Source organism: Cupressus sempervirens, chromosome 11 (genome assembly GCF_028749045.1).
Source record: "Cupressus sempervirens isolate cs-2001-9-10 chromosome 11, ASM2874904v1, whole genome shotgun sequence".
NCBI lineage: Eukaryota > Viridiplantae > Streptophyta > Pinopsida > Cupressales > Cupressaceae > Cupressus > Cupressus sempervirens.
In genome coordinates this window covers 141162914-141235002 of record NC_143128.1, presented here as the reverse complement: position 1 = coordinate 141235002, position 72089 = coordinate 141162914, and the positions used below count along the sequence as shown (strand labels likewise).

Here is a 72089-nt window from a genome sequence, read left to right as displayed (position 1 = left end):
CCCCACCATTTCATCAAAGGGACAAGCCCTAATTTTTTATTAACCCTTGGTTGTAAGCACTACAAGCAAGAAGCCCCACTATTTCACCAACGGTCAATGGAAAAACATTCTCAATTAAGATCCACAGTAGAGAATGGCCTTGTGGGGACTTGAACCTTGGTTGTAGGCCCTACAGGAAAGAAGCCCCACCATTTCACTAAAGGGACAAGCCCCTTAACACCCAAGATCTTACAAACACAACCAATGTGGAATAAAAGGTAAATGCAACTACCTTACAACAAATATTTAATTCCCACCCAAATACAACTAAGCACCACCATGTGACCAATTAGAAAATTGCATTGCCTTTGTGGATCACAACAAATATTAAATGCAAGATTTAAAAAACTTTCCACAAAATTCTAAGATGCCACCTACACACCTTGATAAATGAAATGAAAACCATTTTTCTAATTTTTCTTTTTATGTCACCCATGCACCACAGTAAATGAAAAAAGTATTTTCTCTCCATTTTTCCATCTTCTATTTTTTTTAAAAATATTTTTCCTCTAATTTTTGTCACTTTCTCTCTCCTCCATTTTATAAGAATTTTTTTTTATCACACCTCCTTTTATTTTGTGATGCAAGATGCTCTTACATCATTCACAAAACCCATTCTTTATTGCTTTCCTTACACAACTTTCACAAAAACTCATATTGACACATTTCAAACCTAGTAAAACTTTCTTTAAATGAAGTAATTTCATATAGTTCTCACTCATGTGCCCAAGTCTGTTGTGTCATAGTGTTGTTTCATATTCTACAACAATTGTTTGTTCTCCTTGCTCAACTTTTAGCAATTGTTATTAAATGTTCATTTTTTGATGAAACAATTAAAGTAGAAGGAACAATATGATATGTACAAAAATATAAGGTGCCTACTTTCACACATCTTTCTACTACTAAGGAACTTTTTGGAACCTTCCAATTGTTATCATTAAAAGTGATTGTGCAACTCTCATCACCTAGATGTCTTGCTAAAATTAAAATTTATACTTAGTCTTGGAATGAGTCTTACCTCTTGTACTAGTCAATGATTCTTACTCTACAAATTAATCTTAATTTTCCTCTTTCCAACAATCTGATAGAGGTCATTATCTCCCAAATAAACTAGCCCAAAATCCCCTTAGACATAATCAAGAAAATAACCTCTATGAGAAGAATCATGGAATGAAGCCCATGAATCTAAAACCCATGATTCATCAACATTTTCTAAGAAAAGAAGTAAAGCATCCTCTTTAGATTTTTTACTTACCACATTTGCCTCCTTGTTTCCTTCTTGTTTGTCTCCTTTATTGTTCTTTTAAGTCCAGCAATCTTTCTTCTTATACCCTTGTTTCCCACAGTGCCAACAATCGCTTTGTTCCCTAGATTGAGACCTCTTTCCCTTTGATTTTCCATGATTTCTAGAATTGTTTACTCTCTTATTCGTTATGCCTTTTCTTTGTGTGTTCAAGACACTTCTTGATGTAGAGCCACCTGAGCTTTTCCTACGGGTTTTTGCACTTAGAATAACACCAATAACATCATCATATTTTAGGGTATTAGAACCAGAAATAGAATTACTTAAAGTCATTACCAAAGTATCCAAGCTTTCAGACAAAGAACACAATATCAAGAGAGCGCTAATTTCATCATCAAAATTGACATTTACAAAGGATAATTGATCAGTAACTGTATTAAACTCATTTAAATGATCAACAACATATCCACCTTCTGACATCTTCATATTAATAAATGATTCATAAGAAATACCTTATTTGAAGTGGAGGACTTTTCATACAACTTTGCTAGGGTTTGCATCAACACTTCAGTCGTCTTAGCTTTCATAATATTAAATGCCACTAATTGCATTAGGCATAAATGGATACTTCCAAGTGTCTTTTTATCCTAAATATATCAATCCTCATCTATCATAGTAGTTAGTTTCTTGGATTTTCCTTGCAATGGCCATCATTAATCCTTCTGATAAAGATAGTTCTGTATTTGAATTTTCAATAACTAAAAGTTCTGCCCATTAGACTTCTCAACCCTCAGTTAACCCTCATCTGTCATTGCTCCCACTCAACCATGAGACCTTCCTATAGAGGATAACTAAAACCATTAGACTCTAATACCATTTGTTAGGATTACATGCAAATATAACCAATATCAGAAAATAACAAATCACATAAGAGAACATAAGACATAGATTTAACGTTGTTCACCCAATCCTTGGGCAACATTGTTGGCAATATGGCTAGGTAAGATGAGTTAGGGTTGTCATTTATGGCAACATATATTTCAGGTTGTAATGACAAAATATACTGTTGAAGATTCTATAATCAGAGATAAAAAAATTGTGTAAGTGTTAGACAATTTCACTGGCAGCACAGAGATTAATTTTGGTATAGCGAACGCTACAGGGATATTTGGTATGTGCGAAGTTAAGGAAAGGTATATCAAAGTGTCATAATGACGTATCTAAGTGCACAGGTCAAGACGGATGATGTTACAGGCAAAATACCAGTAAAGGCAGTGTGCACAACAGAACAAAGTAAAATAGAAAAAGAGGTATAGAGTGTTAAAGAATTATTTTGATCACAAAATAATTATTTGTGTTTGTAGGGATGACATCCTAGATGTTTACCCTAAGTCAGTGTAACGTGTATTTACATCAAGCTGACTACACAAGAGTTTTATGAAAGGAAATGTGTAACGCCCCGCCAAGGGATCCAAAAGAATTAACCTAAAGTTTCACTAAGTTTGCTAAACATTTTTTTTTTTTTTTTTTTTTAAAATAAGAAAGTATGACATACACATCAAACAAATAGTAGCGGAAGCAATAACATGTAATCATCGACAAACATACATTGCAAGTTACATTTCTTAAAAATCCCAAGACTTTGAGTCACGTTTAAATTTAATTAATTCTAAGTCTAACAACTATCACATACATAGAAAAGAATAATCAGAAACTCCAATGTCCATAATATACATTTGTTCCGAATGCTCCTTGGCAAATTAATTCGGAATGCTCATTCATCCACTGTACATGTCACAGGGTATGAAAGGCTTAAAAGAATATACATATGTAAAGATCAAGATACAACATCCTCAAATCCATGATACAAAGTACAGTAAAAATATATGAAACTATTCACCATACATGATACATCCATACATCCATAATGATAAAACATCTATCATAAAATCTAACCATCCATCATACTAATCCAAGAACATAGTGTAGATAATTGCCAATCACGAAATCTCCAACCACGGTGACCACGGAACAGATCTCAATGGTAAGAGTAAAAGCACTACCACCCGACCGCGTGGAACCTAAATGGTCCACTCCCACCGCGCTGAGGAGATAGTCTCAAGTCCCAAATAGGATAACAAAACCTATAATCATAAATACTCTCTAAGTCCAGGAAATCCTATAAGTATGCTAACTCAAGGGTTCCTAAAAAGATCGACATCTAAATCCCAGAGGTACCACAAGACACGTAGGAAACCTAATATGCAAGCGGGAAAGTGTCATCGCAAAAGTCATGTAGAAGTTACCCGAGCAATCCCTTAGGAATCCCGGGTCCCTACTGATCTTGCGGCCACTAGTATCCTCTCGTACTGACGAGGCATACTATGGAATGCAAGGTCGTAACCAAGCGTCCTCTCTACCCCATCCTAGTCTGTACTAGCACTTATGGCATGGGAGAGAACATACAATTATCTTGTTAGGTTCATTTTCTCTCATTTAGTGTAAATGTTTTCACTTATTAAAAATGACTTACAATGGGTTTCTCAAGGCAGCCTCTTAGGGCTCCGACCCCCATTGCAAGCCACTTCCCGACTCTACACATAGATAACCTGCCCTAGCTCATGAACTCATAAATCAAAGAATCATAATAAAACCATCTCAGTCCTATGCGAGCAACTGAAAATATCATAAAAAGATAATCCACAAAATATATCAGTTCTTCATGAGCAACAGATAACATCAAATAGTAATCATGTAATCACGACAGTTCTCTATCAGCAACTGAAGGCATCAATGATAAGTCACAAAATCCAATGGTTCTCTAATGAGCAACCAGAAAGTAATACAAGTATAACTGATCGAGACTCAGAAATGGTTATCAAATATAACTGATCGAGACTCAAAAATGGTTAAGTTAGGTATTTTCAAATACATACACCTCAGCTTCACACAAGGAAACTGGAAAGCAATAACAAACAGTAAACACAATCATGTCATAGAGCACTTCATCACATTACCATGGTCAGGTTAAGAAAGATCGAGACCAAATCATCAAGACATCACATTCACAACCCCGAGCCTCTGGTAACAACCTGAACTGGTCAACGCTAAACCAACCCCAAAACATTCAAAGTACAAAGACAACATCAAAGTCTCAGAGATTGGATCTGAAAGTATATTATTTAAGTTAAGGTAAGGTTTGTGTTTTAGTTTAATGTCGAATTCAAGTAACAAAGTTTTCACAACTACCCTTTTTCGAATAACCCATTTCTATAATAACTTTCATTAAATCAATATCCAAATTTATAATTTAGTCAAATAAAATTCATTATTAATTAACTTAATTAAACTAATTTTAATTAAATTAATCAATATTCATTAGATCTAATTACTTATTTTAATCCAACTAATAATTGTTAATTTATTAATATTTAAGCAAAATTATTAATAAATTAAAATTTACAACTATATCTATGCAATTAATATTTATTTATTAAATATTTAAAAAGTTTAATCTATTATAAAAATTGAATATATTATAATTTTATTATTTAAAATTTTTAAATAAATAAAATTCGTTTTTAATAATTTTAAAAAAAATTATAAAAAAAATAATAAAAAATCGAATACAAAGTTCACCCACGTTTATAGCCCGTCGGCTTTGGCCGCAGGCCTGCGGTCGCAGGGCCTGCGGCGGCAGGTACTCTGTACCTGTCGTCGCAGTACCTGCGACACAGGTACTGTCGGCCTGCCGACAGTGGGGGGCGGGTACGGGGTGATTCCCTCCCCCCCCACTATATTATAGTAATATATATATATATATATATATATATTTTTTTTTTTTTTTTTTTTTTTAATAACAATAAAATAAGTTTTATTTTAACAAAATTAATTTTGTTTAATCTTTTTAATAAAAGCAATTTCTTCCAAAGGATAAATATGTAAAATATAAATATATATATTTATATATATATTTATTTTTTTATTTATTTATCTAGAACTTTTCAATTTCATTAAAACAAAACCCTTATCAAATTAGATCTTAATTTCTAAATCAAGAAAACAATGGTTCTAATTAATTCATCCAGTCTCCATGGATACAAAATTTATTGACGAATAATTAATAAATTCACAATATTGAAAGCTTAAAACTTTCATCACAGAGAATTCAGATCTACAAACCCCAGACACGAAGAAGGCAGGAAGGGATAATTGCATATTTAATGGATAAAAAACACAAGACCCTACCTGATCCTGATGCTATTATGCAATCTCCAGGAACTGTATGTGAATTCGCTCCTCTCAATAACCTTCCCCTTCAAGACTTTCTTCGTATCAGCCTTCTGAAATTTGCTTCCAAAAATTGTCTTCCCCAAAAATTCTCGTCCAAATTCGTATCCCACAAAAATGAACCCCCAAAGTTGTGATAAGCAAATTCTCCTCAATTCGGAGCACTAATTGTGCGTTTACCCGAGAAGACTCTTTTCACAACTCAGTTAACTCCAAATTAACTTTTATTATCTTTTCTAATTCTTTTGCATTTAACTTTCATGCACATTAAGTTGAATGATTAAATAACTTTATTTAAAATTTCACTTGACTTCAATTCTTAATTAATTTATTATTTTAAATCTTATGTGCACTTTTAAGAAATTAAAATAACATTATTAATTTTTATAATTTAATCTTTTAATTTAATTCTTATATTTAACTCATGTTTAAATCATGCGATCTAGAATTCTTAATAAATTAATATCTTTCAACTTTTTAATTTATTTTAGAACTTAATTGATAACATATTTAATTAATTTAAATAACAATAATATTTAGCATTTATTTAAAAATGAACTCCAAATATATTATTATTAAATTAAATAAATATTATCCTGTTCTAAATATATCTTGAACTTTAATTTCCAACTTTAATTCTTTTATTTAATTAATTAATTAATTAATTAAATATAAAGATATCATAATAATTCCTTATTAAATTAAATCATTAATTAGTCTTTTTAATTAGACTTAATTAATAGAAAATACACCAAGGACTCATAAAGCAACATACGAAAACCCATCATAGAAAAATACATACCAAATCAAACAAAAGGGTTATAATCACCAAATTACATCATTTGATGCATTCGGAGGGTACTTACCTCAGATACTTGTCCTAATTATCAATTAGGACAATTGGCTAAAGGGTTTAGGATTTGGACTTAAGAGTTTATCTCCCCTCTCTTACCATTGAGACAGTGCGATAGGGTACGCTCATCCCGACAATTTAGGGAAGTCGATACCTGGTACCTGCAACCTGCATAAAAATCCACGCATGTACAAACACAATATTCTAAGCTAAACAGGCAATGGCAGGAAGTGGTGCATCGTGTAGATCCCGACTAGCAGGTGACTACGACTCCCTTCCTTAACCATATCAGAAACACCATACATAAATAAAACAACACGCACACCATACACATGCAGTATGGGGTAAGTATCCATAAGAGACACATGAAATAATAAGCCATCTAACTAATCATCATCGATAACTAAAACCATTGAATAATCATCATACATGCACGAAATATAGAGTACCAAGTAATCTCATCATATAATAAACTGAGTGTAAACATCCTCTGATAATCTCTAAAATAATGATACTACTCATCAAACATAAATTGGCCTAAAAGAGTTTGGCAATCATATCATAAATGTAGCTCGAAAAAAGTAAACTAGGGGCAGGCACTACAAAATGGTATAAGTAAAGAGTTACTTTATGTGAAGTATTTGTGAAGTGCGATATATGATATCTGAGAATGTGAAGTATACGATGTATATGCAAACTATGTATATGACATGCAAAGTTATATGAGAGATCTATGATGTGAATTATAATGTCAAACCAAGCTATGCGAAGTCAGGCAGTCAGCGATAATGGGGGCCCCTAATCCTCTAACAAGGATCGAGACACTATGTGTAATTCACAAACTCCTAAAAGGGTCTATATCCTTAACAGGATTCTTTTGTTTAGTGGATCATTCTATGGGTTCCGTCCCCACTGGGGTTTTCCCCTGGCAAGAGTTTCCCTAGTTAACAAATAATGGTGTTAAGAGTTCTTTTTGTGTATGGTTTTATTTTATGTTCAACATTACTGGTTTACTTGCATATGCATATTGTAAAGCAATTCATAATATCCAATTGCGGGCAAAAATTTGTAGAATACTGATACACCTTGCTCCCCGCCCCCCTCCCCCCCGCTCTCAGTATTATCTATTTCTAACAATTGGTATCAGAGCACAGTTACTCAGAAGAGGCTTAACAGCTTGAGTAAAATCCCTATGGATATGGAATAGTTAAAGAGAATTTTTGAAGAAGCCCTTGGGCAAATTGATCTTCTTACAAAAGAAAGAGATAACCTAAAGATAGGTATGAAGATGCAAAAGATTACATTGGTAAACTGAAAGATAAAATTGATCGCCTAAAATCTAGAAAGGAATCAAAAGAGAAGAGTAGTGACAATGATGAAGTATGAACCCTCAAGAAACAAAATGAGATCTCGAAACATGAGTTGAAAATTGTTGAACTTAAGTTGAGTCTTAATAAAGATGACAGTAAGATTGAACCAGATCTAAAATTTGAGAATGCAAACCTAAGATCCCATCTAACTCAAGTAACATCTAAATCAGATTCTATATGAACAAAGCATGCAAAATTAGAAAAGTACAATACCATTGTAGAAGGAGAATTAACACAAGCTAAACAACAGTTATAGAAGCTTTATTCCAGTAGTGAGAAAATTGATGAACAATTTTTTTTTAGAGATCTTCTTATGATAAGACAGGTCTTGGATATCTTATTGGAGAGATATCAGCCAAGAAAACTGAAGTTAGAAAAGAATCAGATCCAATTGTTGAAACCCCTAAGCCTAAAGAAATTGATCAAAGTAGGATTGAATCAAGCATATCTACAAGAGTATCTAAAGAGTTGAGCAAATTAATCTATCTCAGAAACATAATGAACCTAAGAAAATAGAGCAAGTTGAATCACCTAAGGAGGCTAGACATAAATTTAGAGGTAGATGTTTTATATGCAATGAAGTTGGTCATATGAAGAGAGATTGCTCAAGTAAGTCTTTTAAACCTATTAGTAATTTATATTGTTATAGTTGTCATGGTTTTGGACATAAAGTAGTAGATTGTAAGAAACCTAAGTTTGATAGTAGTAATGGAAATAGTAGAATGTTTAGAGATACTAACCCCGCAAGTAATGAAAGAAGGAGATCACAAAGCAAATCCAATGACGGAGAAATACCTAATGGAGCAAGAAACTAGATTGCATGTTACAGATGTAATAATCTTGGACACATTACAAGGAATTGCAAAAATCTTGATAGTCATAATGGAACCAATCAAAGAAGGAATGCACATGTATGTCAGTTATGCAATAACTTTGGACACAATGAGATTTTGTAGAACGGCTGGAAGGAATTTCAAAAAGAATCCTAACTATAGAAGAAACAATAACAGAAATGGCAGAAGAAATGATAATGACAGCAATAATAGTCAAAAGGAAGTACTTAAAGAGCATGTTGAAGAATTCAAGGAAGTATTTATGAGAGCAAATGATCTAGAAAGTTCACATACAGTTTTAGAAGAACAATATTTTGATGCACCTAAAGAAAGAATGAAATCAGTCATTGTGTGTAATTCATCGTATTTGAATTAAGCACATTTATCAAAAATAGAGCATCAAAAAGACGGAATAGAAGTTAGAAGTCGAATTAAGAGTTGTCAAGTTGACAAAAGGTAGTAAAGACCCTAAGGAAACTCTGATTAAGAGCATAAGTCATTTGGCAATCAAATGAAGGAGAGTGGAATCAAATAAGTTTACTGGTTAACAAAGTAGCAGTTTCATGAAGTTTAATAGATGTGCAATCAATGCGAAGTTCGATTTGAGAAATTTAAAGGATGCGAACAAGATTTTGAGTATCATTCAATCATGCGAAGAGTTGAGGAGCATTTTTGAGTGATTTGACAATGAATTGAAGGTGAATTTAAAGCGTTCATATTGCGAAGTTGAAAATGCACTAGTTTCGCAAAATTCAAGTATTTTGTGAAGTTTCTGAAGTATTTGAATCAATTAAAATGGTGAATCCTATTGTTTGCAATGTAAGTGAGAGGCCAAGATATGTATAAGAGAAGCATCCATTCATTTCCCAAGTGGATGATCCCTTAGGAGCACTTTCACAAGTTCCAAAAAATGTTCTTCACGTAGAGGACGTCAGGTCATATATCCATTGTAAATTTGAGAGCATTGGAGACAATGATATACATAAGAACCTTGACCTAGTGTGCCAGGGTGATTTCCCTTTGAAAAAAGAGTTCACAGACTTAAAAGAACTTATTATTGTGAACCACATGTTCATTACGGACTCCAACAACCATGAATGGAGTAGAATTATTTTGAGTCGCATTCATGAAGGAATGTTTTGGGTTAGAGAAGTACCTATCATGATTGACAATGATATGATTCATAGGTTAACTAGTTTGTGCAATGAGAGCAGAAACCTAGTTAATGAAAAGAATGTAAAGAAGATGGTAGAGACAAATCTAAAGACCAAATCAAATGGTAGAAACGTGAGGATTGACCTAATTAAGCAGATAGATATGAGAGTGATCAGCAAGATCATAGGCTACGAGATGAATCACAATTCGAGATTGAACTTTGTACCTATTGGTTTCCTCATGCAACTTACATAATGACAACTAAAAGAGAAAAGGTCAACATGTGTGATATATTGAGACCAGTCGCTAGATAACACTGAGAAGCTTAAGAAGACTAGAAGTGCGGTATTTAGGTTTGAGTCATTATTGATTCACCTATTCTTCCTAGTTATGAGGCAATTCCCCAGCATGCCTGATAAGAAATGGGATAACATGAATCATTGCACCATGAGCTTGTGACACACCATTAAAAAAGGCAATTAGAGGAAAAGATTGTGGAAGATATTAGTTGAATGATGAGAGAATTTCAATCTGCAATGAAACAGAGGTATAGAATACAACCCTCACTAGTAGAAAAGTACCAAGGAGGACATATATTTTATGGTTAAACAAATGTAACTTGCATGGAGGCAGTTGTACCAAGAATTAAGTTCATAGATCCCATGGGTTATGAATTGAGTGAAGAAATAATTGAAGGTTATGCAAAGATTATACTCGAGTCTAAGGAGGACAAGGACACTCCTAGATGGGATACTTGTGCTAAAAAGATCAAAGAAGTAAAGAGCAAGCTCTACAACAAAGAGATCAAGAAAAATGTTGAGAAGATAAAATCAATTCTCAAAGAATTGGGAATGACAAGGTAGGAATTCAATGAGATTAAGGGTATAGCCTTGGAGATGAAGGCTAGCAGACAAATTGATATATTGGTAGCTACTCCTATTGCCATAGTAGCACCTTCAGAGGGAGTGATAGTAGCAAGATTTGCTTCGCAGATACCTACTGATCCCTATGCCATAGTTGCTCAAATACAACCTACTATTGTACAACCCTTGAAGAAAACTAATGAAGAGGAAGTACTCCTCCAACTAAGAGAATATTAAAAATACTAACCAAGGTGAAACAAGAGGTTGAGTCACCTAGTAAAAATAGGACCAAGAAGCTATCTAGTGGCCCTAGAAAGAGGAGAAAGACGCTGGAAATGGTTGAATCAAATGAGTCTAATGAATCTAATGAAGAAGACAGACCTACTGAACAAGTAGTGCGAAGCAAGGATAACCATAGGAAAGAAGCCTTGGAAGGCTAAGGTAGAGAACTTGGACATGCAAATCATAAATGATAATAAATTCATTCAGTTGAATAAGTTTTATAGCATGTATAGTAATATGGATAGAATCTAGTTAGAAAATGCAGTAGTAAGGAATATGATTCTTAGAGTAAAAGGTTTGAAGATGTTCAAAGACACATTCTAGAGGATTTGTACAATAGACTAATTAAACAAAGAAGAAGAAGAAGAGTTATTAGTGAAGACAAGAAAATCAGAGAAAACATGATCAAGAAACTTTGCAAAGTTAATAATGATGAAGACTTGCAAGATATATTGAAGGGAATTGAGCCCTTGTTGAGACCCTTGTTGGTCTCTTGTTGGACATTAATAAATTTATCTTATCTTATCTTATCTTATGAGGAATAAAAGAAGACATGTCCTTTGATGGGAGGAAACTATAAAGAAGTAAACAAGGAGACTAAAGAAGCCATAGTCAAATATATGACTTCTTTACCAAAGGGAGTGAGCGTGAAGTAAGGGGAGCAAGCCTTGATAGAGTATTCCACCATCAACAATAATGGAAGCCAAGGACACTCAAATGGCAGATCTATCTTCACAAATATCCACTGGAAAAGATACAATGCAAATTAGCACTGCAAGTGTAACAGTAAACATCGTGAAAAATCCTTTCAAGGATCTTGGGCCAAACATTGTTGGCAATATCACAAATTACTCCAGTTCAGATGAGGAGGAAGATAAGAAAAAGATTGATCTTGGAGAAAAGAAGAGAAAAGCATATGAAAGGAGAGAAGAAGAAAAAAAAAAGAAAAAAAAAAAAGAAGCAAAGCATTGAAGATGAAAAGAAACAAAAAGAGGAGAAGAAAAAGAAGAAAGAACAAGAAGAGAAGAAAAGAAAGGAAGAGGAGGACAAGAAGAAAAAGAAGGAAGAAGAAGATGCAAAGAAGAATAAGGCAGAAGAAGATAAGAAGAGAAAAGAAGAAGCAGAGAACAAAAGGAAGGAAGAAGAAGATAAGAAGAAGAATAAGGCAAAAGAAAATAAGAAGAGAATAGAGGGAAGAAGCAAAGAAGGAGAAGAAGGATGCAGAAAAGAAGAAGAAGAAGAAGGATGAAGAGATCAGAAGAAATGAAGATGAGAAGAAGAAAGAGGATGAGGAACAGAGGAAGATGAAGGTAGAAAAGGATGAGAAGTCAAGTGCACCCAGCACATCTCTCACCCTAACTGCTCTTACAAGTTCAGATGATGATGATCAATCAAAATTGATATCATCCCTCAGCAAGATAATCAGTAAGACCAAACAAGTAAAGAGTCTACAGAAGACTCTCATGGAAGTCACTGACAAGTTGTAGGGAGTTATGACAATAAAATCACTTGATCCTAACCCTGAGGACAGAGAAAAAGTTGTGATTCAAGCATTTAATGTTGAATTCACAAGTTTGCCAAAGGTTGCAGCAATGCAAGCTCAAGCCAAGCATGATGCGCAGATGTATCAAAAATGACTTATTGACTCTTGATACTTGTATCAAGTCTTTAAGGAAGTGCGAACTTGAAGGCAAAGCTCTATATCTTAAGTGTGTGGTGTCTTTTAGCTTCACAAAAGACATTGACAGTGAGCTTAAGGCCAAATGGGCAGAAGTGGAAGCATTGGCAAGTCAACTTAGTCAACCTGGTGTGCAGATCAAAGCAATTGAAGCACAGGTTAGCAAGGCCCATGATGAAATAAGTCTCATTGAAGATAGGAAACCAAGGATAACCAAGAGGTTCTCACTTCTAAGAGAACACTTATCTATGAAGTTGAGCACATTAGAGCATCAATTGGAGGAATGTTTGTCAGTTAAGACATCTTTTGACAATTTTGTATATTCAGATCTGAATGCAATAGAGATAGCATCTTATTGCTTGTGTGCTCTGGTTAGCATTTCAGAAGGAGTCAAGGACTCGTGGGAAAAGAATATTAATAGTCTTGCAATCAGTTTCGATGACTGTATGTCTCACTTATCAGCCTAAGAAGAGGTAATGAAACACATTTTTGACATGTAAATAGATTTTGATGCCTTTGTCATTGATGTCAAAGGGGTAGAAGAATGTAAGAAATTTGTATACATATGTAAGGGGGAGCTTAGCTATGTATATAGGAAATCATTGTAAAAGGAGAGATAAGGAATGATGGCAATATGATATGTAATGATCCAAATATGTAATGATCCATCAAGACATGAATACAATTTTGAAGTTTTGAAGGCCAGTTTTGAGTAGTTTCTTTTTGTGTTTATTGTTGTTTTGTATAACATTTTTGGGACTTGGCTAATTTTCCCATATGTTCTCATCAATGACAAATGGGGAGATTATTGGCAATATGGCTAGGTAAGATGAGTTAGGGTTGTCATTTATGGCAACATATGTTTCAATTTGGAATGACAAAATATATTGTTGAAGATTCTACAGTCAAAGATCAAAATTTGTCTAGGTGTTAGACAATTTCACTAGCAGCACAGAGATTATTTTTGGTATAGTGAGAGCTACAGGGATATTTGGCATGTGCGAAGTTAAGAGAAGGTATAGTAGAGTGTCATGATGACATACCTAAGTGTGCAGGTTAGTATGGACAAAGTAATAGGTTAAGTACCAATAAAGGCAGTGTGCACAACAAAAAAAGAAGGAAATGGTATAAGTAAAGAGTTACTTTATGTGAAGTAATGGTGATGTGTGGTATGTGATATCTAAGAATGCAAAGTATATGATGTATATGCAAACTATGTATATGACATAAAAAGTTATATGAGAGATCTGTGATGCAAATTCTAATGTTAGATCAGGCTATGTGAAGCAAGGTAGTCAGTGATAAAGAGGGCCTAGTCCTCTAACAAGGACCGAGACACTATATGTAATTAACAGACTCCTAACAGGGTCAATATCCTTAACAGGATTCTTTTGTTTAGTGGATCATTCTGTGAATGTCATCCCCATCAAGGTTTTCCCTTGGCCAGGGTTTCCCTAGTTAACAAATAATGGTGTTATGAGTTCTCTCTATGTATGATTTTATTTTTCATTCAACATTATTGGTTTACTCTCATGTGCATGTTGTAAAGTAATTAATAATATCCAGTTGTGCACAAAACTTTGTAGAATACTGATTCCCCCCGCCCCTCTCAGTATTATCTATTTCTAACAAACGTCCACCAAACAATGAGTCCAATGTTCTTATTATCCACTTACTACAACCTTGTTACACTCTGTAATCCCTTACAACTCAATACCGCTGCAAGAAGCTACAATCTCATCATACATTCTGAAATCCCTAACCCTAAGCCATTTTATACAAGTTTTTTACCACTTACAAAATTAGGGCTAGAATAAGATGTCCAATAGAAAAATATAACTCTCGACACCTTTAACAATAGTAAATTCATTTTTGGCTTTAGGGGGGCACTGCCACTCGAACTCGCCCTATATCGTGACAAGGAGCGTGCCTAGGGCTACTGACTCTAGGACCACACAAGTGGCGTTGCCCCTTGACCTCGTCTAAGGCGTTGCCCCCAAACCCTTGTAGTAAAATATGGGGGAAACTGCACCAAATGAACTGGGGGAAAATTAATCTTTGAGTCTAATTAGGCTCCATATAACAACAATTGTAACTCATACTTGCATGTCTCAACCACCTTTCCCTTTCTTGCAAATCGTAACTCCATTTTTTCTCTTTTCGTACCCATGATTGACAAAGGGAAAAAAAGAAGAAGAAAAAAAATCTTTCAAACTACAATATTTTTCTTCCTTGGAAAGAGCTTATTTCTACCAACCGAAGTGATCTACCATTTACCAAACATAGTTGTTCATTATGGGACTATAGTCCACTCATTATATTAACCACATCTATAAATGTGTATAAAGCATCTCAATCGAATTTCATGCCTTAGCAACGTAACAACTGTGATACCAACTAAGCGAGTTCATTGAAGATCGTTGATTATCGACAAAGTTGAGTTAGAAGAGGAAGTGAATTATAGTTCAGGGGCTCCTTATTCAAGTCACATTTGTTTGAGATTCTTTTTTTGTTGACATAATAATGGACATTAGATTATATTTCATAACATGCACAAAGACAGTCCAGCCGGAGCTTTGTTTGCAATATGAAAAGTTTGTATGAATCATAATGGAACTATTATACCAGTCGTGCCAAGAGCGCCATAGGTTGATAATAGCCTCTATTATATAATATATATTTTTCTCATAACTTATTTATTTGTGTCAAGAAGAACCCGTTGATCATGCCATCTATACTTCCAAAATATATACCTCCCTGAGATTTATGAAAGATTGTCCATGGCTGAAAATAAAATTTGTCACACAAAAATCATAGTCTTTCCTTCATTTTTGAATTATGGGTATAGAAAGAAATTTCTTTACATGACTGGATATTATATAATGCAAACAAGAAAATCACACTAGAGATCATCAAGGATAGCCAAGAATGGATAAAGATAAGTGGCATAGCCCATATGAATTTGACAAAATAATAACCTTGCAAAATCAAAAAGACGAATCATAACTATGAAATTTAATAAAACTGAAATATAGTCAACTCATAGTGGAAACTAGATATTATTTATGTATGTCAAGTCGAGCAGTGGGTGATCGAGCACATAGTTTCCTTTGGAAATTCCTGGCCAGTGTAGATTTAATAGTGAATGGTGTTGCTCTGATCACCAGAGATCAAGATAACTCATAGTTTAATGGATAGTCCATTAGCAAGTGTACCCACTATCTAGTTAGCTATATAGTTGACAACTAACACCAAGTTGCTCAGGGGGCAAGATGAGATGGTGTACACATGCCTTATCCCTTGCAGGGTTTGCTCATTATCAATAGAGAATGAGTGGGGATTACACTAAGGTCTATGGTTTGGAGGTTAAGTCCTTGTCAATATTTTTCTTCTCCTTCAAATGCCTAAACTTGCACAAAACATATCAATTCCTACTTCTCTTAATGTGGTGTGATCTCAACCTTGTTAGTATCCCCATATTTTCTTTCTATTGCATCTTTACTTCAATTTTTGCTATATATCTTATGCAATTACTTTCTAGTTCATATGAAATAATAGTTAGAATTTTGCAGTTAGATATTATTTTACTTATCGTGTGTAATTTAATTAGTTAATCTATTATGATCGTTCTTTCTAGTTCTTCAAGAAGCTAGTTTAAATTCTTCAGTTGATAGCTTAAGTCTTTTCATAAAAATGCAATTATGATTTAGCAACTAATTAGTCATGTTTTGTTCCTTGTAAAAGGTAGTTTGCTTCCTTCTACTCAGTGAAAGAAAAATTATCTTAAGGTTATTAGCCTTTTAAAATTAGGTTGTTACACTCCGTCTCTAGCTCTAGACATTTCTCCAATTATCTCCCCCTTCCCCTCTTTGTCTTCATAGACCTTGATATTTATATATTTTTTCATCTTTAAATCTATATCTCCATTTTCCTTCTTCCATCTCTTCCTCCATATGTGCCTCATATCTAGACATCTCTCTCTTACCCAATATCTATCCCTCTCCATCTCTCCATTAATCACTTACTAACCATATCTTTATATTTCTTCCTTCCTCATTCTCTCTCCCTTCGCTTCCCCCTACCTCTATATATCTATCTCTTCCAAACCTATATATTCTCTCTTCATCCCTCCCTATCCTCTCAATATTCCTTAGCTTCTCCAACTTAATCTCTATCGCTATCTCCTTAAACTTCTCTCTATCTTAGCCCTCCGCTCTCCCTCTTTTCCATCTCAATATCTCCCCCTCTTCATATTGCAAACATGAAATTACCTCTTCGATAATGTAGCATGGTTATATTTGCAACATGGAGGTTTTGTTTTATTTGTGTTTCAATCCTTACAAGTGAACATAGTGGATTTAAAGCAATCACTTCATTATGAGATTTGTTTGTTGCACAAAAAATCATTTCACTAGTAAAATTGTAAATAAAGTAATGCTTATATATATATATATATATATATATATATATATATATATATATATATATATATATATATATAGTATTTCTCAAAATATGTGAGAATTTCAAAGATGCGAATAGGTACTGAAAAAATCTCCTAATTATCAAGACCAAATACTTGTGAATACCTAGAAAGAAATTTCCTTCTTCACACTCAAACAAACAAAGTGCTACAGCTGACCCAATCTACTTTTATAATTGTTTTCAATACTCTTTTGTATCATGCTTTCTACTAGCCTAGCTCTATATGGAGTTTGTCTACATATCTATAATGAGTAATGTTTTGCAAATATTCTCATATATCTATCTGAATTTACCTGTATAGTAGATAGTGACTTTGCTAGAGACTATCATACAATTGTATCATGTGCAATCAATGATTTGTAAGCATTTTTAAGAGGGTTATCCACCTCCACAATCTGATAACGAGCAGCATGAAATTTTTTGATGAATCTACATCCTCATCTTTTGAAAGTGAAACCGCAAAGTTTGGCGAAGGCTGAAAGATTGCTGAGTTTCGGAGTACAGCCGTAATTTATTTCTTCAAATTCTCAACTTTTCCAGCAAGCCATTTTTCAGCTTGCAAAAAGAAATACAGTTCTCAGTTTTATCTGGTTTTTCTCGACATGCAAGAGTCTTAAATTTTTCAGGCTTAAAAAAGTTAGCTATCAATACCTCAAGTAGTGTTTTAATCTACTGAAAATAACTTTTCTTAGCAAAAAGGAAAGCCAAATGTTCAAATATTGGTCCCCTAAAAAGCTTGTCTAGGGTCCATAATCATGTACTATATCCGGTCATTATTGGGATGGGAAGTTTGGTACTTCTACCCTCTAGAAGATATGAATATCCTACTCCAATGTCTAACACATATTCATTCATCTTTAAGAAATTAATTACATCCATCTGTGATGGAAACCACAGATTCCTGTGGTCTACAACCATTTTCAGACAGTGTGCATAGTTTCAATCATAATGAAGTTGATAAGAAAGGGAAAAATATAGGAGCTTACCTTTATAATTTTCAAGACAATTCATTTTTTACTAGTTAGGTTGCTTCAAGAAGAAGCGTAAAAATAACAATTTACGAGGCACATTAAAAAATAATAAGGCAAGCAGCAACTAGACCATCATCTAGGCCAAATGAAGACCAGCACAAAACTTAGCAATCAAGATAAAGCATGCTAGTCCAGAGATAAAGATGAACAAAATGACCTTAGATGATATGTGAATCTATAAGCTCAATTACTGATTTATCACACATTTCTCACCTTGCTTTGTAATTGAACATATGCGGTCAGAGGATCAGAACAGTTGGTGAACTGCAAACTCCTAGACCCTTTATAAATGGGAAATGGGACAGAAGGTTGCTATTTCAAAGTAAATTAAAAATTTATTAATGTATTATATAGAATATACAAATTTTATACAGTGATAGGGATGATGACAATTGCACGAAAAGTAAAATGTTCATACAGGGGATACCTTTTGGTAACTCGAGGTGTTCTGGAAAACTGAAAATACTAGTCTCAGAAGCTGTGTCACCTTCAATATCAAATATAGCTAAATCTGTCCTCACTGACTAGATGGAAGTATGACATCAATGATATGTGTGGCTTAGTTTTGGCCTATTAGATTGGTGGCCTGATATGCAGAATGATGAGTACCACAATGGTTACATCAGAATCACATGCCTACCAAATAAAAAAATTCAATTCAAAAAATAAATACACAAAAATATGAAAATTCAAAGGACTGCTTAAATAAAGATCTTCTAAATTTGAGAAAACTACTTACAAAAACAAAAAAGTAAGTCTCATTAGGAACAACGAGATGAGAAATGAAACTGCGTGACCATAATCTTTGAACTACGAACTGATATTCCACCAGTTAGAATTGTGTTTAATCCCACTATCAGCAATCTCGATGATCAGAGAACCAAAGCATTACAAAATACTGCACATTGTTTGGTGATATAATGCAGCAACCAATGCACGATTGTGTGCTGAAACTGATGTGTACCTCAGAACAACCACTAAGAATGTTCGAATCTAATTAACATGTGTCTAGAGCTGCAACCACGAATATGCATGGCCACAATTAGAACTGCATTAAAATTTGCAACTTGCAAGAACCAACTAGAGAGTTTCAATGTTTAAAGGCGTTTCAGGGACGGGGACAGAGCAGGGGACACATTTCTGAGACATTTCATAGAGGGTCAAAAATAGGGGACGGGAACTATAAGAATGTGTGTGTGTGTGTGTGTGTGTATTTTTCAAAATATATTAGTGTTATATATTTCTTATGTTGTACAAAACTCTTAAATTTTTACTGACAATATTTATGGTGAAATCAGAAAATATTTTGTCTGAGACACAAAATAGGGCTGCAACACTAAGAGTCTGATGCTTGCATGAAACACAGATTCAACTTAGTGCCAGCTTAGAACCATTAGTTAATGTCAAAACCCATTTAGATTCATTTCTACTTTTTTCTCTTCAAAACATTGACTTGTGCTGGTTCTTCAAATGTTCCACAGTGTTTCAGGGATGGAGATGGGGACAGAGAGAAGGTAGGGCAGGGACATATGTCCAGGATATCTGTGTGTCAAAAATAGGGTGCCCATCCCCATGTTACATAGTTGTTATAAATATTCATAGTTATACAGTTTTATTGAGCATGATTTTCATGGTTGGTGAAAACACTATGTTTGAGATGATGGAGAGTGGAAAAGGCTTAATTATTTTCAGGATGCATTTCCGGGTGATTTTTGGGAGGGCCAACATAGTTATAGTTGTACAGTTTTATTGAGTATGATTTTCATGGATTAAGAAAACACACTGTTTGTGATGATGGAGAGTAGAAAAGGCTTAATTATTTTCAAAAAGAAATAAAGATGCTGAGCATTGCTAAGAGATCAAACAGTGCCCCTGATATGTATGACAAGTCTATGTCGGTTTATGTAATGTCCCTTAATTATTGTAATGGCAAACCCTGAACTTTATTCCCAAATTTTCAAATGAAAACGGAATGTGCCAAGCAATATTTAACTCTGAAAATGTCAGTTTCTAGTTTGTGGAATAGAACCTAACTACTGTAGAAAAATCCATACAAACTCTTTGGCAGAAAATAACTGGATAACCACCAAAAATAACTTATTTTCATAATTTAATTGCCAGAATATTGATCAAATGTTAGTCACAAAATAACATGCAAATGAACCTTTTGCAATTACAGAATTGCTGCACTGCCCGATACAGTTCTATGGCACAGCATTATTAGTCTTATAAGTTGTACAGCTGCTGTTAAGAAGGTAAAATGTGACTCATATTGATATGTAGACAATTTTTTGTGCGGATCATTTCACAAATGATAAATTATCATTAGTTTGTGCCCTCAAATGGAACGGCTGGCTAGAGATCTTAAAAGGCTACTAAAATTCAGATCTTCCCTCAAAACATCTACAATAATGATGCAAATGGACTACTGATCCTCAGGAGACTGACCTCCAACTAATTCCGTAGTAGGAGATGACTGCATTTACATTTGCTATGTTTAGAAATAGCTGTTAGAGGTCCAGTCTTTTAGGAACTGCTCCATTTACTAAATATGGAGATATAGAAATCAAATAATAGAGTGCAAGGCAGGATGGTTAGGCGGGTGAGATTTAGGTATGAAGAGACCAAAGTCCATATAAACTTGCATCTGTAAATATAATGTTGCTGTGTTTTATTTCTTGTTGCTCGTTATTCTGTATTCAATGTGACTGAGAATGTGTTCCACATATTTAATAGTTGTAATTGCCAAAGATTATTAGATCTTCATATGTTGGGTCAAGCATCTGCATCAGTTTGATACCAAAGCAAATTGTTCCTATGCCAGTGAGCCATTTCCTCCATTTCTTGTTCAGCCATCCCTGTATTACATTATCAGCATGAAGGCAATGCCAGCAGCCATGAGCATTGTGTGCATTCAGCTCAAGAAAGTTTTCTGTGCAAGAAAAAATAGGGATGAGAAAGAGATGGCAGCTCTAAATTGAATTCAGTGAGACAAGTGTTGATAACAGCACGAAATTTCTAGCATTGAATGCAATTATCTAATGAAGAATATTGAAATCCCTTCTATTGAGTTGGCAGAAGTGAGATCACTGTTTTTATATTAATTTTTTGATAGTAGTGAGTTAATATTGTTAAGCTAGCAGTCAGTAAAGGTGTAATGTCATTTCTGAGATGGATTTTAATAATAATAGAGTTTAAATATAAGACTAAACAAATAAATAAATAATAAATAATTTAAAATAATAATATAAAAAATAGAAAGGAATAAACGATACAATATAACAAAGAATATATAAATATACTGATATATTATTAATGAGTTATATGTCAACATAATAGAAATCAATATATTATCACTATAATAGAAATTAATCAGATTGACAAATAATGTATATGCCATTCACTGGTATTAGCGATGAAACATCTACAATAGGTGGGAGAAAAAGGAAGAAAACACCAGATAGATGGCCATACACAGAAGATCACAGGGATAGATGGAGAAGTGTAGGAGAGTTAGAGTAATATTCAGAAACTATTTCATAGAGACTGAATGCGAAAGGATACGAATGCATATTTTGGATAAAAGGGGGATACGAATGAGGAATAATTTAATAAAGGAGCAACTAAAAGAATATACAGGAACACAATAAATGATTAATGGAATCTATACATATGGTGAGCATCCAGATGAATCTTTCACCTAACGCAACCCATTCACACTCATCAGGGAGGTGGACTAAATATCTACTGGAGTGGAATTGCAGGCGGTTTGTCTCAGTTAAGTTGTTAAGTTGTTAACAATTATAGACCAATGAGTGATCATGAACTATTAGAAGGCTAATGAATGGTTTGGCAATGTATATTATATCCACATTCAGCGTTTATATTTAAACCACCTAAAGCATACAAAAAATCCAGCCATTGATATTACATATCAGTTTAGCATCTAATATATGGTGTAACATAAACAAGGGATTGTTAGCTAAAATGTTTCAACGTATATTCTAGATAGAGAAGATTAAGGACGACGAAAGGAAAATAAATTCATTAAGGATAGAAGAATATAGTTTCGGCATAGTATTCATCAGAATACCGAATGGAAATATAATGGAGACATTATTCACTTGAAACTACGGGTGCAGTCAGTCACTTAAGACATAATGAATTATATGTAGAAATAAACATGTGAGTCCCCGAATATCACTCCTCCGCAAACATCAGACATTAAAAATAAATGGACCATTCATTCCTTAGTCCAGAACACATCTATAATGAAGATTGATTAAAATTATTAACTGAGATTAATGTATGTGTCAGTAGAGATTTGGACGCCTCTACTCATTGAGTTATGATACACTATTTCCTATAAACATTATAGGGGGTACGAGAATTATAATCGTTGCATGAGCATTAGATAACGTATTTGAAGCATTGGTAATATATATACTGATACATATAGACCATGGCTGATCACCATTATAAACGGTATTGGATATAAACTTTAATCCTAAGGATAATTGATGGTAGATATAAGATTAAAAATAAAGAAGAATGTTAAATAGAATGTTGGCCTAATGAAGGGGCAAAATATATATAGTTCAATAAGAAAAATATTAGCTCCATTGCTAAGTATAGCTACAAATTATTATTAGCAATATTACATGGCCATATCAAGAATAGCATAGTTCAATCCCTACTACATATTAGAAAAGATGAAAATTGTGCAACCATGTTGGGGATACCAACAATGATCCCTGCTATGTAAATTGCAAAGATATTCATGTGTATATTTTAACAATAAACAATTATAAGGTTGTGGTGTCCATCAACATCAATCTAAAATTTATAAAAGATTTTGTATCAGAAGTAAGTCTGAAATTGGAAAGAAGTCTTTGTGAGGAGCAATAAGTCCCAAATCCCATAAGGCCCTTTAGGGGACATTTCTAAAGGCCATACCCCACTAAGGATAGAAAGAGAGTCTTTCCAAATTGTGAAGAAGGCCATATAATTGTAGTGATATAAATAATTGGCAATTTCAACACTCAACATAACGGTTCTGGTTATTGGACTGGTGTTAATGGCAAGAAGCAAAATTTGTTTAATGAACAAGTAGTCAAATGTTCAAGGTATCTGGGGCTTAATCTTCTATTCCCAATATCTTCCTTTTTGACTGATGAGGGGAATGCTGTAGTAGTTTGTCGGCATCTATGTTGTCAAGTGTAGTTACTGCAGTTCAGGTGATTTTGTATGGGTGTGTACATTATTAAGTTGCAGATGTGAAGGATAGAAATAGGATGTTGATACATAGTCAATAAATTGCTCACTCCAAAGGAAAGAGGAGAAGAGAGTCACAGTTCTGTTTTGGGGCTGAAGAAATGATTATGGAGTTACATCATGATGTTAAGAACGGGATAACCAACTTGGAAGAAAGAGTGAGACAACAACACAGGAAGAAATTAAGAAAGTACCAACAAAAGGAGCTACAAAAATTAGAGTTTAAGTTGGAGTTATGGTGTATGTTGGAAGATTACAAAACATGCAACAATAAGAAGCCAAAGACAGAAAAATCTACAAAAGAGGTGTTGAAGAGTTATAAGAAGGTGAAAAAGAATGGTGAAGAAAATAATTGACCTTGTGAGCAAAGCCATTCAAAGAGATGAAAGCCATTGACTCAAGGATTACACAAGGAGTGGGACTGTTAGAACAAGGAAATATAGAATCCATTAAAGATTTGGCAGAATTTTAGTGGATAAAAGGCCTTTGAATGAGATCTTTCAATGATTACAACGAGAACAAATAGATGAATGTGATGAAGATGAAGACATAATTGAGTTTGATGAAGCTATTTAGTTGTGTTACCCTGGAGAAGGGTAAGGCATTGAAGATCACAATACAGAGAGAGGAGTTGGAAGACTGCAAGGAAAAGGAATGAAGCCTATCACAAAAGGAAGCCCAAAATGTTGTAGTAATGAATACAGTCGAGGTTGGAGAGGAGGTTGCCAGAAGCAGCCAGAGGATTGCCTTGAGAATCTCATTAGTGGTGAAAAGGGAGTAGAAGATCATCACTTCCGTAAGCTGGAAACAAGAAAAATTGAGGAAGAGAGTAAAGATATGTATAATTAATGTATAACAATGTCCAAAAGGTTTATCTTCTGAAAACATCACATTGAGCTAAGAAATGGAAACCATGCCTAAATGGCATAATTCAGAAGAGGAAAAAGCACGTGTGTGAGATTTTTACTCCCTTAGCTTTGTTTCTGTTCTAAGTGATTTTTTACAGGTGATACAAATGGTATACAAAATGGTGATTTTTAATGGAGGAGAACTACTCAGCCTTCAAGGCGATGGAAAAAGAGGAAGAAGACCAGCAAAAGCAGGGGATCTCTATTTCAACGAGTGACTGGAAGTGGTAAAAATGTGACAATTTGAAGAGATATTTAATTTGATGGAAGGGAACACCGTGGTTTAATTCTTCAAGTAAGAAGGATGATTCAATCATTGATTCCAAATACTTTCCTAGATGTTTGATGCAGTAGCATCCTCAGATAAAAAAGCAATCCTGCATCACAAAAGGAACGTCACAGATAGGTTGTTAAGATTCTTAATGTTTTAATTTGTTGAAGGTTTCTTTTATGTATATATGCTTTGAACCAAGAGGTTCAAAATTTTAAAAGGAGAGAATGTTGCAAAAGGACTCCTGAATCTCAGAAGACTGACCTCCAAACAATACCCTAGAAGTAGGAGATGACTCTAATTATATTTGCTATATTTAGAAATACTAACAGTTGTTAGAGATCCAATCTTCTCGGAACTACTACATTTATGTCGTGACTGCACCATTACAACATAGATAGCAACCTGTATGACAACATGATTGCAGCCTTTATCCTGATCAAATTGCAACTTTAAGACTTGAGCAATGGAAAAAATGGTGATTCTATTAAGGGGACTACTGATAGACTCAAGCGACGAAAAACAAACATAAAATTAAAATCTGAAATATAGAAAGTCCTGCCTCCAGAAATTTGTCTATACACAAAAATACAATCATATTTATAACAATAAAAGATTAAATTGTATTTAAGACCAACCGCAACAAATAAAGGGATGTGCCTTTTAAGCATAAAAAGGTATGTAAGAAGGGAATCATGAATTCAGAAATTCATTGAGAAATAACTAATAAATAGAAATCAGATCATCAATCATCAGTTTGGAAATAAATAATTATTCTCAAAGAAAAGCAATGATGATGACCACTCATTTCTTATGAAGAGGCGTGGCTTCCCATTTTTGAAGTATAAGCAAGGAGATCAATTAAATTGACAAGGGGGAAGGATAGAAAACAAGATTTTAATCTATAATCAGAAGTGCAGATCTGATTTGAAAAAAAAGGCAGCAATGGGGAGATATTAACCTTTAAATGGATCTCTCTTTCCAAAGAGATGTGCCTGCTCAATAAAATGTTAACATAGAAAAGGAATGGATAGGTCAAGGAAGAATGTCTGATCTAAATGAAGTACAATGCAGGTTGCACAGCCATTAAAAGTAATTGATATGGAACTAAGAATATTATGCATAGGTTTTCTATATGTATTCATAGACCTTGTTTTCCTCAAATTAAATTTTTTTAAGTACATAGATCACATACATATTCATATATATTTACTCTATAATCAAAATCAAACATGAGTTGGAGGAAATAAGGGAGATTTGTTTACCCATTCTTCTAAACCAAGTAGACCACCCAATGGGATGGAACTGGTCATAGTTTGACATTCCTGCCCCTTGTGGGCCGAGACAAGTAGAATACGCCAAGAAATAGAAATGGTCATAACTGAATGTTCCTACCACCTGTGGGATAAGAGATAAATTGCCATGTTTGGATGATTGTGTTAGAATATATACTCCACCAATATAACTAAGAGAGGGGGGGTGAATCAATTATCCAACTATTATCAACTTCATCAAACTCATTAAATCTTAACCATATGAGCAATATAATCAGAAACTACAAAAAGATACTCATGCACAATAACACCAAACATGTTAACTAGGGAAACCCTTGATCAGAGGGAAAACCCCGGCGGGGATGGTACCCACAAGATGATGTACTAATATAAATATTCTTTGTTAGATGATAGGCCCTGTTAGGAGTTTGTGAAATACATTCAGTACATATCAGTCCCTGTTAGGAGACTTTGAATCCCTATTAGAAGTTGTAGAAGGCAGATAGATCCATTGTCCAAACAGCTCCAAGGGCAAGAACAATGAACCCACTGTCCAAATGATCTTTGCATTATTCCTTGTAGAATAATAGAATTGAACTGTATTGCTCTGTCCTCTTTCTCTGTCTTGACAACCAGACTTTTGCTCCTTATCTCAATACTAGATCACAAACTTCGCATCCAATAATCCCTTGGATCGCTTACTCACATTCACTAAACACGCTGCTCCTTTTTCCACTTCCTTGATCACTTCGCATACAACTCATATTACCAACAAGGAAAACATCTTTCCTTTATACCATATCTTCAAAATAATTCCTTGAGTCGGTCTTGAGGCTTTCGCAATTAATTCTATTAAGATAATTAAATATTTTGCAATTACAATGGCTAACGTCATCATCACTTGCTAACGTCATCATCACACTATCTTCTATCACTATATAACTTCGCAACTCTAGATTATATCTCTGTTAGAAGATATAATGCAATCATCAAAAACTACTTCTCAGGTACTCTGTCTTTGCACTGCTCTCTGTAAATCACTTATAACTTCCATATAACTACAGCTTGGGTTACGTGAACTCAGCCACGTCATTAGGACACAATGTGGAATATATCCTTAACTGCGCGTCATTTGATCATCAAACGTCCATCTGTACGACCATGATCTCTATCTGCTACTCTACCAATCTTCAAAGAATTACTATTATGTTGACACCAATGACAAACACAATCATGAATGTAACATGCCAATACTGCCACATGCTCACCGATGCTTAGGATACTCCCCTAAAGGAATACCATCAGCACTCATGCTAACAATTTCCTCCTTTGGCATTGATGGCAACATAGATGAAAAACATCTAGGTTCCAAGAATACCAAACAGTACTCTGTTGCTACTACTGTTCTCATCTTTTCAAATCCTTTTCATCAATCAAATCTAAAATCCTCTGGAACACTACTCTGTTCTGCATCTTCTTATGACTGGCATCAGTTGTTCACATACTAAACAACTCTCAGCTTCTCCCCCATACACCAAAACTCTTCATGCTGCATATCTCCCCCATAGAGATATTCCCTTTTTTTAACTTACATGAATCTTTCTAAATCTCCCTAATAAAGTAGAGATTTTCTCCCCATTCATACTTAGGAGATGCATTCTCTCCCCCATTTCTCATACATTCTCTCCCCCATTCAACTAGAGGATGTTTTTCATGTACATATATCCCTTATTGACATCAATGACAAAGATCTCATTATAGCAATAGTTTGCTCCAAGTCTTCAACCACCTCAAGTGTCCAATGACATTGTTCAAGACCAAATACCAAGAATCCTCAATGACTCTACTCATCACAAATACTCTCCCATACAAGAAGCATCAACATTCAGTCTAGTCAAACAATAGTGCTCTAAACCACTAGACTGATGCAATCTCTACATCATCTACTCTAAAGTAGATAGGGGCACAACCCAAACATACCTCTCAAGTACTCAAATGTATCTTTAGGCAAAGGTTTTGTAAAGATATCTGCAATCTGATCTTTAGTACTTACATACTTCAATCTGATCTCTTTTTCTGTTGCCTTCTCTCTCAAGACATGATACTTAATAGATATATGCTTAATCTTAGAATGCAATACAGGATTCTTAGACATACTTATTGTACTTGTGTTATCATAGTATATGATAATAGGTTTTGATAATTCCATCCCAATATCCTTCAACATCTGCTTCATCCACATAACTTGATTACAATTATTTGTTTCTGCTACATACTCTGCCTCAGTTGTACTTTGCGAAATACAATCTTGTTTCTTACTTAGCCAAGAAGCCAATCTTCCTCCAAGAAAGAATGCTCCACTACTGGTGTTTTTTCTGTCATCCATATTGCATGCCCAATCCGCATCAATATAAGCACATTGAGTGAAATGACTTGATATGTCATACCATATCCCATAATCAAATGTTCCCTTCAAATATCTGAATATTCTCTTTACTGCTGCATGATGATACTCTTTAGAATCAACTTCAAATCTTGCTATAATCCCAACTGCATTTGTTATATTTAGTCTAGTGTGAGTCAAATATTGCAAACCTCCAATCATGGATCTGTACTTCTTCTGCTCAACTGTAGGTGTCTCATCTTTGCAATATAATTTGTTACCAGTTATCATTGGTGTACCAACAGGCTTACAATTCTCCAATCCAAACCTTTTCAACAAATCTTTCAAATACTTATCTTGTGAAATGAAAATGCCATCACTATTTTGAACAATCTGCAAACCTAAAAAGAACTTTGTTTCTCCTATCATACTCATTTCAAACTCATTCTTCATTTCTTCAGCAAACTTATCACTTGCTTCATCATTGCCTCCAAATATTATGTCATCAACAAATATTACTATTATCAGCAAACCATTCTCAATTTCTTTCAAATACAAGTTTCTACCTGTCGTACCTTTAGCAAATCCAAGTTTTGTCAAATACTTGTCCAACCTTGCATACTAGGTTCTACGTGCTTGCTTCAGACCATATAGAGCTTTCTTCAATCTACATACCATATATTTTTCTTTTGTCAAAGGGAAACCTTCAAACTACTCAATGTATACCTCTTCCTCAAGTTCTTCATTCAAGAAGACTGACTTGACATCCATTTGATATACTTTGAACTTCTTATTTGCTACATAAGCTAAGAACATTCTCACTGCTTCCATTCTGGCTATAGGGTCATATGTTTCCTCATAATCTATTCCTTCTTGATATGAATAACTTTGCACACAAGTTTGGCCTTATTTCTTACTTCGCCTTGTTCATTCATCTTGTTTCTGAATACCCATTTGATTTTGATAACATTCTTGTCTTTTGGTCTAAGAACTAACTCCCATGTGTCATTCTTCACAATTTGATCTAATTCTTCGTACATTGCTTGAATCCAATGATCATCTTTACATGCTTCATCTAAACTTTTAGGTTGAACTTGAAAAATAAAACAAAATTCCTCATTTACTTTGTTTCTTGCCATCACTCCTTTGTTTCTACTTCCAATTATTTGCTCTAGTGGGTGATTCTTTGTCATTTTTTTGTTAGAGGTAGGAATTGCTAACTCAACTCTTATCTCTTCTCTTGGTTCAGATCTTTGTTCTCTCTATTCAACAATTTGCACATCATTTTGCAAATCATTGCTAGTCTCAAAGAAAACTTCTATATTCTCTAACAATTCCAATATTATCTTTTTCATCATCATAATTGTAATCTATCATCTTTTCCTTAGTTCCAAACTTTTCATCAACTTTTACACTTGCACATTCAACTATTGTCTTAGTTCTATGATTAAAACATCTATATGCTTTGCTTTTCAATGAATAACCAAGAAACATACCTTCATCACTTCTTAGATCAAACTTACCAACATCATCATTTCTATTAATGTAACACTTGCTTCCAGATATTCTGAATTACTTTACTGAAGGTGTGTGACCCAACCATAATTCATAAGGGGTTATTTCTACCTTTTCTGATATGTACTATGTTCACAATGTACACTATTGTATTGACTGCTTCTCTCCAAAATGTCTTGGATACATCATTTACAAACATCATTGTTCTTGTTGCCTCTAATACTGATCTATTTCTCCTTTCTGCAATCCAATTTTGCTCAGGGGTCTAGGTGAAGATAACTATCTCATAATTCCATTCTCTTCACAAAACATGTTAAACACTCTGGAGGTGAACTCTCCTCCTCTATCTGATCTTAAACATTTTATCTTAACACTAGATTCATTTTCAACTCTGTTCTTGAATATCTTAAACTTCTCAAATGCTTCAAACTTTTCTTTAAGAAATGCTACCCACATCATTCTACTGAAATCATCAACAAAAATCATAAAATACCTTTCTCCATAGAATCCTCTTGTCCTGGTAGGGCCACTCAAATCTGTGTGAACAATTTCTAGCTTCTCTGTAGTGGTGAACTTCTTACTGGGAAATGATACCTTCTTCTGCTTGGCCATGATACATTCTTTGCAAACAACATTAGTAGGCTTCATTATCTTAGGCAAATCTCTAACTGCAAATGTACTACTAACCTTCACAATGTTATCAAAGTTTATATGACAAAACCTCCTATGCCATAACCAATTGTTATCCTTTTTTGCAACCAAACATGTCATTTGACTGAGATTCAACTGAAATACATTACCTCTGGATCTTGTTCCTGTTCCAATCAGCTTACCATCTTTATCTTTGATTTTATCTTTGATAATGCAAGTCCTTTCTATGAATTGCAATTGATAACCTTTATCCACCAACTGTCCAACACTCAATAAGTTGTGCTTTAAACCATCAACAAAATAAACATCATCAATGTTAGTAGTCTTTCCATCAAGAGTAATAGATCCTATCCCTGTAATCTGACAAGTTGCATTATTACCAACTCTAACAATACCTACATCATTATTACTGAATTTAACAAACTTGTTCATATCACCAGTCACGTGATGCAAACATCTACTGTCTATTATCCAATCAGATTTCTTTTCAACATGGGAAACTAGAGTTTTTTCCTCTCTAAATTCTTTGTCACGATCATCTTCTTTAATGGCTACAAATCCTTGCTCATCATCACTTTCACTCTGAACTCTTTCATCAAATTCATCATCTTCATTTGCATACAAACAATTTCTAGGTCTTCTAGGCTTAAACTTTCCCTTATACTTTTTCTCACTTTTAGAACATTTAGATGCATAATGACCAAATTCATTTCAAATCCAACATTTGAAGATATTCTTACCATCTGGTTCTCTTGTTACAAGAAGGGCTATACCTTCTTCAATCTTCCTATCTTCATCAGATATGGTTCTACTGCTACTAGCGAAATCTCCATCAGTGCATGCACTTCTTGATAGATATGAGCGAACACTTAAGGCACTGAAAGTTGTCTCCACTCTTGTCAATTCTCCAGACTATCTCAAACCAGCTTCTATTGTTTCCAATCTTCCAAGCAAAGTTTCCTTGGAAAACTTCTCAGTACAAGGTATCAATAATTTAATCATCTGTGCTACTTGCTTAATCAGAGGGAAAAGCCTGGTAGGGATGGTACCCACAAGATGATTTACTAATATAAATATTCCTTGTTAGAGGATAGACCCTATTAGGAGTTTTTGAAATACATTTAGTACATATTAGTCCCTGTCAGGAGACTTTGAATACTTGTTAGGAGATTCCAACCCTGTTAGGAGTTGTGCCAACCTTGTTAGAAGTTGTAGAAGGCAGATGGACCCACTGTCCAAACAGCTTCAGGGAAAAAACCAATGAACCCACTATCCAAATGATTTTTGTATTATTCCTTGTAGAATAATAGAATTGAACTGTATTGCTCCTTTCTCTTTCTCTGTCTTGTCAACCAAACTTCTGCTCCTTCTGATCTCAATACCAGATCACAAACTTCGCATCCAATAATCCCTTGGACCGCTTACTCGCATTCACCAAACACTCTACTCCTTTTCGCACTTCCTTGATCACTTCATATACAATTCATATTACCAACAAGGAAAACATCTTTCCTTTATACCATATCTTCAAAATAATTCCTTGAGTCAGCCTTGAGGATTTCACAATAAATTATATTAAGATAATCAATTATTTTGCAATTACAATAACATTGCTGGCTCACAGTCTATACAACTTCTCACACGTGCGACTTCAAGGCTTACGCACTTGCTGACATCATCATCAAACTGTCTTCTATTACTATATAACTTCGCAACTCCAAATGATATCTGTGTTAGAAGATATCATGCAATCATTAGAAACTACTTCTCAAGTACTCTGTCTCTGTACTGCTCTCTGTAAATCACTTATAACTTCTGTACAACTTCAACTTAGGTTACGTGAACTTAGCCACATCATCAAGACACAATGTGGAACATGTCCTTAACTGCACGTCACCTAATCATCAAACCTTCATCCGTACGACCATGATCTCTATCTAGTACTCTGCCAGTCTTCATAGAATTACTGCTATGTTGACATCAATGACAAACACAGTCATGAATGCAACATGTCAATACTGTCACATGCTCACCAATGCTTAGCATACTCCCCCAAAGGAATACCATCAGCATTCATTTTAACAGATTGAGCACTCTTCGGCTCAGTTGGCTTGGGTTGAGTAATAACACCCTTTGAGTTTCCTACCGAAGTAAGCTATGATTGGTTATAGGATAGTTAGATAGTTATAATGCTAATCATGAAATACTTGTACTAATCTATGTACTTGTACATTATCTCTTAAATTTTTTATGATTAAATGAGTTTACTTTAGTAGGTCACTGTTAGTTGTAATTGTTAACTTTGGGCACAAATTGATTAATTCAACTACCGGATATTACAATTTATAAAATATAGAGTTGGAAATCAAATAAAAGTGCCTTTCGGCCAAAAGAAGGAATTTAAGTGAACTAGTAAGGATAGTCATAGGGAGTGAAAAAATTAAACTAACAGAAACACAAGTACATAAAGCAATTTACAAGAGCTTCAAACCTAAGTTGTTGATTTGGGTTCGAGGACGGATTCGGGTTCGGGGTTCGGGTTCATGGGTTCAAGCAAAAAAAAATTCCCATTTGGGTTCGTGAGTGGGTTATTGAGTGTCTATATATATATAAACTCGTGGGTCCTCCTAGGTTCATCATGGGTCCTCCTAGATTCGCCACGAATCCTCCTGGGTTCATGCAAGGCGAACCTGGGCGAACCCACGGTACAAAATAAGGACCCTACTCGGACCTATAGCAAACCCAGGCGCAAACCCAAACCCGAATCTGGGCAGGAAGGTCCGAACCTGGTCACTAAGCTTCAAACCGAAGCTAAAGTTTTCTAACTTCAAGCAAAAAAAAATTCCCATTTGGGTTTGTGAGTGGGTTATTGAGTGTATATATATATACAAGAGAAACTCGTGGGTCCTCCTAAGTTCATCATGGGTCCTCCTAGATTCACCACGGGTCCTCCTGGGTTCGCGCAAGGCGAACCTAGGCGAACCCACGGTCCAAAGTAAGAACCCTGCCCGGACCTATAGCAAACTCGGGCGCAAACCCAAACTCGGATCTGGGCAACAAGGTCCGAACCTAGTCACTAAGCTTCAAACCGAAGCTAAAGTTTTCTACAAATAGAATTCCAAAATAAGGTACTAAATAAAACTCTTGAATGACCATTTATAGAAGATTCTAAAAGGCTAACTAAAAATAGCAAAAGATTCCAAAATATTAAAAGAATCTAAAATATTCCAATACCCTCTCCTAACGAAAGTGGCTATGCAGCCAACTTATTTCAACCAATTTTGACTATTTTTTAGTATTTGATAATTAAATTAAAATTCAAAAATAGTGCTTGTGTTATTTTTAATTTATTTAATAATCACTATTAAATAGTGAAATCGTCGGCTGCATAGTCGCTTCCTCCCCTAATGGTTATTCCATCAACTACCCTACGAAGACAATCTACAAGTGTTTTGGTCACAAATGCATAGTAGGTTGCCCCCTTCTAATCATGAATGCATAGAGAAGGCTGCCCCATTCTCATCATAACACTTTGCCAAATGACCCTGTTGTTAAGACCCTCCTTGATTCTACAAAACTTTTAGAAATGACCAACATAACAAAAATCATGCCAACCTAATGTCAGGAAACAAGGGTATTACTCCTTGTAACCAAAGACATCAAGATGAAACTAAAACCAAGATTTTGAGGAAAATCATCAAACCTTTTTGCAAATGAACACTACACCCCAAAACAGACTACGAGATACCACGATTCTTCAAGAACTTTTGCAGAAGAGCATTATGACTCAAAATAGATTGCAAGAAGCCACGATTGTCGTAGAATAAACCGATAAAACCTTGAAACTGAAATTTACAAAGCCCTAGAACTAGAACACTTGACATTATTTTTTTGTGGAAAAAAATCAAAAAATCCTCCAACCAAGAACCTGTGATTTTTGTGGTCAAAATCATAGAAAATCCGAACATTGAAAGAGATAATTTTTGAAGGAAAAATTTGTAAAACCCATCAAACAAAATCCCACACTAACAAGCAACTTTTTGAATTACACAATTTGCAGGTCTTTTGGTCACAAATGCATAGAAGGTTGCCCCCTCTAATCATGAATGCATAGAGAAGGCTGCCCCATTCTCATCATAACACTTTGCCAAATGAGCATGTTGTTAAGACCCTCCCTGATTCTACAAAACTTTTGGAAATGACCAAGATAACAAAAATCATGCCTACCTAATGTCAAAAAACAAGGGTATCACTCCCTGTAGCCAAAGACATCAAGATGAAATTGAAACCAAGATTTTGAGGAGAATAATCAAACCTTTTTGCAAACGTGCACTACACCCAAAACAAACTGCAAGATACCACAATTCGCCAAGAACTTTTGCAGAAGAGCATTACGACTCAAAATAGATTGCAAGAAGACACAATTGTCGTAGAATAAACCGATAAATCCTTGTAACAATAATTTACAAATGATTTTTTTTTTTTTAATTAGTAAAAACCTAGGATATCGATTCGTATGGAAAGGTAGAGGCTTCTGCATCGAATGCGGATGGATGCGGGATGCTTCTGGAAGTCCTACGGATGCTAGCCGAAAGCCAATCCCAAGCTCCCGGATGCGTTTGGAAGCCAATCTCTAGCTTCCAGACGCATCCGAGAGCCTGCGACTAGGGCCAGCATCTGTAGGGCTTCCGGGAGCATCCGCGAGCCCAACAGCCAAAAAAGTGAATAAAAAACAATTAAAAACATTTTTAAACACTTAAGTTGCCCATTAAACATGTGTTGTAATTGCATTTTTAGGTTTTTTTGCTATGAAACCCTAAAACGACCCTAAAGGTGAATATTGAAGCATTCACAACTCATTTTGAAACTTTGTTTCCACCTTCAACCACTTCTCATTTGGTCTCTAGTTTTCATTGTCATTGTGAAGCCAAGTTTAGCATTTTCGAAGACGATCGATCGAAAAGGGAGAGATAGCTTTCTCAAAAGGTTTAAATCATTCAAGTAAGTGATCAATCCCATTCTTGAGTATTTTGATAAAAAATTTAGAGTTTTTGATGATTTTTTTCAAGTTCTTGAAGATTTTTTTTCAATTTTTTTTTTTTTTTTGAAAGATATGTAGAAGCAACTTTGGGTATCTATTTTAGTAGTTTTTTCTCACTTGTTTCCACTTGTATGCATAATGTTCATAGTTGTTAGGACCTAATTAAAATTTATTTTATTTTTTTTAGAATAGGTTGCAAAAAACTAAGCAAGAATCGATACCGGTGGTAGTGCTAGTCAAAGTTCAGTGGGGGGCCAAGGAGGGGAAGGAATTGATAATTTCAAAATTGATATAGGTTCTCCTTTGTGGAGACATACAATATGGATATCACAGATTTCAAGAGGTGGTTCGTAGTATTGGAAGTGCAATTATTGTCAATGTAACAAAGGAAAACCTTTCAATAGCTCATATTCTCGAGTGAAGCTTCATTTTATGGGCCCTACTAGCAAAGGATTTGGAATGTCCAAAGGCAAAAATGGTACTAGGATGACTAGTGCAGAAATACTTTCATTTGTAAGAGAACAATAAGTTGTTGATGCATTGATCAATAGATCAAACAAAAGCTAATATCAAGGTCCTTCATCAAAGAGCAAGTTGCATGTACCCACTGAACCAATTGCATCCTCCCAACACCCATTCTTGGAAGTACTTGTGCCAGGAGAGGATGAGGAAGAAGTGGGAATTTCAACCCACAAAAGAGGCCCATTGTACACCACATTTAAATTGGAGGCAAGAGACTGCACTGATGAAGCTATTGCACGTTGCCTCTATGTGAATGTGCTTCCTTTCAACTTGGCGAGATCGCCATATTGTAAGGAAATGGTGGCAACAATCAAAGAATCACCAGCTAACTACACAAGCCCGAGGAATGAAAAGGTGTGTACGACTCTATTGCAACAAGAGAAGACACATATAGAGAAAGACCTTCAACCAATCAAAAAATCTTGAAAAACTTCGGGTCTAACTATTGTGTCAAATGGTTGGAAGGACACAAGAAACCAGCCACTAATTAATGTGATTGTAGTTTCCTCAAAAGGGGCAATGTTTTTTAAGGCTATTGATTGTGAGGGGCAAGTGAAGGATTTGGAATTCATTTCTAGAATTCTCATTGAGGCCATCGAGATGGTGGGTAGTGAGAATGTGGTACAGGTGGTCACAGACAATGCCAAAAATTGCAGGGGTGCGGGTGCTTTAGTTGAGAGTTGGTATGAGCATATTTTTTCGACCCCATACACTATTCACTCCCTTAACTTGATCATGCAAAGGATTGGCACTGAAGTAGAGTGAGTGAAGAAAATATACATAGCAGGGGAGGACATACAGATGTTTGTGACCAACCACCACATGTCACAATCCATTTTTAGAACATACTCCAAATTGGAGTTGCTGAAGGTAAATTGATTTTTTAAAATTACTAAGTTTCATGGATTTGTAATTTAGTTAAAAATTAAAATTTATAATTATATTGTCAATTGACATATTGTTAACAAGCTTAGGTTGCTAAGACCCATTTTGCATCTCATACAATTATTATGAGACGACTCCTCAAGGTAAAAGCTACATTAAGCCAAATGGTCATCGATAATCAATGGGGTGTATGGAAGATCTCAAATTCAGAAAGAGCACAAAGGATCAAGGATTTGATATTGAATGAGAGTTGGTGGGCTCATGTGGCATATGTATTGGATTTCACCGAGCCCATCATAACTATGCTCTGTTTTGCAGATACAAATACACCTTGCTTGGGGGATGTGTATGATGGCATGGACACCATGGTTGAGAAGGTAAAACATTCTATACAAGCACATGAGAGTGACCCCACACAATGCAAAGCCTTATGCAAACAAGTGCAAGCAATTATCCACCATCGCTGAAATAAGATGACTACCCCATTATACATCCTTGCATATGCCTTGTCTCCTAGGTACTATAGTGAGGAGGTAGTTGGTATGGCGAGTAGAATTGCACCATTTGCGGATGAGATGGTTGTTGACAGGTTCCACAAAGCTCTTACAAGACTCTTCCCACTAGAAGAAATGCATGAAAAAGTGAGGGAAGAATTTGGGTTGTTTGCTTCAGGGTTAAGGCATTCTCAATTTGCACTAAAGGACCAAAATAGAATGGGAGCTATCACATGGTGGTACATGTATGGTCAACCTTTGAAGCATCTTCAACCTCTTGCAATCAAGGTTCTATCACAAGTAAGTTTTTTATTTTTTTTTGTAAATTTATTTTAAACTTTTATGTTTACACTTGCATTTTAGAATTTAGTGTTTCACACATTCTTTAAAATTAATTTGCTTTTCATTTGTATGTTTTGTGACAACTATCTAGGTTGCTAGTTCTTTTGCTATTGAAAGGAATTGGAGTACATACTCCTTTATCCATTCAATAAAGTGCAATCGGTTGGGCTCCAAGAAAGTTGAGGACTTTGTGGTCTTTGTCCACACCAACTTGCGTCTTTTGTCATGTCAAAATGATCATTACAAGGAAGGGGCAACAAAGCTTTGGGATGTAGCCCCTAAGTGTGGAGATTTGGATGCAACACTTCATGATCTTATTACAGTCATAGACGGTGATGATGATAGCATGGCACATGGTGCATCTAGCATTAGTGGAACCATGTTTGGTTCAAATGATCTTTCAGTAGTTGGAGATGACGATGAGAATGTGGATTTTCTTGTGAATCCCTATGATTCAGAGTCAAACTCTGATTGATTGAATGTTCAATCATTAACTATGTTTTATTTTGTCGAAATCTTGAACATGACCTATTTGAACTTATTGTCTAAGACTAAACGCTAATGTTGGACAAGCACATATTGATATTGATATATCATATGAATTTTGAAATATCTTGAATTTTGATAAAGGATTAAGTATCATAGATTCATAATCACACTATCCTATCAAATGATTTGGTTTTGTATATTTCTTGCATTTCTTTGCATATATTAGTATATTTCTTACATTTCTTTGCATATATATACATATATACATACATACATACATATATAATATATATATATATATATATATATATATATATATATATATATATATATACGTTTCCTCCTGCATCCGCATCTTTAAAAAAAAAATCCCCGCATCCCGTATCCGCTTCGAAATCCGCATCTACATCGGTAACTTAAGTAAAAACCTTAGAACTAGAACATGTGACATTATTTTTCTGGGAAAAAAATTGAAAACCCTCCAACCGAAAACCCAAGATTTTTGTGGACAAAATCATAAAAAACCCAAACAATGAAAGAGAATTTTTTAAAGAAAAAAAATTGTAAAACCCATCAAACAAAATCCCACACAAACAAGCAACTTTGTGAATTACAAAAGCCAGAAACAATTTTTAAGGACAAAAATTGAAAAAAACAAAAACTAATTTTTATCGCGAAAAATTAGAAAACCCATAGACCAATTTTTATAAGAAAAATTATAGAACCCAACAAATAATTTTATAAAGGAAAATATTAAAAGACCCTCCATCACAAAAGCTGGAAAGACTAGGTAGATCACTGCAAAATTCCTGTCACAGCTCCCAAAAAAACACAAGCTAAGAATCTATTGGACACATGTCACAAAAATGAAACCCACTAAAGTCAGAAGGAAAATGCAGGAAAACAGAACTACATGCATGGTTGCATGAGAAAAATGAAGTCAAAAAATGCAGGATACGAAACAGCAGAGTTGTGTGGGCTACATGAGGGCAGATACAGCTCAAAAATACTGATTTAAGGTCCCACAATGGAACAAAATGACAGCATTTTGAGAAAAATGGCCAAAAGAAAACGCGGGCTGCAACAAACTGCAGAGATGCAAAACTTTGCAAGAAACCTAAAAGAGTGGCCTAAAATCACAAAACCACAAACAAAAACACAGCAAACAGAAAATGCAAAACAAGAAAAAATAAAAAAATGTCTTTGATGAATTTCAAATGAGAGAGCAAAAACCCTCACAATTTCTTCACGTTCCTAGGCCCTCCTGTGAGGGAGTCATGCTCAGACTGGCTCCTACTCTGATATCATGAAACTTGAAATTGCATACATTGAATTAACAGAAATGCAGATACATGTTGCAGTTTACAAAAGTTTAAAACTGAAGCTATAATCTTCTAAAAGCGAAGTGTAAAATAAATTAATAAATAGAACTCCTAAATGACCATTTATAGAAGATTCTAAAAGGATAGCTCAAAATTGCAAAAGATACTAGATTATTAAAGAATCTAAAATATTCTATAAGATTTTGGGCATGAGGAGACCAAAGTCCATATAAACTTATTGATCTGTAATTATAATGTTACTGAGTCTTATTACTTATTGCTCGCTATTCTAAATTCAATGCAACAAAATGTGTTCCACCTATTTAACTGTTGTAACTGCTAAAGACTATTACATCATTAATATGTTGGGCTGAGTGCCTGCATCAAATATGTAATAAATCGAGAGTATTTTTCTTGCAAGATTGGCACTTTGCTTCAAATTTCTGATAGCTGATAAAAAAGACTGGAATATCCCAAAGCAGTTGATGCTCAAAGTGTCTGATTCGCTTACTTTAAAGGTGGTGCTCGGCTAGGTTTGACTGGAAATGCCATCAACAATTTAGATCCAGCACTTGTGATGCACAATAACTATCCAAAATTTGCAAACCAATGTAGAAATCCTCATGTATGAGAAGGCAACAAAATGATTTTTCAATTTTTCTTAAAAAACACTGCAACACCACTGCAGCAAATTGAGAATATCTTCAAAACATCCAACAATCAGCATCATTGTGATTCTCAACATGGTATAGCCCATCATTCTTAATTTCATGATTCTTAATGTATTATTGCCAAATACTAATCAAAGGACCTCAAATTGTAGAAACTAACTGCCAAACAGTATAAGCATGTTAGGGCGAACTTGGAAAGAGGGTCCACTTTAAAATAAAAAAGAAAGAGGTTTATGAAAGAGTGGTTGTTAAGTTCTGATGTTGCCTATCCACTGGGGACATCCATTCTGTTGAGATAATGGGTGTTGCACACATTGCATAATATTGTTATATTTTATTATTTTATTTTATCATGTAATGTTCCACCTAGATGGATGTGCAACATGTAAAGATTCCCATAGAATATTCTTGATGAGTTGTATTGTAACATTGTGATAATATTTCATGTAATTATTTAATATTGGGGAAAAAAATTAAATTCTCAATATTAAATGTGGGGTCAATGGGTTAGGTAGCACATGGTTTTAGCACATAGTTTATGTAATACCACTTGGTGGTTTTGTGGGACTTGCTACTATATAAGCAACCACAAGGGTAGTTGTTGTAGAGTAAGAGTGAGAAAGGCAAGAGTCGAGCGGGACAAGGCTCGACAGGTTAGCCAAGGGAGCATTTGTGAAGGTTGGAAGCATGGCATGGAATGTGTGGATTCATGCTTGTTGACATAGTTTGCTCAGTTGTGGCTATGGCCATGAAGGCTTCCATGGTTGTATGGCAATAGTTATTTTGTTGAATAATACATGGTGATGGATACTTTTGGAGGCTGGGTGTTTCCCTCAATGAGGGTTTCTCAAGGTATATCTTGTGTCACAATTTTGTAGGTATGTTGTCTATTCTCTTGTATGTGGATTTTAATTCCATGTTTATTTCAGATCTATTATGGGTTATGTGGAAACGGTTATATTCTTTGTTGCCAAGTTTCCTTACACGTTCATCCCGGGGACTTCCAAGGTGTCCCCAAGGTGTCCCCAGCCATCCTCGGGATGTACAACTGTCCAAAACAAAAAAAATCAAAATCCTCAAATTTCCAGGCTGTTCCCTGCAGAATTTTGAAAAAAGGGGATAGTGTGGGGTCATCCCCCAGCCATCACAAAAACGCCCCTAGTAAGGGGACAGGATTTTTAGGCTGGGGACACATCCCCAGGTGACACTAATACCAACAAGGACTTGGAGTACCCAAGTACCCCCACCACCGTCATTTTGCAACCACACCGCAGCCAGGACAGGTACTTGAATTTTTGTTTGAATTTTGATTTTTGAAAGTTACTATTGCATATGTACTATGTTACTATTGCATATGTACTATGTTACTATGTTAAATTTCCAATGGTTTGGTTGGTGTTGTGATTTTGCTATCTTCAAGTATTTCGATTTAGAATGTCGTACTGAAACATCATTTCCTTACTAGCATTTCCAGTTCTACACGTATAGCGTACAACACTCCCTTGCCCCCCGCCATCCTAAAATTGAGGCCATTTATCCCCCCTTCCTGGAAACTCATCCTGACATCCAAACATACCCCAATATCGGTGTTACACTGCTAATATTATTAGTTATCTTAATTTTAAAAAGGGACACAATAGCTGAAAGGTCTACACCAGCTGTATGCACTATGTAGCCATTGTATTGTTGTGTTCTCAAAATCAATTTGCCAGATGAGAACATAGGTAAGCCTGCTGATTTAAGCAACAACCCACTCATTACGTTGTTGGTTATCGCTTGATAGTGGGTTTAAAGCTGATTCCACTATCAATTGCTTAAAATGATGCAAAGTAGAGAAAGACCTAAAAGTAAACTATATCAGCGATGTGATGCTATGTACCATAGATGGAAAACTTGCAGAGTACTTGGCGAGTTTCAAACACTCGCCGAGTTTTTAAGCTGGGCGAGTAAATCCTAGAAAAACTCGCAGGTTTTAAAACTCGGCTGTTGGGGAAAAAATTGCAAGTTAATAGCCAATTACTCGGCAAGTTTTTAATAAAAACTCGCAATTCAGGAAACCCGCGCCCAGTGACGGCTTAATAGGGCAAAAAGTCATTGTTTTTGCATTGTTTGTTGCATTTGTGTGGAGGGAAGAAGGTTTGGAGGCATTCTTAGCTGATTGCAAGTGATTCAAGGCGGATTTGAGTGGATTTTAGAGGATTCTAACCAATTTTAGAAGAGAAATTTCTTTCCAAGTATGTTCATTTTATCATAGTTTGAAAACTTTTTATAGTTTTAACAAATGTTCTATTGTTTTTGTTGTTGTTTGTAAATGATTTCAAATCATTTTAACTCTATGCTTGAACTTTGAATCATTTGAAACCCTAGTTGTTCTAAACTTCTAACTTCTAAGTTCTAACTTTGTTTATTCATTTTTCTATAAATTTATGTGTAGCACAGTGGTCAAGCATTAAAAAAAATGACAAACCCGCAAAAAGAGTGGCCACAAACACCATGTCCATCTGGATATATAGGCACTCGACCTAAAAATGCAAGAGATAAGGCATGGGGGTATGCCTATGAAGCTCCAAATGATGTTGGGAAGGTGATATGCATTCCATATGAGAGAATTATTTTTGGAGGCATAAACCGCCTCAAACACCACCTTGCAGGCATAAAGAAACATGATTCAAATCCAAGGTGAGTGAAGAAGAAAAAAAATTCATTAATGCCCTACTTGCAGCTGCTGAAGAAAAAAAAATTTTGAATAGGGAGAGGGCAAAATTAGCTATGAAGGCAGCCATAGCTGAATTTCAAGGAGCTCCTTTTGATATGCAAGAAGAAGAAGAAGCACTTGAGAACATACCAGGATCTCTTCATGGCCCATGGATCCGCAAACAAAACATCTCTTTTACCAGTTCCATTTCTTCTACAGGTCCTAGTTCTTCATCACCATCCGCATCAAGGATAGGGAGTTATTTTGTACCCAAGAACACACCTGGAGCACCACCATCATTAGAGGGCACCACATGGTTCAAGAAGGTGCATGAGCAAATTGATATTGCAGCAGCTGATTTTTGGTTTTTCAACAATATCTCAATGAATGCGGTTGATAATCCCTATTTGGTCAATATGGTGAATGCAATTTCAATATTGGGCAAAGGGTACAAGCCGCCTAATCGCAAGGATATGAGTGGAAGGTTAGTATTTTACTATTTAGTAATTGTAAATAATTGTGATTCACTTCAGTTCATTGTTATATTTTAAATCTTAATTGTTATAACTTATTTCTTATTTTTCACTAACACTTTATTACACCTAAATTTTGTAGGTTGTTTGACAATGCGGTTGGTAAGGCAAGAGTATTGATAGAAAACCAAAAGAAAGAGTGGAAAAAGTATGGCTGCACCATTTTATCCAATGGGTGGACAGATGGAAGAAGTAGAACCATTATTAATTTCTTAGTTGCTTGCAAAGATGATGTGGTGTTTTGGAAATCTATTGACGCCTCCAACAAAGTGAAAAATGCACACACATTGGCTTTAATGTTGGAGAATGTTGTCATGGAGGTGGGAGTAGAGAATGTGGCGCAAATAATCATAGATAATGCAGCAGCATATGTGGCAGCAGGTAAATTTATTTTTTTATGTTCGAATTAATATGAATCGCGAATGTAATGCTATGGTATTATTCAATTTAGATTTGATGTAATATGCAAATACTAAATATGGAAAGTTTGTAACTAATTATTGATTTTTTGCTAATCTTTTAGGTAGAATCCTCCAAAAGAGGCATCCCACACTTTTTTGGTCACCTTATGCAGCACATGTCCTTGACCTTCTTTTGGAGGACATAGGAAAACTTGATTGGGTGAGTCTAGTTGTGGAAGATGCTAGGCGAGTCACCAAATATATCTATAATCACCCATGGGTTCTCAGTTTGATGAGAATGGCCACTAAAGGCAAAGATTTGATGAGACCTGCTATGACAAGGTTTGCAACAGTCTTCTTGAAATTGCAAAGTATTCTTGACCACATATTGGCTCTGAAACAAATGTTTGTGTGTGCTGATTGAGTTGCTTCATCTTACTCAAAGAAGCCCGAAGGAGAGGCTATGGCACAGATAGTCTTTGATGATAGTTTTTTTGCAAAGGCTAAGGAGATTGTGGAGGTAACTTCAAAAATCAAAACATTATATGTTTAGTTTATTCAAGTTTCATTATTAATTCATAACTTACTGTGTTATTAACTAATTTGTATTTTCCAAATTTCAAATGTAGATGTCTCTGCCCCTGGTTCTAGTCTTGCACATATGTGATGGGTAGCAATCCCCAATGGGAGATCTTTATAAGGCCATGGATAGGGCCAAAGAGGCTGTTAAAAGTTACTATCATGAAGACAGTCTCAAATTTGACCCCATTTGGAAAATAATTGATAAGAGGTGGAACAATATGCTCCACCAACCCATTCATGCAACAGGCTACTTCCTCAACCCCAAATTCAAGTACTAAGATTGTCCTTGAAGTTGGGATTTTACTAAGACTTTATTTTACTTTACTTTTTAAGGTTGTGTAGTAAGACTTGATATCATTTTCTATTTGTTTTAGGGCTAATGATTCCTACTCAGATCCCAATGGAGAGATCATGGAAGGTCTCTCTAAATGCATTGAGAGAATGATATCCAATGAAATAGAGAGAGACCTTATTGTGACCGAACAACAAGTCTATGTGGAATCGAGGGGTAATTTGTTCTCTTCTATGCTAGCAAAGAGAGCAAGATATACTCAAGCACCAGGTAAATCGTCAAACTTTAAAACTTTTGCTAATTGATAAGTTGTGTTTCTGATTATCTTTTTTTATTGCTTTATAACTTTTTATTTTTTTTTTTGCAGATTCTTGGTGGGCAAGTTGGGGTGGCAATACCCCAAATTTAAAGAAATTTGCTCTCGAAGTCCTATCCAACCTTGTAGCTCATCCCATTCTGAGCACAATCGGAGCTTATTTGAGTCCATCCACACAAAGAAAAGAAACAAAATGACTCAAAAACGGCTTAATGACCTCGTTTATGTGCACTATAATCTTAAGTTGCGCATAAAAAGGCACAGAGTTCAAAACTACCTGGTCCACTTGATCTAGATGAGAAAGATCCTTATTTTGATTAGGTAGCACAAGACCCAGGTTCATTGTTTACACCAGATGAGATCACTGATTTAGAGAGGCAGGCCATGGAGGGGGATGCTGGAACTAATTTTTATTTCACAATGGATGACATTGAGGACGAGGACGAGGACAATGATGATTCAGGCTCAAAGGATGAGGCATTACCAGTGCCACATATAGGAGGAGATGCATCCTCTTCCAGGACGCCGAGCGAGGAGGCACAACCACAGAGTACACAGTCACGCAGCTCATGCCCTATCCCAGTGTAGGGCACTTCTTCGAGAACTTTCCTACTAGTGCAACTAGAAAGAGGAAGATGTGATTGTATTGAATCTTAATGTACTTAGACTTTTAGTATTTACTTCTAGTTTGACAGATTGAAGCTATTTACTATTTTGCTTCCTGCCATGAGCATTCCGCATAAGAATGCAATTTTGTACGCACTATGCATTTATATATATCTAAACTCTGCTTGTTTCTTTTGTATTCTCTTTAATTAACTTATTAAATGCATCTTCTCATTAAATTTTGCAAAATCAATGTATGTTTAATTAAATTTCAGCGGTTTTTTTAGGTTCTCGAGTTTTTTTTTAAATCGCTGAGTTTTTCCCATTTAAACTTTTGCGGGGCTTTGCAAGTTTTTGCCTTTGGTGAGTTTTCCAACTATGCTATGTACTCCTCAACATATTCTTTAGAACATGGTGTAGCTAAACAGAAATACTAGGCAATGACTTGATAAATCAGCAGTGCATTCTTCAACGTTTACTATAAAAATCAGATTTTGATGTCTGCATCATATGAGATATGAATACAGAGGTAAATTTATAATTCTACACATCCTATTCCAATTAAAGAACCAACATTAACAAATTCAAGAGAGTATAATCATATTAAGTGGATAATAGCAAAGAATGGAAATGTTACATGAGGAATTTTCAAGAATCAAAGAATAACAGAAAACTGCAATGTGTGTGTATAGGAAGCTTGTTCAGCATTTAGGTGAGGGCAGTGATTGAACTGAATAACAAGCAACATGCATCTCTGGTTACAAAAAGCACATATGCAATGTTCTTAAGAGTTTAATAAAAAAAAATTCTTTATCACCAATGACTAGGTAAGTGCATTATTCAGAGATTGCAGCATTCATGATATACAAGAAAAAGGAAAAGAATATACTGGATTCGAATGAAATCCCAACTGGTTTCCTTACTAAAGTTACAATTCTTATGTTTGCAAAGTTGCCCTCTGTAGGACCAATTCCATGGTTTCCTATTCTTGACTATAGACTTCAGTCATAACTGTTTTCGTCATTTGGGAACAGTAATACAATTTCTTGACTGAATACTAATTTCCCCGTTTTTGTTATACAGAATCTTTTTGTTTGTATAGTTACCCCCATTCAGTTCCGTAGTTTGATATTCTTGACAATATACTTCCGTAATATTCACTTGATTCTGCAATTTCTGTACATTAACATACATTCAAATGTCCATCCCATAATTTATCCAATAATGAAAACTGAAAGAAATGGAGTTCAAAAAATTCATGATCTTAAACCCAATGGTGCCGAGAACTAACGGTTTATCGAGCTAGCCGTTTCACTCTCTTTAAAAATTCCTTATCATTTTTAAGCAGCATATCAGGCAGCGATAAATAAACATTGTATTTGACTAACAGCATGTGTCTAGGTTTAATCCTCTTCTCTAAACTGAAACCAAAATACTGCGGAAAATCCAACAAATCCTCAACTGTACGCCCCATTTCATTTGTTAGAAAATCAATCTTTGGCTGAAGATTATTTTCCACACTGCAGCAAAATATATTAGGAGCCCTCACCACCATTTCCACAGCATCATTGTAAGAAAAACCCAACCTCTGCAAGTACTCTAACTTGGGAACAAAGGACTTTTCCACGCTGGAAACCAATAAGACTGTATTGGAACAATCAATAACAAACCCCAATTTCTTCAGATAATGAAATGTAGGTTTAAGTTGCTCACTAACACTAGATATGAGCAGTTTCGGGCATCTATAAATAGATTTTCTTATCTCTTTTCTGGAAATCTTTACTTCATTGAACAAAAAACTGAGTACTGGAACCAGGTCCTCATTAACATTCAAAGTGAGGATTTGTGGGTACATACCAAATATTTTTCTGAAGTCTTTGTACATGATACCCATTTGCTTCAAGTAACCCACCACATCTTTTATGCTGTGTAAACTGGCACGGAGAACCGAAGGATTATCTCTCAAGGCTTTTGTGGAGTCCACGCCCATTAGCTCGAGGTACTTAATTTTTTCTCTCAAATGGAAAGACTGTGACAGTAGCTGGGAAGACCTTGCTGTCGAATCCAGAGACCTTGTGCTTGTGAAATTATCAGCACCGGCTTTAGAATATGCATTATTCGGTAATGACTGAATTGGATATTTAAATTCTTGATCTGAATGTTCTGAATCATTTGTTTGAACCTTGATGAGTGTGTGAAATCTGCATTTTCTGCTGAAAGGAAAGGTAATTTTCAATAAAGGAGATATGCCTTGAGCATTCACGAGGAAGGGCACCCTGGTTGAAGAAGAGAGATGAGGCATAAGGTCTTTTTGATGGATTTAAAATAAAGTAGTTCAGACATATTTGATAGGACTTCAAGGTACCGACGATTATTTTATATATTTTTAAATTTAATTTGAATATGTGAGAGCAATTGTTGCCGCGGTAGAAGGTAGCCTAGTTTATGCCAGCCACCCGAAAAAGGGCGAGTTCGGTTGCTGGAATAGGAATAGAAAAGCTGGAATAAGTTTTTCATTTTCTGCTTGGTTTGTCACTTGGAATAGGGAATAGGAATACGTATTTTCATTTTGCCTCTAAAATGAGCTTATACTCATTCCAAAAAATACTTGTTATTGGAATAGTCATTTTTATTCCCAATATTACATGCCTATTCTCAATTCCTATGCCTGCGACCAAACGGGCCTTTAAGGGCCCATTTGTCTGATGGAATAAGAATAGGACTAGCAGTTGCAAGTTTCTGTACATGCAACAATAAGCCGATAGGAGTAACCTAGTTTATAATAAAATTTTAACTTGCAAAATAGTTTGCAAATCTTGAAAATATTTCATTTTCATAGCATCAAAAGTTTGGAAAAAAATTATAAAAAGAACTCCATGATTAGAAAATAAATTAAGACAAGCTATTCACAAGTTTCCCATGCTTAAAATATAATTACTATGTAAAATAAAATCTCAATCTTCAAAGAACAGTTGAATAATGTATACAAATTTATATATGAAATACATTTTCTCAAGAATCAAACTTTAAAAAAACTAAAGCTTCAACCATTCATTATATGCTTTAATACGTCACTTTAATATCTGAAAGATTTTATATTTGAAATTCAAGGTTTCACAATTTAATATATGCTTAAATTATATGCTTTAATACGTCACTTTAATATCTGAAAGATTTTATATTTGAAATTCAAGGTTTCACAATTTAATAGCTTAAGTGAGGGCAAATTTACATAATTCAAAATCATTAAATTATTTGTTAAAATCTATCATTTATACATATAGTAAAAAATTAACTTAATGTCATGCAAATTGGTTATATTTGCTTTAAATAATATGAATTTGTGAAGCATATAAGTATCACCATCAAATAATAAAAATTGAATAATTTCCCACAAGAAATGAAAGCAAAAGGTAATATTTAAGGAAGTTATCTCATATAGAGATTAACAATAAACAATCTCTATAGTCTCTTAAGAATCATTATACAGGAAGAAAAGTTCGAAATAAAATGAATATTTCTAATTTATGATTGCTACCATTTCTTCCTCAATCACTAGTTACATTTTTTGTTGAAAGAGAAATAATTTTCATTTGAAAGTATTTAAGCCCCCTCATTAGATAGTAAAAACTCAAGAATATTATACAACAAGAAATCAAAAGTCAAAGAAAAGATTAAAGAATTGAAGCCGAAATTGAATCTTTTGGTTGAAATTGGATGTGGTTGTCTTCGTCTTTAACACATTGAAATGACCTGCAACTTAAAGGTCTGCTACCATGACCAATATTAAATGCCCATCTACAGTATTGCTAACAAAACATAATAAAGATAGGTGACAAGGTATGTATCATAGGAAAATTTGTAAAAGAACATTGTTTTGAATGAAAAATCTGCAAAAGAACATTATTTTGAATGAATCTCTCTTAGTACCTAATGGGTGCAAATTCATCTAGTGTCTTCTTCGTCTGTACATCGCAATGCATATCAATGCCAGAGAAGCAACAATGACAACACCAATTATTGATCTTAAAATAATAGAAAGTTGCACTTACATTTTAAAAACAATTCTAAAATTTAGATTTTTAACATAATAGAAAGTTGTACTTGTGTTTTTAAAAAAAATCCTCAAATTTAGATTTTTAACATAATAGAAAGTTGCATTGTGTTTTAAAAAAAATCCTAAACTTTAGATTTTTAAGATTATCATGGAAAATCAATCAAAAAATTAAAAATCCGACAAGTCTTACAACTTTTCCGTCATAAAGTAAAAATTCAGGAACAAAGCTCCCACATAAAGCCTATCGACTTAAAAATCAGAATTGATTTGGTTCTCTCAATATGAAATTCTATTCCAATTTTATTCTAAAAACAAGGATATGTCCACTCCAAAAAAATAATGTTATTGGAATGGCCCATTCCTATTCCACATTATAATTTTCAAAATTTTACAATTATTTGGAGTTTGTTGTTTTTCATTTTAGTGCTCATTCTCGACACATTGTTTTGACTGTTCCTGCTAAGGTTGTGGAGGAGGGTTTATGCTCTGGACACATCGTTTTCACTATTCCCGCCAAGGTTGTGGAGGACGGTTTATGCTCTAGACATCTGAGGAGGGTTTATCGTGGTATGTCTCCTGCAAACCCTGAAAATAAACCACAATTCCATGGAGTAGTTTCTCGTTTTGCCCTAACTTGTCAATCTTTTGTGTAAATATCTAACTTGAGAATGCGAGCGTCACATTTGTTGTTTGCTTGATGATCTTTTGTATTCCTTCTATACTTGGTGTTTGTTTGTTTGGAGGGGCTGCTTGTGCTCTGTTTGGAGATTGTGGTACCCATGGAAGCTCTATGATATTTGAGGGCTATGTTAACAATACCCACCATCATCATCACCCTTAGTTTGGTGCACATTACAAATGTTGTTGTGCTACTTATTCCCGTTAATCTTTGTTTATCACATACAATATGTGCCTGTACATATCTCTCAAGTATCTAGGCATGCCAACTTGAAAGTACTGGAATACACATACATATTTGTGTACTATGGAGACACATGACCCTCCATAAAATACTCTACATGGATTCCAAATGCATGGATGACGTATCTCTGTTTAGCAGTACCTGTGTTTGGTGCACATTACAAATATTGTTGTGCTGCTTATTCTCGTTAATCTCTATTTACCACATGCAGTATGTGCTAAATTATACCACATATACCTACCTCTAAAATAAGTGAAAAGGCAAACTCATTGTTGTGCTTCCCGACTCTTATTTTGCTCATTCTCTTCTTTATGATGTAAAAACAATTGTTGTGATGTAATGATGTAAAACTCAAAGTTATAGTAACGAGAGCAATACATATAATTCTTTTATTTGAACCTCTCTTTTTTAAAGTAAAGGATTAGAAACCTATAATCTATTGTGTATTATCAAGTAACTCTGAAGTACTCATTAAAAGGATGCAGTGATATATGTCATTATTGCTTCCAGCGATGAATAACTATTTCTGATATGATCCTTCCACCAATGCAGTATGCACAATGCCATTTTAGAAATATGCAATTAATACTTGCAAATGGTGTTGTTATTGATCTGTATAGTGTAATGCTTGTAACCGAAATAGCCAATACGGTCAAATGCTCAATACAAGCAAATCCAATATGGACAAATAAATGAGTTATAATGATCAACTAGCCACCAATTTAAACATATGTGCCAATTCTAAATGCACTTGATCTTGAATATCTAATTAGCTTTGTACATATAACATCTCACCTCTTTGAGTATGTATAGTGTACTCAAGAGGTCGATTGATAAAATCCCAACAAATTGAGTCAAAGTCTGGTTGTGTAATTAAATATGATCAATTTAATTTCATTATTAATCTTGCCAATAATCAAATAATTCTCCTAGCCACTTAATTAAATCAAAATAAAAAATCACATGTGGATACTTGGAAATTATTTAAATTGATTTAATTAAATGCTTAAAAGAGAATAACCACCTTGACATAATTCAACTAAAGAGCAAAGCAAAATGATCGCTCACATGCCTTTTCTATCTCTACCGTTCCTTTTAAATGAATGATCTTGACCATTGATCTACAAACACAACTCTTTAAAGCCTTGAGAATCTATAAATCCACATCAAAATCAAGTCATTTGTATACAACATTTTTTATTAAGGAGATTAGGCTACTATGAGACTTGCATTGAAAGATCACCATTCTAGTTGAATTGCATCATTGTATCTTGTTTATCATTCCATTTGATCATGTAGCTTCATGAATGCATAGTTTTAACTTCCATCTTAGACCGATTTCATTGTGAATTACATCATCAAGGATCACATTGCATCCATTTATCATTTGTGATATCCATGGGAGAATAAGTTATAGTGGATGTTGGATGTTGGGAGAAGAAGTTATGCTTCCTTACTATCATAATCTTTCTCTGTTTGTGTTGTATATTTCTAAAATATGTAGTCCGTATTGTGGTTCTAGGTATTTTATGGATCTTATTGATGATGTTGAAGATTATGTTGAAGTTCAAGGAGCCATTGTTAGGAAGTTGAAGGTCATGTGCTTGCTTGTTGTTTTGCTTGCAACCCTTGCTGTGTACATAGTGGCATCTTGTGAAGAAGGTAGAAGACAAGGACATAAACGAAGAAGAGATGCATGTCCTTTTTATAAGTGTATTATCCATTCTAATCACACAGATTGCCATGACCAAATACGCATGACTAGAGTAGCCTTCTTTCGCTTGGTTGAAAATCTAAGAGAAAAAGGGAGCATTTAAGATACAATAAACATAAAACTAGAAGAATAACTTGTGATATTCTTGCATACACTTGGCCACAATTTAAGGAATCATAAGATTGGCCATAACTCTGGTCACTTGGGAGAGACAGTAAGTTGATACTTCCACAAGGTCTTGAAGGCTATCTTAGCATTACATAAAGAGTATCTATTACCCCCTGCTCCAACCACTCCTCTAGCAATTGCTGGGAAGGATCATTTTGATCCTTTCTTCAAGGTAAACATCGTAATGACATGTATTTCTTTGCTATAGAATCAATAATATTAATTAGTATTTGATAATACTATTTATTTTTATAGGATTGTATTGGTGCACTTGATAAAGCCCATGTGCCAGTTACTGTTGAAGTGGAAAACCAAGCAAAATATCGTGATAGAAAAGGCAACTTGTCATAGGATGTTTTAGGTGTTTGTTCATTTGACTAAAAGTTTTAATATGTTCTTGTTGGTTGGGAAGGGTTTGCTACAGATAGTCAAGTGATTGCTTCAGCTCTCTCTAGAGCAGATCCACTAGTGGTTCCTCCTGGTATATTAATTCATATTTTATATGATTCTATGATATCTAAACTTATATGATATATGTTGACTACAACATTTTTTCTATTTGCATAGGGAAATTTTATTTAGTTGATGTCTGATACCCAAATGTACTTGAATTTCTTGCTTCATATTGTTGTACTCATTACCACCTAAAAGATTTTTGTAGAGCGAACCCGATCAATAGTCCTCAAGGGTTATTTAGTCACCAACACTTGTCTCTTAGGAATGTAATAGAGCGAACATTTGGTATTTTGAAGCAACGGTTTCCTATCCTGAAGCATGCAACATCCTATAATATCATGACCCAAACAAGAATTGTATTAGCATGCACCATGCTACACAATTTCATTACGGTGAAGGATAGTGTTCCATCCGAAGTGGAATTAGAAGACGATGATGGTCGTGCTTTGATAAATGTGCCAATTCTTGAGACTTATGGGATGAGTCAACGAGATAGAGATGATTGGAAATTTTTTTGAGATGAAATAGCTCAAAGGATGTGGGAAGACTACAACTCTTGCACTTAATTGTGTCACAAAACATGAACATTTATTTGCACTTAAATAGAGCCAAGCAAATTTTCCATGACATACAGTATGGATCTACTTAAATTACCTTGACATATGTTGTGTTTAAGATATATTTATATGAAGATTTGGTATGAGTAGTTTGTTATCTGTATATGGAAATTTGATGTATGTTTGAAGGGGATGTAAGCGTATTGTACTATCTTCTCAATAAATTTTGCTATATTTCAATTCTAGAACAATAGTTTGTTATATGTGTTGTCATCTATATATGGAAATTTGATGTATGTTTGAAGGGGATGTAAGCATGTTGTACTGTCTTCTTAATAAATTTTGCTATATTTCAATTCTAGAACAATAGTTTGTCATGTGTATTGTCATATGTATATGGAAATTTGATGTATCTTTGAAGGGGATGTAAGCATGTTGTATTGTCTTCTCAATAAATTTTGCTATATTTCAATCCTAGAACAATAGCTTGTCATATGTATTGCCATCTGTATATGGAAATTTGATGTTTGTTTGAAGGGGATGTAAGTGTGTTGTACTATCTTCTCAATAAATTTTGCTATATTTCAATTCTAGAACAATAGTTTGTCATATGTATTGTCATCTGTATATGGAAATTTGATGTTTGTTTGAAGGGGATGTAAGCGTGTTGTACTGTCTTAAGTCGTGCTTACATAGCATATATATACACATATAATATACATATGCAATACACATGATACACACTTTCAATTCAGAAGAAACAAACTTGCCACAACAATTGCTTTAGTGAACGTATCTCTGTCAACAATTTCTTCACCATTCTTCTTAGCCTGCAAGATAAGCACATCTATGAAGTCCAACTCTTCCTTCTCTTTTGGTGGGTTTTCCCTATGTTTCTCCACTATTCTCTACTTGTAGGGGTTGAGTTTCCCTTACACCTTTTTCATAGCCCTTCCATATTGAAACTAAGATAAGGAGCCTAACAAAAAGCCTTGGTCACAAAGAAGGTCAACAACTCAGTGGTAGGGAATTCTGACATACATATGAGAGGTTGTCGGTTTGAACCATAGGTGGTCTGTGGAAAAGAAAACATGATATCACAACCAACCTAGGAATCCCAAGCACCAAAGTGTGGTTTAATGTGGGGTGCTAGAAGAAATTAACCACACAGTCACTATAAGGAGCCTATCAAAAAGCTTCTTTGATCACAAAGAAGGCCAGTCACCTAGTATTAGAACACCCTAACATGCACACCCTAAGTTTGAGTGTTGTCCCATGGAAAATGACATTTACTACACAGTTTAACAGACTGCCTTACATCACTTACTCACATTGTTGTACTTTTCACTCTAAGTTGTATTACTATTTGTATAGCACTCGAAATTGTCTTCAATGAACTGGGGTATGCACTTCCTTCTGTGCTGTTATGTTTGATTTATGACCATAACATAAATTTGTTCTTGTGTGCTCTTTACAATGACTAGGAAAGTAAAATAACAACAGTAGGTCAGTATAATACAGAAACAATGCTCAAACAACTATGAATGCAAATAAAAGCTAATAACTATAAGTATAGGTAGCAAGAAAATGGTATATTTGAGAATGAAGAATTCACCTAAGTACTACTACAAGGTCATGCCTAGTTGCATAATCAAATTTAGTTTAGGCTCTCAACTCTATATTGAATGCTTCAAGTACGTGTTATGTTGTTTATGCATACTTTAATTGTCATGGACCTTTTTGGCACTAAAAATCCTGTCAAGTATCAAACAAGACCTATACCTAGTCTACTTCCTTACATGGAATCTACTTGACAAAAAAAAAACCAGCATAATGAATTTCAACTAAAGCTTATGCTTTGCATGACATGCATTTTGCAATAACTCACCGAACAAGTACATGCCACCAACACTTTTCAATTTCTATTGTGGTTGTACAACCTGCTATGATGTTGGACATCAAGATTTGTATTAATCATTTTCATGAAACCATCGATGTGGACAGGATGCTTGAATTTGCATTTTGGAAGTCAAATAGCTCTCTTGGAGCCACACAATTTGGTTATTGAGTTTCATATGAATGACTATGCTTTAATTTGGTGGCAAATTCATGCCCAAATTGTGTCCCTATGAAAGGGACCAAACAATTTTTTTTTAAGAGATCATAAAAAAGTAGTTACCTTCTTGTTTACCAAGGCAAGTTATTAGAAAGTTAGCTTAAGCTTTTCCACCCATTTGGACAATTAGCCCAATAATAAATTGACCATTATAATCATCTCTCCATCAAATTAGAGATGTAGCATACTATGTAATGTCCCCTCTTTAGTTCGACATGACATTGATCATGGATTTTTCCTATTCCAGACTCTCGTAGGCAAATGGTGTGGAGAGAGAGTCAATTCTGCGGATCAGATGGTCATATCTTGCTCTTGAAGCTTGCTCTTGAAGAAGTGTTAAGAGGTTATATTTTATTATTATGTGTTATTGGGGCCTACATGTTATAATTTTAAGTTGAGTTGCACTTTTATTTTATAAAATTACTTTATTATAAAAAGTGCATTATAATGAGATTTTATAAAGGATGTTTCTAGAAGTTCTAGAAAAAGTGCATTATAATGAGATTTTATAAAGGATGTTTCTAGAAGTTCTAGCAACTTCTTAGAAAAGTGAATAAATAGAGGGCTAGGCCTCTCATTTTGGACATGCTTGGATTTGAGATTTCTTCTACTTCTTCCATTGTGGAGCAAATTTGTAGTCTCTTGGGTCTGCAAATTATTATTTGATCTTTGGGAACGAATCACTCCCTTGGATTGGCGACTTTGAGGGTGTGAAATATCACCTGAATTGTTGCATTTGAGGAGTTGGTAATTCAGCCATCTCATTTGGACTTCATTGAGATTCAATTATAAGGGTTTACTTTGGTTGGAATAAGGGTTTCAGTTGTGCCCTAGCATTTGTGGATTGATTAACAGGGTTTGAAGACACAGTTGTGCATTATTTTCAGACTGCCAGTCTAGGGTTTGGACCCACGTTTTTGCTCATAACTCCTAATTGGCTTGACGGATGAATTTCATATTTTAGGGGGTTATTCAGCAACCCTAGGCGCCCAGATTTATTTCTTTTGGAGTGACAAAAAATGCTGCAATATTTTTATCTAGCAATCATACTAGGCCGTACCTGTACGGCCCTGTCAGTTGGGCAGCAGCAGCAATTTTGTGAGTCGGTTTGGGGCAAATTGTGAGGTCTTCGTGTGGCATTAATTCAGCATTCATGTCCGGCAAAATTGGAGCTATTCCAGGTGCTGTAAAAGTTTCGTCATTTGCATTCCAAATCTGAACTGGGTTATTGTTCATATCATAACATTGCATTGTCAAGAGCTTGATGTATTAGAAGTGCATAGTTGTGACAGTCTCTCATTGTAATCAGTTCTATTTGCTGTCATAAAAATCAGAATTGCATTGGACTTCATAGTTGAGTTTCATATTGTCATCCATCTCTTAGATTGGTAGTGTTATAATCTGGAATTGTTGTTCATACATTATTGGCATCATATATTGAGGTTTCGTTGTACAACAATTAGTAATATTGCAGCCTTATTCAGTTACATGCCAACTGTTTGACAAAATTCCTAAGTCCAGTTTGAGGGTTTCAGTGGCCTTTATAGTAAGGGTCATTATAGTGGTATCAGAGCTATAAGTCCTGCCATCCTGTGGAGGTCTTATAGGGAATTTGGAACAGCTGGATAGAAGGGAAAGTGTTTGACGAAATGTCAAAACACTAAAATCAGAACATTTATGAGCATGCGACAGAGGCTTTATAATTTCCACAATACCAAAGCAAGACAAGATAGGATTTCAGACCTACAGAGCGAACAGTCTAGCTCATCTCTACAGGTGGACATAGAATCCAGTCATACAGACACAGGGGAGGTATTCTTTGATCAAGACTACGACTACAATATGGATAGAGGCGAGAATGTCGGTCCAGATCAGCAAGAGGAAAGATTTTTACAATTATTAGACACCTTGGCACAGGGATAGCGATTAGCCGAACAAAGAGCACAGGAACAAAATCAGAGAATGGAGCTTATGATGCAGATGATGGCTCGTCAAATGGGGTTGAACGCTAACATAGGTGGAGGAACTAATCAGAATGGTAACAATCAGAATGGGAATAATCAGGATGGGATACATAATGGAGGCGAACAAATTGGGAACAATTTCGATCATGCACCCCAACAAGCTAGGACAGTGAGTTTGAGACCTATGATTCCCACGTTCCTTCCTAGAGCTCCAGAGCAGCCAGTACCAGAACCCTAGATCACTGACATACAGGATCAGCTAAGGAGAGATTGGGAAGCAGGAGGTCCAGATTTTACAGCTGCAATCACCTTTAGAGAGTATATGGATGTGCGGATGAAGCATATGCCCCGTGGACATGACAGGACTCAGAGCTATGAGCTACGAAAGAAAGTAGGGAAACTTCGGTTACCATATTATGATGGTTCAGGGAAGTCTACAGCAAGAGCTTGGGTTCAAAAACTTGACACATACTTTCAATTGAACCCTATGTCTGAGGAAGAAGCTATTAAGTATGCAGCAATTCACCTGGATGGGTTAGCACACGAGTGGTGGCATCATGGTATGATCACTATGGGTCATGCACACATTACCTCATATGTGGAGTTTACGGAGAGACTAATTGAACATTTTGATAAGAAGGATCCAGAACTCCATTTCAAGGAGTTAGCTCAGCTTAAACAATGGGGATCATTGGAAACATACATTTCAGAGTTTCAGAAACTTGCAGTGTTAGTAACAGATGTATCTGAACGGAGGCTATTGGTTTTATTTATGGATGGGCTAGTTGATCCGTTGAGAGGGTGGATTAAAGCTCTCAACCCTCCCACTTTGCAGGAAGCCATTAAGAAAGCTCGTGACATGGATTCCTCTTCAGCTTCTAAAAATAAATTCCAGGCAAAGAGTTTCCCTTCAGGAGAAGATAGGGACAGGAAACCCTTTCATAGAGAGACACAACTACCTAAGGAGGAAAGTAAGAGGTTGGAAAAGGAGACACTTAATGACTTGCGTAGGAAGAAGCTATGCTTCTATTGCAAAGGCCCGTATGAGTATGGCCATGACTGTTCTATGAGGCCAAAAGGGAAGACCAACCGAGCAATGTGGGCTTATTACGAAGGTTCAGATTCAGATAGTTCAGAACATCATGACAAGGATCTTGATGAAGCAGAGGGAGAGCAGGAGATAGACAGTGCAGGGCAACAGCAGGGAACAGAGCTACATTTATAGGAAGCACGACTGTCTAGTATCCAGAGAGGGATCTTTCAGACTTCGGGGAGTTTTGGCTGGGCAGAAGATTATTACATTATTGGACACAAGTGCCACACATAATTTCATTGATGCATGATTCGTGGAGAAGCGTGGACTCATTACTGAGGAGTTTGTGGGACTAAGAGTCAAGGTAGCTGATGGATACACTCTTCGTTGTGACAGGATGGTACGAGACCTACCTTTGCGCCTGAACAACTATGAGTTTAAGGCGGACTATCATGTGGTCAACATGGGTGACATGGATATAGTACTTGGAATGCAGTGGCTACATTCATTGAAGGTGGTTACCTTGAGACTAGAGGATATGGAGATACAATTCGAAGTGAATGGTAGGACTCATGTGCTTAAGGCTATCCGTAATGGAGACATCAAAACTATCTCATTTAGGCGGCTGGAGAGATTAACTAGGCATAATGATATAGAGTGGGCAGTAGTTTGTACTTTGACACCTACACAGGAGGAGCAACATAAGATGGAATATCATCCTGATATTCAGAAATTGAGGATTAAGTACGAAAAGGTATTCAGTGAGATTCCACCAAGAAGGCCACCGGACAGAGGCATTGAGCATGTTATTGAGCTGGAGGAAGGTGCTAAGCCTATCATGATCACACCATATCGACACCCAAAGTGACTCAAGGATGAGATCGAAAGGACCATCGAGGAGTTGCTAGCTATGGGGCACATCCGACCAAGTAAGTCACCTTTTGCATCTTCTGTTGTTTTGGTAAAAAAGAAGGATGGAACTCTTCGGATGTGTGTTGATTACAGGGAATTAAATAAGAGAACCAGTAAGAATAGGTATCCCATTCCTCGCATTGATGAGTTGATAGATGAATTGCATGGGGCTTGTTATTTCACGAAAATTGATTTGAGAACAGGATATCACCAGATCAGAGTCCGTGAACAGGATATTGAGAAAACTGCTTTCAGATGTCATTGTGGGCACTTTGAGTTTGTAGTCATGCCTTTCGGTCTGGCCAATGCACCTGCCACTTTCTAGTCCACTATGAACAGAGTTTTCCACCATCAGTTGAGGAAATTCGTGCTGGTGTTTTTTGATGGCATTTTGATCTATAGCCGATCATGGCAGGAGCATCTAGAGCATTTGGAGACAGTGTTAAGCATTTTACAGAAGGAGTCCTTGTATGCAAAAGAGTCCAAATGTGACTTAGGGATGACCGAGCTGTTATATTTGGGACACATTATTAGTGCAGATGGATCCTGAAAAGATTCGCGCTATTGTTGATTGGCCTCCACCAAAGAACCTTACACAGTTGAGGGGGTTCTTTGGTTTATGTGGTTTCTATCGCAGGTTTGTCAGTGGCTACTCACGACATGCAGCTCCCATGATAGATCTACTGAAAAAAGGGGAATTTGTGTGGACTCAGAAGGCACAGGACTGTTTTATGAGATTTAAGGAGATAATGACTACGTGCCCAGTTCTAGCATTACCTGATTTCACGAAGCCATTTGAGCTTCAATGTGATGCATCTGGAGAGGGAGTAGGTGTTGTACTTATGCAGAATAAGCACCCCATAGCTTATGAGAGCAGGAAGCTCAGAGGCCCCGAGCGTTCATTCAATATATATGATAAGGAGATGTTGGCCATCATGCATGCTTTGGCCAAATTCAGACAATATCTTGTGGGTAGCAAGTTTTGTATTAAAACTGATCATAACAGTTTGAGGCATTTCTTGGGACAGCGGGACCTGAATGATCGCCAGCAAAAGTGGGTAAGTAAGTTGCAGGCATATGATTTTGACATCTCATATGTCAAGGGAACTCAAAATGTTGTTGCAGATGCTCTTTCTCGAAGACCACACCTCACTCTTATGGTTCAGATATCAGAGGATTGGTGACACTTGATTATAGCAGAGTATGCCAGGGATACATGGGCCTCCGATATAGTGGAGGGAACAGTGATTGATACCAGATACACACTTGTAGATGATTTAATCATTTACAAGAACAGGATTTACCTAGTCCTAGGATCGAAGGTTAAGCAATTGATTTTGAGAACATTTCACGACTCACCGACAGTAGGCCATCCCGGGTACTTCAAGACTTACAGGTCAGTTCGAGAGCAGTTCACTTGGAAGGGGCTGAAAGCTGATGTTTTGCAGTACGTTCGAGAGTGTCTTGTTTGCTAGCAAAACAAACAAGAACACACCAATCCGGCAGGGTTCCTACAGCCACTTCCGATCCCTGACAGGAAGTGGGAGTGCATCTCCATGGACTTTATCACAGGTTTGCCCAAGGTACAAGGATGGGATTGTATTTATGTGGTGGTAGATAGATTAACAAAATATGCTCATTTCTTTCCTATCACCACTACCCACTCAGCAGCTCAGGTGGTAGAGGTTTTCTTTCGAGAGGTTTTCAGATTGCACTGATTGCCTCAGAACATTGTGAGTGACAGGGATAGCCGTTTCATGAGTCATTTTTGGCAGGAGGTATTCCGGTTATGTGGCACAGAGCTTACACCCAGCACTAGCTATCACCCACAAACCGATGGTCAGACGGAGATTGTGAACAAATGGGTGGAAGGGTATTTAAGGAATTATGTGGCAGCTCAGCAGCGAGCTTGGGTCAAATGGATATATCTCTGCGAGTATTGTTATAATACTACATATCACATCACTATACAGATGACACCCTTCATGGCACTTTACAGTTATGAAGCACCTAGTTTCTTGGATTTGTTGTTGGGTGACAGTCGAGTACCCAGTGCAGGAGAATTATTACAGGAGAGTAAGGATATAGTTGCTACTCTTAAAGATAATATTGCGAGAGCTCAGAACCAGCAGAAGCAGTATGCAGACCAGAAGAGGACTGAGCATAGTTTTGAGGTGGATGATATGGTTTACCTCATGTTGCAGCCATACAGGCAATCTACTCTTAAGAAGAATGGTGCAGAGAAACTCAAGCCACGTTATTACAGACCATTCAGGGTTATCAGGCGAATTGGTGAGGTGGCTTATGAGTTGGAGCTTCCGACAGACAGCAGGGTGCACAATGTGTTTCATGTGTCCCGCCTCAAGAAGGCGTTGGGTCAGAATGTGGTGCCTTCCGCAGTATTACCTCCTTTAGATGGTGAGGGAAAATTGATTTTAGTGCCAGAATCCATCCTGGAGAGTAGAGAAAAGCAGCTTCGTAGAAGAGTGATCAGAGAATACTTGGTTAAGTGGAAAGATCTACCTGTTGAGGATGCTACTTGGGAGGGGGAAGCTATTTTGCAGCACCCGGCGTTGAGATTGCTTGAGGCCAAGCAATTTCAGGAGGGGCGGACTGTAATGTCCCCTCTTTAGTTCGACATGACATTGATCATGGATTTTGCCTATTCCAGACTCTCGTAGGCAAATGGTGTGGAGAGAGAGTCAATTCTGCGGATCAAATGGTCATATCTTGCTCTTGAAGCTTGCTCTTGAAGAAGTGTTAAGAGGTTATATTTTATTATTATGTGTTATTGGGGCCTACATGTTATAATTTTAAGTTGAGTTGCACTTTTTATTTTATAAAATTACTTTATTATAAAAAGTGCATTATAATGAGATTTTATAAAGGATGTTTCTAGAAGTTCTAGAAAAAGTGCATTATAATGAGATTTTATAAAGGATGTTTCTAGAAGTTCTAGCAACTTCTTAGAAAAGTGAATAAATAGAGGGCTGGGCCTCTCATTTTGGACATTCTTGGATTTGAGATTTCTTCTACTTCTTCCATTGTGGAGCAAATTTGTAGTCTCTTGGGTCTGCAAATTATTATTTGATCTTTGGGAACGAATCACTCCCTTGGATTGGTGACTTTGAGGGTGTGAAATATCACCTGAATTGTTGCATTTGAGGAGTTGGTAATTCAACCATCTCATTTGGACTTCATTGAGATTCAGTTATAAGGGTTTACTTTGGTTGGAATAAGGGTTTCAGTTGTGCCCTAGCATTTGTGGATTGATTAACAGGGTTTGAAGACACAGTTGTGCATTATTTTTAGACTGCCAATCCAAGGTTTGGACCCACGTTTTTGCTCATAACTCCTAATTGGCTTGACGGATGAATTTCATATTTTAGGGGGTTATTCAGCAACCCTAGGCACCCAGATTTATTGCTTTTGGAGTGACAAAAAATGCTGCAATATTTTTATCTAGCAGTCGTACCAGGTCGTACCTGTACGGCCCTGTCAGTTGGGCAGCAGCAGCAATTTTGTGAGTCGGTTTGGGGCAGATTGTGAGGTCTTCATGTGGCATTAATTCAGCATTCATGTCTGGCAAAATTGGAGCTATTCCAGGTGCTGTAAAAGTTTCATCATTTGCATTCCAAATCTGAATTGGGTTATTGTTCATATCATAACATTGCATTGTCAAGAGCTTGATGTATTAGAAGTGCATAGTTGTGACAGTCTCTCATTGTAATTAGTTCTATTTGTTGTCATAAAAATCAGAATTGCATTGGACTTCATATTTGAGTTTCATATTGTCATCTATCTCTTAGATTGGTAGTGTTATAATCTGGAATTGTTGTTCATACATTATTGGCATCATATATTGAGGTTTCGTTGTACAACAATTAGTAATATTGCAGCCTTATTCAGTTACATGCCAACTGTTTGACAAAATTCCTAAGTCCAGTTTGAGGGTTTCAGTGGCCTTTATAGTAAGGGTCATTACATACTACTGATGTCATTATGTTTAGTTGTCTCATATTTTTTCATCTCTTAAGGGACTTAGAGCTTCTTGCTGTCACTTCATTGTAGTATGCTTTCTAGCTTTCTTAAAGTTGGATGTTCAGCAACATAAGGCACCTTCAAAGTGTAATCAATCTTCTCTTTCTTCTATCTCTACCAACTCCTCTACTATAATGTCCCCTTTTTAGCTAGTGTTAGTGGATGAGTTACTAGTACATCATTGCAACTCTCATGGTTAATGTCATGGTTTGAGAGTCCCTAACTTGAGCTGTCACCTAAACAATGGTGACATTACTTCTCTTCAATGATATTTGGGATCAAGGGGACTGTCTAGAAGAAGTGAACACAAAAAGCTTTTTGCATGATTTCTGTATGTTGAGAATTGCGCTTCCCCCTTGGAAATATAACTGATTGGTGAAATGAATAAATTAGCTTTAAGATAGAGTACATTTATGTTATATTTTATTTGGAAATTTACACCAACCATTATATTCTTACATCTATTAGGAGCACTCGAATTCTAGCATATTTGAGATCCCAACTGAATTTGTTAAAAACATAACTAATTGGTGAAATGAATAAATTAGCTTTAAGATAGAGTACATTTATGTTATATTTTATTTGGAAACTTACACCAACCATTATATTCTTGCATCTGTTAGGAGCACTTGAATTCCAACATATTTGAGATCCCAGCTGAATTTGTTAACATATGCTCTTAGGTCATCGTCCAATATTCTGTCATAAATTTATAGTCTAATACTCCAATATTCTGTCATAAATTTTAATCTTGTTTTATGCATCTAAAATATTATTTTCCAGCTAACAATTGTTGAAAATGCCATTCACCAATCTCTTGACGAGCATTGATGAGGGGCTTCATGTCAGTACTATTGCTTCCACACCTAGAAATGTGAAAGTTGTTTGGACTCGAGATATGGAATGAAAATTGCTCGATATACTCCTTCAGCAAGTCATGTTAGGAAGAAAAGGAGAAGGGGGGTTTTGGAAAGAAGCTTGGAGCAACATTGAAAGGAGGTCCAATTTGGATATGAAGATGAATCTTGTAAGAGACAACTTTGACAATAAATTGAAAACATGGAAGCAAGCTTATCGAATGATGAAAGACTTGAGAAATATGAGCGGTTTCACATGGAATGAAACTACTCAATGTGTGGACGTTGATGATGTTGTATGGGAAGAGTTTTTAAAGGTAATGTACTCTACACAATGTTTATAAGTTAAGTTAAATATCTCTTAATTAATACTAATGAAAGATAAATATTTAATACATTATTTGCCTTCATGTAGCAAACGGATTTCAAGAATGCTAGAGTGTACAAGAAGCAACCATTCCTCTATTACAATGACTTGGAAATCATTGTTGGGAATGACATTGTTGATGGAATTACAGCTGCAACAACCCAAGAGAATGAAGATGGGCACCTTTTTGATGAGGCGGTTGATCTTGACAATGATGGGGGCTTCACTACGCCTATGGATGGCACTCCCAAATTTGATGAAGGGTTCATTGGGACGAATGATTCTAGTACATTTGTTAGACAAAATGCTTCCACACCATCATTGAGGAGGACCACGAAGAGGAAGGCAAGCATGGTTTCTTCTTTAGATGTGATATGTGAAAGCATACAAGATATACGAGAAGGCATGAGGGACTCTCAAATAGTAAAAGTTGATAAAGGAGAAACGAAGTAAGATATATCAACTGCATTTGCAGCCCTCAAGGCCATATCTGGACTTAGTCAACAGACTTTGATTGTGGCTTATGATACTTTTACTTCAGAACCCACAAAAGCTTGGGGGTTCTTAGAGATGAGTCCAGAGGAGAAAGAAGAGTATTTCCAATATAAAATTTGAGGATTGTAATGATTTCCCAAGACGACATTTCATGTTTAGTTTGTGTCTTCATTTTGACTTTATCACACTTTTGCATGATCATATTTTTTCAAATTATAACTTGTTTGCATGATCAAATTTTCATATGTTGCTACTATTTTGTGCATGATCAAATTTTCATCTGCTGCTTCTATTTTGTACATGCTCAGATTTTCATCTACTGCTAATGTATTGGTTTCTTCCAATTATATCTATAGGAGTAAGACATCTGGAATTTTCTGTTTGCATGTGAGGAAAATATATATGGCTTATGGTTTAATATACATCTTTGTACCAGTTCTTGCATCTTTAACATTGTTGTTTAGTGTTGAATGCTATTATTTATGTGGATTGTGGAAATATGATAATGTTAACTATGCATTAGTTTTGAGTTGGATTTGAATTCTTCATATTTGATTGAGCAGATGATTGCTGGGGTGAGACCTTGTGCTTTGTAATTGTACTATTCGTTAGTGATGTTGCTTGCAGTTTAATATACATCTCTGTACCAGTTCTTGCATCTTCACCATTATTGTTTAGTGTTGAATGCTATCATTTATATGGATTGTGGTAATCTGATAATGTTAACTATGCATTAGTTTGATTGAGCAAATGATTACTGGGGTGAGATCTGAAGACGTGTGCTTTTCAATTGTACTATTTGTTAGTGATGTTGCTTATTGTACGAGTTCTTGCATCTTCACCATTGTTGTTTATTTGTGTAGATTGTGGAAATGTGATAATGTTGATTATGCATTAGTTTGATTTGGATTTGAATTCTTCATATTTGATTGAGTAGATGATTGTTGAGGTGAGACTTGAAGATGTGTGCTTTGCAATTGTAATATCCATTAGTGATGTTGCTCACCCTTCTTGTTGCTTCCATGTTATCTTGGACGACTGCTCCATGTTCAAAGGTAGTGCTTCCAGCCTAGGTGGGTGTTTTAAGTGTCATACCTTTTGACCTCTTTATTTGTACCCTGGAAATACTAATAGGAGTTTGTATTGGCAAAGTATTGGGATAACTTGCATCAACATTTAGAACCAACCCTCTTTTTCACAATCTTTTGGTCAAATTGACTTCTAGGATTTAGAATGACATAGACACATTTGAAGATGTGGATTTACACACAATTACACATTTAAATTTTCCCTTCACTATGGTATTTGGGACTATAAATATTGCCATCAACACTCTAATTGTGATTTTTATATGTCTTTGTGTGAGGAATATATATATATATATATATATGGCTTATGGTTTAATATAAGTATGTGTACCAGTTCTTGTGTCTTTGCCATTGTTAGTGTTGAATGCTATCATTTTCTCTAACAATCTCAATGCCTCTAGCAATTTTTTCGCACTACAATAGTTGTCAATAATAGCTATATAACTAATACGGTTGGGAATAAATCAGTGATGTCAACACCCCTACTGCAAAAACACCATCCCAGTAAATTATGCTTCTCAATCTCTCCACATCCTATCTTTTCTTTATGATATATAAAATGCATGCATTGGTATGCTAGCTACATATATATATTACAGAGTGTTCAGGCATTTGCAACAATATACAATTGAAAGTCATGTGTCATGTGTCAAAAAATTTAAGTCAAGAGGTATTTGCATCGCTAGTGGGATTGGACTGAGGAGTGACAACATAGTCCATTGAATATAGATATTAGAATATATTTTATACTTTTTTAGTAATTTCTCATTATATTTGTTCATTATTTATATAGGGTCGATGGATTTGACAACTTCTCCAATGTGTTGATGGACCTATAGTAATGAAGATGTCACGTACAAAGGATAATCCTGGGCATAGGTTTTTGTGTTGTCCAGATAAAAGAAAGGTTATTACTAATCTTTTATATTTTTATTTTATATTTTATTATTGTGGCAAGCCCTAATGTATTTTTGGAATGCAGGGGGACAATGGCTACAATTTCTTTGAGTGGGCCAAAGATAGCTCATCTACATCAACCACATCAAAATCTACAGAAGATAGGAAGGGTTGTAAGTTGTGCATTGTGCGAGAGATAGTTGCTAGGGAGATTGGTTCCATGGTGAAAGCCAAAATTATTTTTCAACGTAGACTTAATTCTATTCTATTTTTTATAAACACACTATTGGTGATGGTGATTCTAATTTTAGCAATGAAATGACCATTTTGTTGTGAAGACTCATGGAGACTAAACCTTTTTATATGATTTTGTATTAAACGATGAGCAAATTTTAGTAATTTCAAGATTATATTATTGTGTATAACATTTTTATGTTTATATCTATTCATTTAAAAAATGTTGAAATAAATTAATTTCTTATTAATTTCATTTAATGAAATAGAATGAAAAAAAAATTCTTTACAATAAATTGAAATAAGTAACCAAATATAATAATATAGTGAAACAAATAAAATATATTAAATGAATTTAAAACTCAAATCGACGTACAACTTAATTCATCAAATTTGTTGACCTCAATAATCAATCATGATGAGTAAATTTTACTAATTTCATGATTATATTATTGTGTATAATATTTTTATGTTTATATCTATTCATTAAAAAATGTTGACATAAATGAATTTCATTGAATAAAATAGAATGAAAAAAAAAAACTCTTTACAATAAATTGAAATAATTAATCAAAAATAAAACTATATTAAAATAAATAATATATATTAAAATATAAACTTAATTGTATTCCAATTCCAGTTTTGTACAACCAAACAAGGGAGTAACATATTGCAATCAAATACCAGGCGAACCAAACAAGAATGGGATTGCTCTTTTCCATTCTCATTCCCCATTTCCATTCCTATTCAAATTTTCCATTCTAATTTTCTATTCCTATGCCGACAAACAAACGAACCCTACACTTTTTGAAATTAAATGAAATGAAAGACTTTTAATGGCGTCCACAAGACCAACAGTCTAAGGGACCAAAAGAGAACCCATTTATCGATCTGCTGAGATTTCTCCACTCTGTCCCTTCTGTTGTGGATTAGTGTAAGTAAGATGGTCCCCTTGTGAAGTCTTGACCCTTCAAAAAGCTTTTTTATGTTGTTCACCTGTAAAGTGTCCTTGTATTGGTTGTGTATATCATCGTATGCAGTGCATTCTTTCACATAATGTCATTATGTTTCTACCACCCCTTCTTTGCAAAACCTACAAATTTTGTCCTCCCACTCTTCTTTAGGAACCTTCCATATGCCAATTTCACACCTCTAACAATGTGATGCAAACCTCAATTGGGTGATTACATTTTTTGCCCTTCCTTTGACCTTGGTTTCTAAATACTCCTTGTCGTCATGCTCGCATGCAAGATTAAATTCTTTGACATAGTAGGCCTTTTATCTACCTATTGGCTCTGTCCACATGGCAGACCTAGTTTTATCTACCACCCATTTTTTTTATATTTCTAAGCTGGTTTCCAAGCACTCTTGGTAGCCAATGTTCCATTTGTTGAGTCATTTGTTATTTTATTTCTTACTACGTCCTCTTCTGACAGCCTAGCTCCTTGTCAACCACCATTCTAGGCCAGCAATGCGCATCCATTTTACCCACTTTTTAAAGATAACTAAGCAATTGAATAATTGTCGAGGCTTTCACTAAGAACTTGCCTGCCTTCACCAAAAGAATCTCATAGGGAACTGTTGGCTTGACTTTGAGGTTAGTGGTAATAAAATGTATTTTTTATTATTTCTATTTGTTGTCATTTGTGGTTTGATATGTTACTCCTTGATGCAGTGCAACACAGGAGAATCTCCAAATAAGAGATGTCCGAGCCTCCAGCAAATAACTACACAATGGAAGAATAAATAACAAGAGCTTTGTAGGAGCAAGAGTCCTTGCCTCTTGTAATAAGGACAACTAAAGCAATAAGAGCGATTCTAAGTTTTTGTTGTTAGGAAATATATATGCTTTCAAAATTAGTTAAAATGTTACAAAAATTTAAAACTAAAAAGTTATAGAGTTATAATTAGCTTTATCTTAGAGAGATGTGATATAACCTAAGATGAATAAAAATATAGTTTCAATATGTTTTTAATCTATTAACACTAAACAATCAAGAATGAAGATATACAATGACAATGTGGTTTTGTAAGACTCTACTCCTTACTTTTAAGCGGAATGCCTCTAGACATGGTTGCAAATGCCAAGCCTAGATGATCTCTAAATTTGACATTTAGCTAATCCTTACTTGATTGTGCATTTAAATTATATTTTTTTAGTCATAGATATTTCTATATAATTATATATTTATTTTAGTTCAACTCATTTCTAACTTTATTTTTTAATATATTGTGTATCCAAATTTTCTTAATTAATTAGTACCTTTTTTTGTATCATTTTTTATACATTCATTTGTGACTTGTTCTATATTTTCGGTTTTAGAATATTAAATCAAATAAAAACATAAATATAATATAATAAATATGCATTTACTTCAAATTAGATATTTACCCTAAATGAAATCAAACCTTAAAATAATAATTTGAAACTTATTTACTTTTATTCCATCTAATTTGTTTACACCCCTGCTCTAAATGCAAGAATAAACATATAATTTTTAAAAATATTTTCTTGTATTATATTTTATCTACCTTTATTTTTTTTAATAGCTTAAGAAGGAGAGTAATGGTTAATAATAAAAAGAATAAATTGGAATCCTAAATGATAATATGGCGCCCTAAAAGTCTAATCATTTTTGCTTGAGCCAATGTCAAAGTTCAAAAATTCATTTCTTTATTTTAAATTTTATTTGAATTTTATTTATAATTGACACTGCGTTTCATGTTTATGTCTGATAAGTTGAAAATATATAATAATGATAATAATTTAATATCATAATTCTCCAAATGCTAGATTGGTACCTTCTCCAAAATATATGTGCTTCGAGTGAAATGAAATTTTGAAAGAACAGACAACCCATTTGTCGTATACACATTTGGACGACCATGATTCAAGCCAAACACAACGATAATTCCGAGTATTGATTTGGAAAATCAATGAATCACTAAAGTTGATTTATCTAACAATGTTCAACAACTTAATACATTAGATCAAGCAATCAATTTTTTATCATGAAACTTTAAATAATAATAAAAATTACATCTTCAATATATTTAGAAGTAAAAGGTTATAATATTTATTTTTAGATTATATAAATAATTTTTATTATAGAATATTAATATAATAATATATAATTTAAATTTTAGTTTAAATACAAGTAAATATTAATATACAATAATTCTACATCTATTGTTTCAAATAAAATTCTAAATTATACTTAAAAACTTTAATGTATTATTGTTATTTAACTTTATAAATAACTATAAATTTACATAATATTACATACATATGTGGCAATGTCTCAAATACCATGTCTTATGATCCATATGCATGAACAATATTTTACAAAGTTGTATCAATGTGGCACATTACAAAGAAGGGAAATAAGGACTTGTGCAGTTGTAGAAGCTTCTCATTGATATTTTCATTTCCTAAATCTAAGTGTGAATGCTCTGCAAATTTCCATGGTTGCTCACTATGGACAATTGATTTTCAAACTTGAAACATCAATTTCAATTCTAGGAACTTCTAGCTTAATCTCATAGAAATGATCTCTAACATATGTTTGTTGAGGCAGTTGGCATAATGTAAGATTCTATCTATTGGAGCCCAGCCTATCAAGAAACATTAAAAGTGTTTAGAAGACGAATGCTTATCAATGGAAAAATAAGAAAGTTCAATAGAACTCAAATTGAAAATGTTAAGACAATGCAAGTTATAAGGTAATTAGGTAATTGTCTTATATGTCTATTGACAATATAAAATAAACAAGATTAATTATCTTCAAGCAAATTTACAACATATAGATTACAACTAGTATATAAATCTAGAAGGATACATATATTAAAAGAAAAACAAGATTAATTATCTTCAAGCAAATAAAAAACATATAGATTACAATTATATAGATTACAAATATTATATAAATCTAGAAGGAGACATATAGCCCTAGAACTAGGTGACGTGGACATGGTGGCATGAACATTTTGTTAGGGCAGAACATTTGATATTATGCCAAGTGGACTATTTAATCGACTGAGTTGTTGCTAGTTGTGTGTTGTTCTCTACATGTGTATTTAGATATTGTGTACCTGTCTTTAAAAGTTTGTATTTTATAATAGCTATTTGTTTGTTATTATTAAGTTGGTATAGTTATTTCCTATCTCTTGTGTTTGGTGAAAATCATTAAATCATTTTTTGTAGCTGAGATTTGTCAGTCATTTCGAATGGGAGCCTCTGCCTAGAGATATCATCCCTAGGTATAAAGATAATAATACATAATGGTACATGTTTCTAGAGACCTGACAGGATATCTATGAAAAATTACTAAATCAAATTTATGTATTTATTATTGTTGTTTTGATTAAGCAAAAGAAGGTTTTAAAGGACCCAAAACTTTTATACAAAATACAAAACGTCTAGCTAGAATCTGAGATAGCAGTTAAGAGCAAACACAAAACAGACCTCCAAGGAGAACAAAAAAGAGGTCATAAACAGATCTATTGAAAAAGGCAACAAAAAGACAACAAAAAGCTAGCAAAAAGATAACAAACAAGACAACAAAGAACCAACTAAGTAGCCTTGATCAAGTCCAATGCCTGGTCCCACCAAAATTTGCATG

At 34.9% G+C, this 72089-nt stretch overlaps 1 protein-coding gene across 2 annotated transcripts; it reads right to left on the bottom strand.

The window, feature by feature from the left end:
* Positions 1 to 20202: 20202 nt before the first annotated feature.
* Positions 20203 to 47937, bottom strand: LOC149528599 (transcription termination factor MTEF1, chloroplastic-like). 2 transcript variants are annotated; one of them, XM_089809162.1, is made up of 2 exons: positions 47447 to 47896; positions 20203 to 21054 (listed from the first exon to the last, which is right to left on the bottom strand). In XM_089809162.1, exons 1-2 carry the CDS (start codon positions 47889 to 47891, stop codon positions 20852 to 20854), a joined length of 648 nt encoding a protein of 215 aa, XP_089665288.1. In that variant the 5' UTR covers positions 47892 to 47896; the 3' UTR covers positions 20203 to 20851. The 2 variants fall into 2 exon arrangements, with proteins under 2 accessions (XP_089665288.1, XP_089665287.1); XM_089809161.1 differs by lacking the exon at positions 20203 to 21054 and adding an exon at positions 46803 to 47233 and having other exon boundaries at positions 47447 to 47937.
* Positions 47938 to 72089: the final 24152 nt, after the last annotated feature.

Coding starts and splice junctions, on each gene's coding strand:
- LOC149528599 (XM_089809161.1), bottom strand. CDS start 47,891: ATGCCTCATCTCTCTTCTTCAACCAGGGTGCCCTTCCTCGTGAATGCT. Junction 47,234..47,446: donor AGACTTCAGAAAAATATTTG/GTATGTACCCAC, acceptor GTTCCAATACAG/TCTTATTGGTTTCCAGCGTG.